At 42.9% G+C, this 64,986-nt stretch overlaps 6 protein-coding genes across 6 annotated transcripts in view; all 6 read left to right on the plus strand.

Moving 5' to 3' along the window:
* trpc3 (transient receptor potential cation channel, subfamily C, member 3) overlaps positions 1–7,683 on the plus strand; it is a 50,862-nt gene extending 43,179 nt beyond the window's left edge. Inside the window, exons 9-13 of the mRNA XM_063189217.1 lie at positions 1,671–1,866; positions 3,656–3,865; positions 6,219–6,302; positions 6,429–6,504; positions 7,336–7,683. Coding sequence (XP_063045287.1) covers positions 1,671–1,866; positions 3,656–3,865; positions 6,219–6,302; positions 6,429–6,504; positions 7,336–7,478 — 709 coding nt within the window. The 3' untranslated portion in view covers positions 7,479–7,683. The remainder of the gene's footprint in view (positions 1–1,670; positions 1,867–3,655; positions 3,866–6,218; positions 6,303–6,428; positions 6,505–7,335) is intronic.
* A 5,540-nt stretch (positions 7,684–13,223) lies between these two features.
* LOC134439310 (glutathione S-transferase P-like) lies at positions 13,224–17,647 on the plus strand. The gene is made up of 7 exons (XM_063189216.1): positions 13,224–13,298; positions 13,579–13,611; positions 13,920–14,026; positions 15,596–15,683; positions 15,774–15,877; positions 15,991–16,092; positions 17,367–17,647. Coding segments are annotated over exons 1-7 (624 nt in total). The 5' UTR covers positions 13,224–13,297; the 3' UTR covers positions 17,556–17,647.
* A 927-nt stretch (positions 17,648–18,574) lies between these two features.
* On the plus strand, positions 18,575–23,134 carry LOC134438503 (glutathione S-transferase P-like). The gene is made up of 7 exons (XM_063188078.1): positions 18,575–18,678; positions 19,379–19,414; positions 20,277–20,386; positions 21,241–21,328; positions 21,795–21,898; positions 22,509–22,610; positions 22,711–23,134. Coding segments are annotated over exons 1-7 (630 nt in total). The 5' UTR covers positions 18,575–18,677; the 3' UTR covers positions 22,900–23,134.
* Positions 23,135–27,481: 4,347 nt separating this feature from the next.
* Positions 27,482–32,257, plus strand: LOC134439334 (uncharacterized). The gene is made up of 11 exons (XM_063189242.1): positions 27,482–27,642; positions 27,962–28,024; positions 28,165–28,186; positions 28,307–28,371; positions 28,530–28,697; positions 28,979–29,107; positions 29,354–29,389; positions 29,481–29,548; positions 31,487–31,578; positions 31,790–31,836; positions 32,030–32,257. The coding sequence occupies exons 1-11, from the start codon at positions 27,586–27,588 to the stop codon at positions 32,255–32,257; spliced, it is 975 nt and encodes a 324-aa protein (XP_063045312.1). The 5' UTR covers positions 27,482–27,585.
* A 2,219-nt stretch (positions 32,258–34,476) lies between these two features.
* Positions 34,477–45,672, plus strand: fnta (farnesyltransferase, CAAX box, alpha). The gene is made up of 9 exons (XM_063188880.1): positions 34,477–34,706; positions 35,135–35,220; positions 36,638–36,752; positions 36,851–36,955; positions 37,192–37,318; positions 37,666–37,814; positions 39,311–39,373; positions 40,324–40,501; positions 44,692–45,672. The coding sequence occupies exons 1-9, from the start codon at positions 34,582–34,584 to the stop codon at positions 44,812–44,814; spliced, it is 1,071 nt and encodes a 356-aa protein (XP_063044950.1). The 5' UTR covers positions 34,477–34,581; the 3' UTR covers positions 44,815–45,672.
* A 13,387-nt stretch (positions 45,673–59,059) lies between these two features.
* On the plus strand, positions 59,060–60,275 carry LOC134438457 (transmembrane protein 271-like). Its single transcript, XM_063188033.1, is given in 2 exon segments — positions 59,060–59,282; positions 59,285–60,275. Coding segments are annotated over 2 exon segments (783 nt in total). The 3' UTR covers positions 59,845–60,275.
* Positions 60,276–64,986: the final 4,711 nt, after the last annotated feature.

Consider the following 64,986-nt stretch of genomic DNA (forward strand, 5'->3'; position numbering starts at 1 on the left):
TGGCCTCACCTCAACATTAAAAGTCTCCAGGAGCTCCTAACTACTGTGTCCTTCCACTTACTTCTTTTCACATACTTACTGAACTTAAGTGCTGTTCATAAAACTAAGAGGCTGGTGGGGCTGAATTACTCATCATGAATTCTTAACACATAAAGTGTTGGCAAGGTAGCTTTCTAAAATTGCTTAGACATACTTGACAAATGACTATACGATGAGAAAGCTTGTATTATATAAGCAATCATACCACATTTGGTACACGTACAAACATGAAAAATGTAACATGAAATGGCTTTGGAAAAATGAAATATACACAGCTCAGCTCGCGGTCTTCCGAATATTTTGAATGTGAATCTGTGAAGCGTGCTTCTAAAGCTGATTTTACAGTAGTCTAAAAGTTTCACAGAGAAAGTTGTGTTTATTTTAAAAAGCCTTAAGTCAAGGAAGTGAGAATACGCTGGCTTACCTCATAGCCTACTCACTGAAGAGGAACCAAGAGGAGCGTGTTGGATGAGGGAATCCTGAGCAAACTAAGTAATTTCACAGTGGACCAGGCTCCCCATATGTTAGCCATACAGCTGCTCAAGCTCTCCCAGAAGTCAGCCAGTAGAACAGAATGTGCTGCAACAGTCTGTGGTCAGGGCCATCATCAGCGTTCCCAGGAGGGGGCTTCTTCAGTAAAGCTGTAGCATTTCCTACACTGACAAGAAGGGGATAGAGTAGTGTTTCTCAACAGGGGTGTTACAGGCCCCCAGGGGGTGTTAGGGAGTCCTATAGGCGTTGAGAAAGATACAGATGAGAGGGGGTGCCATTGGGGTGCATTAGTCTAATTTACTATTTAATCCTAAGGGGGGCATTGGCAGGCATATGATGAGGTCAAGGGGCCGTTTGCTCAAAAAAGGTTGAAAACCACCGGGATAGAGAGAGACTATGACAATAGTCTAGCAGTGACATAGCAGCAATGAAGATTATTTAGGATGCCATGCATTGCCATAACTGTCTCTTCAGATGACTATTTTGCAGTGTAGTGTCTTGGATTGAGCACCATTATACTTCCAACTAAGTGATCCATATGCCTAGGTGGCTTCACACCACATCTTACAAACGTGTTACATTGGCTGCATGCTACTTTATATCCAGAGCTTGCAAGAATTTCCATATCAACACACAGATAGTAAACAGCACTATCGTGCTACATGTTTGGAACTATTTATCTTCAATATACAGTACTACACTGTCCCACAACGGCTGATTGTTTACATCAAATAAGATCACCTGATAGGCTGTGTGGGAGGCAGAGGAAGAGAGAAGGCCTGAGAGAGACAGGGATGAGAGAAATAGGAAAGGAAGTAAAGGGAAGGTTGCACAGAGCCTTCACACTTCACGTCAGCCATTGCTACTTCTAAGACGTAGGGCTTAACCTGCTGTGTGTATATCTACCAACTGCTGTCTGATTAACTGTCACACATGGCCACAGTTTAAGGGTGATGCGGCCCCTTTAACACTGCGAGGCACCTCTGCTAGCTGCTCATTCATCACAATCCCCCCTACCTACTTTTTTTTCTGTTTTTGTCTCACAGTGACTCTCTCTCCGTCCCTGCCTGCCTCCCTTCCTCTCTCTCTCTCCCTCCCTCCCTCCCTCTCTCTCTCTCTCTCCTTTCTCCTGCCCGTAGGGTGGAGGAGAGCTTTAAGACTCTGTTCTGGTCTATTTTCGGCCTGTCAGAGGTGTCCTCTGTGGTGCTGAAATATGACCACAAGTTTATAGAGAACATCGGCTACGTGCTGTACGGGATTTACAACGTCACCATGGTGGTGGTGCTGCTCAACATGCTGATCGCCATGATCAACAGCTCCTACCAGGAGATAGAGGTCAGAACTACGACTCCACATACCCATGTATTATATTATATTATATTATATTATATTATATTATATTATATTATATTATATTATATTATATTATATTATATTATATTATATTATGCCTATATTATATTATATTATATTGCACTGTATTACACATATCACAGTATGTCACTCACGCCCATCAGATTACCATAGAGGTCAGAACCCTGACTCCACATACCTATGTACCTGTATTATATTGTTATATTGCATTGTATTGCACATATTATAACATATAACGTTGGCAGTTCCATCACACTACCAGGAGAGGTCAGAACTATGACTCCACATTCCAGAACAGTGACTCCACATCCCTATATAGAGCTCGAAAGTGACGTCACTTCCCCCGATTTCATGGGACCTCAACTGCGTTTTTAACGGAAAATTGTAGCATGTAATCCAATGGCGGTATTAAAATGATATTTCGATCCCCTTCGAGTTGTGCCACGAGCTCCACATATGTTGTTTTCTGATATTTTTGTTTGAATTTTTCTTACGAACCCCAAAACGCCAAAAGAAGGGTGTGTTACTTCACATTTTTCACGCAGACGGCCTCAGGACAAAATATTAATACTTCTGCATGAATAATCTATATCTAGCCTCTTAAACAGCATATTTGTAGCCCAGCGCATATAATGGCTGAAATCGGCAGATATTTACTTGCTACCATGTTTTTAGATGGTCAGCTTTGGTCCCGTGAAATGCGGAACTAAGGGCCGGGACTTTCAAGCTCTATATAGCATAATTACATTGCAGGATATTACACATATCATATTATATCATTCATGCCCATCACACTACAAGGAGATACGTACTGTAAAGGTCAGAACCCTGACTCCACATTCCTATGTAGTATATTTTTATCACATCACATTGTATTGCACATATCATCAACATTTTAGCGTTCCCAGTTCCATCACACTACCAAGAGAGGGAGTTCAGAACGATGACTTCACATTCCTATGTTTGTTTATTTTTTTAACGTTGTCTTGTATTACACATATGATATTATATCAGTCACTCCCTTCACACTACCACTCTACCGACTTGCAATCGGGATGTTGGACGTGAGAAAGGCCCCAAAAAGTGTCTCTGCGCTGATTGGGTGGGGGGTGGGGGACAAGTAATGAATGAGTTGTTGATCATATTTAACAAACTATCAATAGGACAATCTAGGCACCTACATAAGCTATATTCATATGTTCCCCACTGAGTTCCATAAGGAGTAATATCAATAGGCCAACCACTGACAATTTCTTTTACAGTGAGTGACACGTATTTTTTATTTACAGTAGATGATTTTTCTTATTTCTGGTACTGTTAGATGCACATACAATTCAATTAATCACATTTTGCATTTACAGACAGAAAAGGGGAGCATTTACATGCTGTAATTTCACAGATAATTGTTCTCTGAATTTATCATGTGTCTGTTACCTCAATCTACCTCATCAAAGGTTAATGAGACATGGCAAATGGAGGTCTTTGGAAATGAGACATTTGCAGTAGATTATTCTCACAGTGGATGAATGCCCAAACAATGAAAACACAGCTAGGGAAGTGGGTGTCAGTGCCAATGGATATTGCAACAATAACACAACATGTCAAAAAGGCCTGGCAGGATGCCAACTGATTCAGTGAGGCATGGCTTATTGTACTGTCATTGTGGCATGCTTTGTTCAAAGTGCCTGTTCAAAGTTACCTGTGCGCCCTCCTCCTATATCTTTACTAATTTCTGATGATTTTCCAACAGGATGATGCGGATGTGGAGTGGAAGTTTGCGCGGTCCAAGCTTTGGCTGTCCTACTTTGACAACGGCAAGACACTGCCGCCCCCGTTCAGCATCGTGCCCAGCCCCAAGTCCTTCTTCCAGTGTATACGCCGCCTCGTTGGCTGCCTCCGCTGTCGCAGGAGGAACCTGAAGAAGGATGTCGAGCTGGGCATGGACAGCTCCAAGTCCAGGGTACCTATCAATGCTAGATAGCTTGGTTATGTACTCTCTCTTGGGTGCTGGTTACACGTGTGCAAATGCAGAATTTTTTTTTTTCGTTTAGATATAAACATGGTATATGGATAGAAAGAACACCATTGTGACAGGTGCACTTTAGCCTCCTAAAAGGGATATTTTTAAAATCGTATTTTTAAAAGGAGTTGTCTAAAACTTTGTTTATGGATAAACGTTTTCAGAAATATCCATATACTGTACGTGTAAACAGCTCCTTAGTCTTACTCTCTCCTACACCCTCTTTCTTCTAGGGCTGTAACAAGGGCTCCACTCACGATTCTGTTCGTGTAATGATTTTTGACCTACAGTTCGATACATCCCACGATTTTTGAAATGTATCTTTTTGATTATCATCTACAGGTACAATAGGTTACAAGAAACTACTAATGATTTTAATGAAACTACTAATGATCAATAATGAAACTACTAATGATCAATAATGAAATTGATTTGAAGCTTGCAAGCACCATCATATCCCATCATGGGGTTGTTTTCTGGACTGAAGGGTAAAAGAACTTTGAAAGGGCATATCACGATACTGCCTTCTTGCATCATGATACAGTATTGTGACTCTGTGTATCCCGATATCTCCATGCAATACAATATCGTTACAGCCCTACTTTCTTACTCTTCATCTTTCTCTAATTCTTTTGCTCCCTCTTTGTGAGTGCATGGCTGGACTGCTCCAATCCTGTGGTATCAACACCAAACACATACTGAAGCTTGTTTACCGACTTTCTCTCTCTCTCTCTCTCTCTCTCTCTCTCTCTCTCTCTCTCTCTCTCTCTCTCTCTCTCTCTCTCTCTCTCTCTCTGCTCTTTCTGCCGCTCTGTCTATCCCTCCATCTATGTGTACACGGTTGTGTGTTGTGTGTTTAGCGTTAGCTTTAGGTCAGAGGTATCATTATATACCCTATTATGGTGTGTGTGTGTGTGTGTGTGTGTGTGTGTGTGTGTGTGTGTGTGTGTGTGTGTGTGTGTGTGTGTGTGTGTGTGTGTGTGTGTGTGTGTGTGTGTGTGTGTGTGTGTGTGTGTGTCTGTGTGTGTGTGCACACGTGTTCCTGTTGGTGTAGCTGTCACTCCAGGTCAGGAGACCTCTTTTCAATTGCTGGTGCTTTCCATGCCTTTGTCTGCTTGTTTATTTTTGTTTGGGTGTATTTCCTCTATCTGTACCATCTCCATGATATGTGTTTTCTAGTCCTGGGGGAATGTATCATTTCATTGGCTTCATCTGTTAATGTATCTTCAATTATCCTTTAGCTGCCAATCCCATCACTCTCTCTCTCTCTCCCTCTCTCTCTCTCTCTCTCTCTCTCTCTCTCTCTCTCTCTCTCTCTCTCTCTCTCTCTCTCTCTCTCTCTTTCTCTCGCTCTCTCTCGCTCTCCCTCCCTTAAGGCCGTGGTGCACTCAGAGCCGACATGTGGCCCTGCATGATAATCTATTGCCACAATAAATGACACAGGTTGTATCCCCTTTGTTAGAAACTCATTGGGGTTCTTACCCCGAGGCTGGAAATGCAATTGATTTTAAACGCTGCATCAGAAAAAAAATGACCAAGAAAAGAAAAGAAAATCCACAACAGCAGCAACCAGGAAAAAAAAGACAAACACTGAAAAATAGAAAGACGAAGCAGCTGCTGCCTTTGTGCCTGAGGAGAAAGTCAATACCGTTGATGTGCAAGAGGTGAATGGCAAAGCCTTTGTAATGTCAGATGAATTCAGCTCAGCTCCGCTCCGCCGTGGTGTGTGGCGCTGATTCCATAAGGAGGGGATGAGTCATCTTTCTTTAAGGAAGTTCATTCAAACGTCCTTAAACATGTAGCATAACAGCATTACGGTGATTCATGTCATTCTAGGGCCATGTCTAGGGCCCTTCCATTAGCACACGTGCACCTCTAATCACCTTGTTCCAGCCGGCTAATTGAATAGCAGAAGGGGAAAGGTAAATGGGATGGGATGGCCTCATAGACACATAGCCTACCGTGAGCTGGAAATATGCAGCCATTTTTCCTCTGACTCATTGAATTTTCATGACACGGGGGAGGCTGGTATCTTTTCAGAGCCTCTCAGTGTCAGACACAGGGCAGCGATGTGTGTGTGTGTGTGTGTGTGTGTGTGTGTGTGTGTGTGTGTGTGTGTGTGTGTGTGTGTGTGTGTGTCTGTCTGTCTGTTTCTCTCTCTCTCTCTCTCTCGTGTGTGTGCGTTGCAGGCGTTACTATCAACTATCAACCATGTATCTTGCTAATCCTTTTAAATAGCATGCGTGTAATCTCTGTGTATATAATTGCACTGTTTTTATTGGTGTGTTTGCAGTTAAACCTCTTCACTCAAGCCAACATTCGCATTACTGAGTCCCAGAGTTTCAACAGCATCCTCAACCAGCCAACACGCTATCAGGTAGCACATCTGCAACACCCCTATGGAGTAGATAGATATGCTATTCGATGCTATTCTAGTTGGTTGTCATTCTCTTCATTCCTTTCATTCCTGTCGTTCGTTAACTTGCCCTGCTTCTTCTCTCAGCAAATCATGAAACGGCTCATTAAGCGCTACGTTCTGAAAGCACAAGTTGATAAGGAGAACGATGAGGTCAACGAAGGTGAGCACCATTGGCTAAATCTGGTTTTGGAGTTGCTCCATATTCACATACCATTTCAGTAGCATAAGGGCTTCTGCACACCGGCTCCGACAAAGTGCTGAGCACTGCTCCGCAAAAGTTAGATTCCATTGTTGTCAATAGAACCCTGCACACTGGCGCCAATGTCCGCGGACATTCACGGATGTCGGATAGCGATTAGAGACAAGTTCTATTTTGTCGGCACCGCCCATTGACTATCAATGCTATGTTCGTGTGAAATTGGGTTTGGGGGTCGGAACTGTGTTGGAAGCGAAAGTGCTCTGCTGTGCTGTCGGAGCTGGTGTGCGGAAGCCCTAATAGTAGTATACTATTTTGTACATTATTTTCTCTTTTTTTGGACTGATGTAGAAGCTATAGCTGCACCTTTTAAATTGCATGTTTTGTTATGTATCTGTGGCTCTTGTGATTTTTAGATAAAGACTTCAGGCAGAACAGTTTTGCTCGTCAATTAAAATCAGGTATCTGATTGTGTGGTGTATAACAAAAAAAAATGGCAAATGATACAGTAAGCTATTCACCATTTTAATCAATCTGACCAAAGGATGATTGTGCTGTGCAGTGTTTGTTTAACAGCCATGAATGACATATACAGTATGTAGCCTTTGGAATATACTGTAAGACAAGTGAAAGTGAATGGCATATGAATGGAATATACAGTAAGCAATAAGGCATTTGAGTGTTCCCCTCATACAATTGAATCACTCCCTGGAGCAGCCTAGTTTCATGCAGCGTTCAAGTGTCGTGAGTAAAGGTGATTTCCTCTTCCTCCTCTCCTCGATCCTCAATCTCCAGGTGAGCTGAAGGAGATCAAGCAGGACATTTCCAGCCTGCGCTACGAGCTGCTGGAGGACAAGTCTCAGGCCACCGAGGAGCTGTCCCTGCTCATCCAGAAGCTCAGCGACAAGCTCAACCTGGGCCCCATACGCTGCGAGTAGCAGAGGGGCAGACAGGGGGCGCTCTCCCAGGTCTAGCAGGTCAATGTTGGGCAGTGGCGATCCCAGAGACGGAGACGCTCTATTGGGAACTAAGAACATCTTTGCCGATCCTACATGGATTAGTGCTCCGGGCAAGACTCCCTCCCGAATAACATCCCCCTGTTCTACTGTCCTACACATACTCGTACACGCACGCATACGGACACACGCACACACACACACGCACACACACACACACACACACACACACACACACACACACACACACACACACACACACACACACACACACAGTCAACAACCCTGCGCCCCCTTGCCCCCACCTCCACAGAAACATACAAAATAACTTTGCTAAAATAACTGCTACAATTGCTAATTTGACTGCTAATTTGGCCAGACGGTCTGCTCCCTGGACTGGCCCTAACGTCGTGGACCACAGTGGAGCTCATCTGATGTTTGGATATGAAAGCAGTGGACAATTTGACTTAACAGACTCAAGGCAACACCTACTGTAGGAGGCAAAAGACTGCCTTCAGACTCTTTGTGGAATTCTTATCAAAGGGAAATCACATTTTTAATAACATGTTCTGTCCAACCTTGTCATGTTTGTTGTGTCATATTTATGCTATTTATCCTTTTGTATTTATTTTAGTTGTTTCTCATTCCCACAATCAACTGTTTTGTCTACGTGGAAGTCAATGTAACTACCCAGTATGCGAATTCACAATTACAAATATAAATAGGAAGTATATTTATGATATTGCTGACAATATTTCTGTATACAATGTTCTCTTAGGGACACACTTTCGTTCTGTCATAGTTGAGGGTATTTTAGCTTTTATATATAAAAAAATGTCCAGGTGAAATCATAAGCTATGGCAATAACAATCACTTTGTGAATCATCCTTCATCATGTTATGTTTTGTGTATTGCACCAAACCAAGATGAGTATTTTAAGAGAATGTGTTCAGAATTAAGTGTAAGACTTTGCTTAAAAAACTCAAGGTGTCAATGTAAAGTTGTACAGTTCCAATAATATATGCATTGATCTGGAAAGGGCACTTTGAGTTTTCTGTCACAAAACTTGATTGCCTGTTTTTCCCCCTGATATTTTGAAGTTAAGAGCTGAGTAAACAGAATGTATGTCACCTGAGCACAAGAGGACTGCATGAATGTATGAGTTCTCTATATAGCATTGTATATATAGTCTATGACCACCTGTATGTTCTTCTGTTAGAATGATTGTTTACATGTGCCCATTGTTTATTACAGTTTTTTGCTTTATACTTCACTGAGCAATGTTTGAAGGTCCAATGTGTAACTTAGTCTCATCCCGTCAACTCTTCATAACACATCTCAAAATATAGCCTGATAAACCAGACTAAATGTGAGATTGGATGTTTAATTTAGTCTGGCCCCGATGAATGATACATCAGAAGATTGTTGATGAGAGCAACCCGCCCCGGCCAACGCTCTGACCAATCAGTGTCATCTTTCTTGTTGTTGTGCTTTCCCAGCACCGCGGGCTTCGTCGCCACTTCCTCTTTCAAAACACATCAAAACACATCTCTGCACTGTGATTGGTTTGCCAGATTAAGGGCATTTTGACAGTTCACGGCTATGGATCAAGGCTGGACTAGTCGCAGGTAAAAAAAAATAAAAATTGACCGCCAGCGGGTGGCGCTAGTTTACTAGGCTACTCAAAATACACATTTCATGATCTATGGTTGGTTTAATCTCTAGAAGTAGCCTAGACATCCACGACTCAAGTCATGACAAAATTTGACAGGTGAAGCTTTATCCTCTGTTTCCTTAACCTGCTATTACAGTAATATGGCTCATGAATATGGAGTGACAACCCGAGTTCATGTATATGTAAGAGACCAATTTCAATACTTCAAGTTGATGGTGTTTGATAAATATTCATGAAGAGGGCATTTCTTTACTCATATATTGATAATGAACAAGTTCATGAGTTACATACTGGACCTTTAAAGGTAGTTCATGTTTTTTTCTGTCCAATTAGGAAGATGGAACCTGGGGAAACTACTATACTGTGAGATTATAATAACATAACTGGGCGTAATTATATATCACTATATACTGTATGACTGAAAACAAATCATGTGAGTTCAATTATTTTTCTTGCTGTTCACTTCACTGAAAACCTGTTCGGAAGAGCATAGAGCAAGAACTAAAATCTAAAATAGCATTGTGTCTTTGAATGTTACTTTATTTTATGTTGCAATGACATTTTGAATCATTTTATTGTATTTGGCCAAACTAGTCAGGAAGTACATTTTCTTTTTTATGCACATAATGCCAAAAACTATATTTTATTAGAATAAATACAGATGTTAATTATGTTTGCGCCTGCAGATGATCTGTGTAGTGTATGCTTATGGATAAACTGTTCAGAGTCAGGAAAAGCAAATGTTGTCTTAACGATATAATCTACAGACTCAACCCCAACACACACACGCACACACACACACACACACACACACACACACACACACACACACACACACACACACACACACACACACACACACACACACACACACACACACACACACACACACACACGATGCATAAGCACTGGTTTATAATTTACAAATGGATTACAAATAAAATGGTCGATGTAATCACAAGATTATACAATACAAATGACCTGTAGTTGGTGGTGCATCTAAATGAGTTGATTAATATTCTGATCAGTTTATATATAAAGATTTTTTGTGAAATTGCTTGTCTTGAGTATGATCTTAGTGACTTTTAATTTTCGGAAGTGGATTTGCGTAATCTAGATTTGGATTAACCGTGAGGCCATTTTGATATTAAAAAAAAGAAAATCTAGCATGCTTCTGCACTCATATAGAGAAACATTTTCCCATTTACTTGAGTGCTGCCCTTCCATTCCACTGTTCTTGTAAATGCACACACTCAGACAAATAGTGAAACAGTGAGGATACCCTCGCCACCAATGCTCTGTTGGTGCTGCCAGCGTTTTCACAGCTGTCAAACAGTGCCCCCATGAGGTCCCTAGAGGTAACACGACTCCGCCTCAGAATGGCATGCTCTCCTGGTTCATTCATTTTTTTTTTTTTTACACAACACAAGCACTTTTCATTTTGATGGTACAGTAGGCGGCGCCGCCGCGCCAAATTACTGTAAAATCTTTTAATTGCATGCAATGATTGAGTTCACACCATGGATGGAGTCTTTGGATGTTTAATAATGGATTCGTGAGTGAGGTTGCTATGGCACGAGTGGTTCTCAAACTGTGGGCCGTGGCCGCACTGGTGGGCCTTGAAAGTATTCCTATCGGGCCTTGAAATTGCTTTCTATAAAATCAACATAATATTGGTGTGTGTGCTGCTGTTGACTTTTTGTTTGAGTTGTATTGTTTATTGGGTCAGAGGTGGGCCCTGAACATTTGAGAACATTTCAAGTGGGCCCAAAGCTGGAATAGATTGAGAACCCCTGCATTATACCTGTGCAGTTGCTAATATGTTAGAGGATAATTGAATTCACAACATGCAAATTATCTCAGTATAATACTGTAAGGCAAAAAAAAACCAGGACCCACGTATTGTGCAGCTGTTTGTGCTATATTATGTGAGGCTGTCATGCAAAACACTTTAGAACAGACGTTTTGAATGTTTAATAAGGAACTTAAGTGTGTAGTTGGCTGTATTCATTACACAAAACAACAGGTGTTTCATTGCCCCCTTTGTGATTGGTGATATGTGAGATCAGTGTAAATTGCGGGCCACTGAATGGTGTCACCCTAGCCCTGGGCTATACTAACAACAAGCATGACTCTGCAAAAATATGGGGCAGAGAAGAGGAAGGCATGTCAGCAAAACAGGTTGAACCCAAACAACCCATATCTGCTTTGTTTCAGCCTTGTTATTTGAGATTATCCCATAAAAGACATGAAATCATTTCAGACGTTTCATGGGAAATTCAGGTGTGGTTGGCCCTATGCATTGCACACAAAAGGCTACCAGGTGTTTTATTGCTCCCGTTTGTGCTTGCGGCAGGTCAACCTAGACCTGAGCTGGCGACCATGACAACCATGTAAAGTATACTGTGCAGGCCAAGAGCAAGGTGTTTCTGCAAACGGCTCAGTCAAGTTGACTCTAAATATCCTGCATTTTCATTTCTGTCACGTTCCTTTGAGTAATTCTGTTCTATTAGGCCTATATTGCGTGAGACTAAAGATCTTAAAATACTGTGCATGCCAAAGGAGAGCAAGCTGTGTTTAAAAACAGCCCAGGTATGTTGAACCTACTGTATGCATCCCTTTGCTTATATCGGTTTGATTTTAGCTGTTCACTGAGTAATTATGTGAAATTTGTACATGCGACCATCATGTAAAGGATGTTTGAACAAGTTTTATGTTTTAAGGACGAATTCTGGGGTATCTGGCTCTATGCATTACACATATTACATACAGTATGTATGCCTCTAGGTGGTGCAGTATGCAGTGCACGCCAATACAAACCACAGCCAACACAAGATGTGTCACTCTATGTGTAAGATGTGGAAAAGACGTAGCCTCTAACTGCAGATGGGGTTGCCGGCGGGCCTATTCACTACTAGCTGAAAATACTCAACTACATCATAACAACATTGCTATGACAGTGCTGAGAGCCTTAAGTAACAGATTAAGACATTGACATTACAATTTTGGTGACAGTAAGGTTATAACATAGGTGCTGCGCTAAGGGGTTAAGATCAGAATTTGGTTTAATGATTAATTGTGTAATTGCCTGTATTATTCCCTGTGTGGTTTCAACCTGGGCCTAGTCTACCCCGAGCATGACTCAATACACACAAGACACAATATGCAGGTCAGAGGAGTGCAAGTTGTGGCTGCAGACATGACGTAACATTACGATAGCATTATATTGCACTTGGGTGATGTTTTTTTCCAAAGTGACTGACAGTTGTTTAGATACAGGGTATTGGAAAGTCCCGGAGCAATACAGGTGGCAAATGGTTAGCCTTGGTTAGCAAATAGTGAGGTGCCATGCTGAGGGGCACTTCAGCCATAGCTGGAGGTGTAGGGAGATGTAAGGGTGGGATTCGAACCAGCAACCCTGTAATCATAAGACTGCCTCTCTAACCATTAGGCCATGGCTGTCCAACTGCTGCAAACAGACAGGATGACTCTGCACATTCTGTGTCTGTTTCATTGTAGCTCTGCTCAAGTCTTAATCTGTTACTTAAGGCTGTCTGTAATGTCATTGCTTTGTTGTTATGATGTAGTTCAGTGTTCTCAGCAAAGAGTGAACTGGCCCAAGAGCACAAATAGGCGCCAGCAGGCCCACAAATAGGCTACTCACTGATGAATTCAATTGAGATGCATTGCACATAATATCAAATGTTTTATCTCTGGTTGTGGTTGCTGCAGGTGTCTGCTTTGACTGGCCTGACCGGTCCATCATGACTTTACAGAATATACAGGCAAGGCGTGTCTACAAACAGCACAGGCAGGTTGACTTTACATATGTCAGCACTCACACACACACACATGCACGCATGCATACACACACACACACGCACACGCACACACACACACACACACACACACACACACACACACACACACACACACACACACACACACACACACATGCCTTAGACAATGGCAAATGCGATGGCAAATGATTAAGGATCAGAGTAAAAAAAATGTTTTCACAAGGTTGGGCGTATATAAGACACGTACATACTCGCCTGGCAAATATTCCACCCTTCATTCACTGACTGAACACCTTTGCTGCACTGTAGTGAGACAAAAACTCGAAAGTAAGTGATCGCTTAAGACGGTTTTATCTTATTGACCTATTTCATGTGTGTCGTTGGGAAAAGATAGCTGAGCCTTCTGTAATACACCTGAAGTTTGATATGCAAAGGCTATTTAATAATAGCCTACTTAAAACCAATACAAACGCATACTTCATTGGGCTGGTTGTATTTGTGCTATGTTTCGTGTTTATTGAGGTCTATCATGCTGTATGATTCATTATAATTTTTTTATCGATGGAGCAATGTGTTTGCTGACTGCATTTTTAAATCTGCGTTGCAGTGGCTTTTGTGCTGACATATTTCCCTGTAAGAGGTGAGCATCACATGTGTTTGTTGTGTTTGTTGTGTTTGTTGTGTGCTGCGCTGTGCTGCGCTTAGCTGTGCTCTCTTCCCTGTGCAAGTATGGTCAGGTCTGTATGGTCAGGTTGTTCTAGACTCCACAGTATGTCATAAACCAAAACTGTCAAAAGAGGAGAGAAAAATACATGCATGTCTAATGGTAAATATTGTGGAAAAAAGATATACATTTATACATGAGGGTGAAATTGCAAGCACTGATACTTTCACTTACAGAAAGTAAAGGACATTGTACATCACAACCTATCTGTTTCTTTTTCACAGGTCGTGCTGAGTCCATCCGGCTGATGTTGAAAGACCAGGGGAAGGAATTCAAAGAGGTTCCAGTCACCTTCGACATGTGGATGGAAGGCACTGTGAAAAATAGCTGTGTGAGTTACTTGAAGATCAAGAGGAAACTCCAACATACATGTCACATGTCACATACAGCTTTATTAGTTAACGCCTTCATGCAGAGCCCCTTATCTGTAATAACCTTATTGGCACCAAAATTGTAATGACCAAATCTTGATCTGCTACAGAAGACATTAGGTGATGTCATATCACTGATTGTATGATGCATTAGAGTGCTACCACATATTTAAGCATACGTCAATGCATCAATGGCTACAGGCTACTTTACAGTCTCTTTAATCGCCCAAGTTGCACAGCACCATAAGGATTTGTAATACAAACAGGCCAGGAGTCACTAATGCCTCTTTTCCACTGCCGGTTTTCTGGCATGCCTACACAGTAAATTTTACAGTGTTAAAATAACACTTAAAGAGTTAAAATCAACACTGTTCTAGTGTCTATTTGGTCCTGCTCCAGATCAGTGTTAAACACTGGTGTTAGATTTATAGTGTTAAGCTAACACTATAAAGAGTAAAGCAGTTTCGGGGAGCATACAATGGCGCAGACAAACTCCATCACCTCGAGGAGGCGGGGGCTCTCTGGAGTACTTCTAACTCCAGACAATTTAACAACTTCATTTGTCACTGACACTGGAGAGCATCTCACTCCATTTGGTGTTGGATTTACTCCAATAGTGTTAATAAGCCTTAACACTGCAAAATTAACACTGGCAAATTTACTGTGTACAGCTCGATACAGCGCGACTCGGCCGCCACTTATTGCTCTGCGATTGAGCTGTATCATGCCCAATCGAAAAGCAAAAAGCGCAGACCGAGTCGCGCTGTGTCGAGCTGTCTGCCTACCAGAAAACCGGCAGTGGAAAAGAGGCATAAATGATTGGTCTCTCTTTGCGGTGAGAGCAAACAGGTTTTGGTTGTCAGAGAAACTAAAATCCCAGGCTACTGAATATCAGGAGCCCGAGAGACACAGCTCAGCACATAGTACATCTTAATGACATCCTTTGGGAGATCAAGGAGAGAAGCGTCAGCAGTAAATCAGATCAACAACATCCTTTTGTCTGATTGCAATATCCATAAAGAAACACAGTCTGACTTGAGTCACATAACCAAAGAAGTAAAGAACTTCATCTTTTTCTTAAATGTCATTGTATTCATATCATTGTATGTATGTCATTTAATGGGTTGAGGCACAGCTACATGCTGGATATGTTTCAGCTGTACTCACCAACTAGGCATCTAAGATCTATAAAGCAAAACTTGCTGCTTTTACCTAATGTCAAAACAAAGTGTGGTGAGGCTGCCTTTAGCTACTATGTTTCAAAGCTCTGGAGTCAATGCCCCTACTATTCAGGCAAAGCTTTTCTCTGCCGCCTTCTTTTAGATATCCAAAGGTATTTTTATCTCTCATTTTTTTTTCTTGTTTCTTGCTTTTATCTTTGCCTCTTTTTATTCTGTTTGTTTTTACCTGCCATGCCTTGTGCTTTTATTGTTTTTATGCTTTTGTTTTTTGCTTTGTTTCATGTTGTTTTGTTTTGCATTGCCTTGCCTATTTATTTATCCCTTCTTTCATTCTGTTATTCATTTTAGCTGTTCGGCCAGTTGCCAAAATTTGAAGATGGCGACCTGACATTGTATCAGTCAAATGCCATTCGACGACATGTTGCAAAAAAGCTGGGTAGGTAAAAAAAATCTATTTTGAGTGTTTGAAAACTATTTGTCAAAATAATCTATTTGACTTACAATTAAGATACTCTGTTTACTGTAGGACTTTGTGGCAAAAATGAAAAGGAGGCCGCCCTCATTGACATGATGGATGAGGCAGTGTCAGACCTTCTGACTAAATACGTCAAACTAATCTATCAAGAATATGTAAGTGGTAACATTAATGACAATAGCATTATTAAAAGTCTAAATACAAAATGCATACAGTCCACAAGTACGAATGTGAATGTGTGTGTGTGTGTGTGTGTGTGTGTCTGCAGGATGCAAAGAAGGCTGACTATATCAAACAGTTGCCATGTGACCTGGAACGCTTTGAGAAGATCATCGCCGGTAACAAGGGAGGCTTCCTCGTTGGGAGTCAGGTAATTACCATATCTTACTGAGCATCACCTAAAGATAACATGACTGGTTCCATCTGCAACACACACACACACACTCAGCTTACTGTAGTCATTCGCAAGATAAACCTGCTCAACATACACTTGTGCAAAGTGTCAAAGACGTCCAAAAAGGAATTGTCATTCAGTGTAACGGATACCTTCTTCTGACTGTAACGGTAAAAAAAACATGATTTTAAAATTGTTTCAAGTGAATGAATGACAGCCGAGACTTTCATGAATTCACTGGGGAAAAAAAATAAAATAAAAAGAGTCATGTTTTTTACAGTTACAGTCAGCAGAAGGTAGCCTATCCGTTACACTGAATGACAATTTCATTTTGCACGTCTTTGACCCAGCCACACCGCAGGGTTGCCGCTTGAAACCTTGACCCATTGATGCCTAAGCACCTGCAAAAAACACCTCCTGAATGCCTAAGCCCTTGCTGGAAAAGTTGCCCTGAGCCTATAAAAACCTAAATATCTTAGCCTCTGATGCACATAAAAACATGACATAATTTAAACCCTTAGACCCTCATCTTGCATTAGAATGTGTTCATTTAGCTGTAACACACCCACATTTTTATTAAAAAAGCGAAAATCTCATGAGTCTGAATGCAGCGTATAGGCCTATGTGTCTCCAGGCACCAAAGGTCTGTATTATGGTCTAGTGCAGTGTTTCTCAACTGGTGGGTCGTGACTCAAAAGTGAGTCGCGGAGGGGTCATGGGTGGCTCGCGGGGCCTTGGTGTAAAAAAAAATGAAATTCTAAAAAAAAAAATCCAACTTTTCCTGCAACAATTTACAACTTTTATTTTGATAGGCTAGTGAACTCCATGTCATCTGTCGTCATAGATACAATCTGAATGTTTATGCGAGATAGATAGCGTGCAACCAGTCATTCGAGTCTTGGTTACATTTTGAAAATTGCATTGAATTGACTTGAACGCTAAAAAAATTGGGTTGCGACCGAATGAGAGTGGAAAATGGTGGGTCCCAAAACTGTTCCAGTTGAGAACCACTGGTCTAGTGACCTCGACTTGCCCTTACCAAAGCTGATATTTTGGGATACTGAAAGTTTTATTATTGTCATTTGGTTTTAAATGCATCGGTAAAAGTTTAAATGCAACCATAGACATTCTAGTTAACCATCACTGGTAGGCCATAACGACCGTGTCCTGTGGAAAACTACAAGCTACCATCAGAGTATGCCATCTGGTATGACTGCCCTCTTACCAGTATTGTGTATCGTTGTTTTTAGATCTCTATTGCAGATTATGGTCTACTGCTCCAGCTGCTCAACCACGAGGTGCTCTGCCCAAGTGCCCTGGACAAGTTCCCCTCTCTCCAGGCCTACAAAGATCGCCTGAGCGCTAGGCCCAATATTAAAGCCTACTTCCAGAGTGACGAATTCAAAAACAGACCCATCAATGGCAATGGAAAACAATAAGACCATGAGATGTAGCAGTAACATTGTCATACACTGTATTAAGTTATCATTTTTATTAAACTGCAATAAACCACATTTTCTGAATGCTTGAATAGACTTGGATTCCTTAATTGAGTATTGGTTTTGATTGGTATTGGTGGCTGGTTATGTCAATCTGACAGAGTGCGTAAAAAGGCAAAATGACACAGGAGAAACAACATTTTGTTAACAAATATATGACACTATATGCGACATGTTGCTGTGAAATTTTGGGGTGGATGGCAGGATGAACCGCTTGTCTTGAAGAAGCTACTGAATGATTCAGTTTCTTACAGGACGGAATATTCTGCTTTCTACATTAGGTGCACTGTGTAAGATTGTGGCCGGAGTGGGTATTGCAACGTTGCTGCTCATCGAAAATGTACGGCCTACTGCCAAATTTGAACTTTTCATGAATATTGACTAACTAATATAAATCAGTAGTTATTAGTATGCCCAAACAACAATAAGTTTTGCAGCTAAAAATCACAAGTTATGGAAATTCAAAATGGTGAACAAGGAGAAGATCCCCCTTTTCATGTATGAAAAGTGCAATTTTCCCAGTCATAATGAATACTTATAATGTGATGGTAAGTATTAATGAAAAAGGTAGCCTATTGTGAATGGGCAGCATGGATTCTAGAAATAAACAAATCAAAATATTACACGGTGCACCTTTAAAGAGTTAATGCGTTTAAAAGGCACAGCTTCTTCAGATGTTGCCAGATTGCCATGTTCATTGTAAACTAAAGCTTAATCTCAGAGCACTCTCAGAAATCTATGATTAACTCAAATGTCCTTGGGTCTGCTTGTGGCCTGTTTTCATGTGACTAGTAGTAGTCACAAATGATAAAATATCACCCCAAGCCTATAAATGCATGTGACTACAACAATGAAAAGTAAAGACAGTGAATATTTTCGTTATCAGAAAACTACATCTGCATGAACTACATGGTTAAACTCCACCTCAGGATGACTCATCAGAAACAGACGGCCGCGTATAAAATCGCGTCCTGGCGCCGCCCCTCGCCACTCACTGACAGCTGAACAGCCAGCGTCTTTGTCCCACTTGGAAAAGCCGATCAAGTCCGTCCAACACTCAACAGTAAGTGCAATATGTAGCATGACCTGGATGCATGAGTCTTCACAGGCATAGTATTATATAGGCTACATGTGCGCGCTAGTGCGCCTGGTAATGCTAAACTGTGACTGCAGGTAACTTCGTCTTATGGTCGACTAGTGGTAGACGGAATAAATCAACCTGATTTGACCCCTGACGTTGCCAAAGTTGGCTTGCATGAACTGACACAATATCGCTCCACTATCACTTGTCAACGTCAAAAATAAGGAATGGCTTTCAATTGCACTGTTGGCTTGTGATAATATTCGATTGTGGACATGCAATCCAAACAGCTGCAAGATTGCACCTTTCATTTTGGAACTTCGACCATGGCGTTTCCATATCCATGCGATATAGTGTGCATGCTCGACATAAGTTTGCGAAATGAATGACAAAGTAGCTTACAAATCAAGCCGATCCCAATACGTTTTGTGCGCCATTGTAATATTGCTCTGCACCGCGAGAGAATTTGGCTTTTGGCCAGATGCCAAATTGCATAAGTCTTTGTGCAGGAAATCGTTCCTCATACGCCCAAAACCGCTATCTTCGTCTATATCGCAAGTGGGTTACAGGGCAACACTGTTGTAGGAAGTGGAACCAAGTTGGTGATTGATGGCTAGACGGCGGTGTTTACATGCGCACTGTTTGTATTAAAGGTAACATGTGTTCATTCTCTCTTTTTCAGTGGCTCCATACACCATCACTTATTTTGCTGTGCGAGGTAGGCTTGCTGAATCCCCAAGGCATCCAGTCATATGACTAAGGGGTCTGGTCTGCTGCGCTCCCTTCCCTTTGGGTGGAATTACAATAGCGTCTTTATTATTTATGGACAATATGGAGTGCAAAGCAGGTTTACACTATACCATTGAAGGGCGTTTTGGGTGGTAAACGGCTCCACCGTCTTTGTTAAACTTTATAGAACATACAATATGCATCAAAGTAACACATTTGACCTATTTTTTTCATGGTCATTTGGCAAGAACAAAGCCTGTTGCATCAATGGCATGTGACCTACTTACAGCTGAAGTAGTTTGGCTGATTTTTAATGTTCTGACAGTGTTTGGACTATTGGTGTGATGTGTCACTTAATTTCTTTACTTCAGTTTACCTCAGTAAAGTGGCCTATTTGGCATAAAATCACCTGCCATGTATCCATGGCAAACGTTATGCATTTCAAGCTACTAGAAACTATTGGGAGTTCAAACATCTCCAGTGAAGTGCCTTAAATGCTTTCCCCTACACTACTCAGCAATAGTTGAGGGGCCTGTCGGGTTTGGGACTGTTTTGCACTTAAGCAAAAGTGGTTCTACCACAGGATGGATCACTGACCAGCTCTTTTTGCATATCACATCTAGCAAACTGCAGGCACTTAATGGTTAACCTGGCACTCTAGCCAAGTTTGCACAGTAGTGTTGTGGGAGCATAACTATTGGTTACATAATGCTGCCGGAATTTGATCTCTATGGGAATCCTGCTGGGATGATTTACTTTCCAGACTGTGTCGAGCACACTAAGTCTGTGTGTCTGTGTGTCTGTGTGTCTGTGTGTCTGTGTGTCTGTGTGTCTGTGTGTCTGACTTGCAGGGCGATGCGGTGCCATGAGGATCATGCTGGCTGATCAGGGTCAGGAGTGGAAGGAGGTGGTTATCAACTATGAGAATGACTGGATGAAGGGAGACCTCAAGGCCACCTGTGTGAGTTTGGACATTTGTTTATTTGAAGGATCATGCACAACCATTAATAAGCTCAATACTAGATCAGAAATGTATTGTCAGTGCTGAGAATAAGAGAACACATTGAAGTTTGCAGACTCAAGGAAGTACCATAATAATACCATGCCAAAGTACTTTCAGAACACATTTTAACAGTCTCTGACTAGGTGATACTAATTCATTAATGACCGATGGTGATCAATATCCATCCAAGCTCAAGTCATCCCCTTGTGTCACTTACTATATTTTCCCCAAGTCATTCAAGCTGATCTGGGACCTGTAGAGGAAGGGTAAAGCAATGATTTTGGCTTTTACTGTAGATAAGTTTCATTCACACATTTCATCTTATTTCATTAATATTACCACCATTGTTTTCTAAGTGTAATTGTGCCTTGGGAATATACACTTTTCATATATGAATAGATGCATCATCTCCATTTTAATCCCCAATGTTAATTCAGACATCATTGGCTGCAAAACCATGCCAGATTAATAATCATGGAAAAGATCACATTTGTGACAGGGCCACATTACGTTTGGAAATAAACTAAACTATGGTACTGTTAAAACTACCCACTGCACCTTTAAGGCATTTCTTGGTGAAGAAGGAAATGGGGGATCCTGATCCTGTCTTGACTGTTCCGCTTATTTGAATGCAGCTGTTCTCTCCATTAGGATTTATGGACTTGTGAATTACATAACGCGTCAATGCTGTTGCATTCCATCATCTGACCTTAAGTGTCCAAAAACATTTGGCTTCTTCTCTCTTGTTGATACTGGTGTTCTAGTGGCTTCACTCATTTTACATCAGTTGTCTGTTGACCTTCATCTCACAGGTGTTTGGGCAGCTCCCCAAGCTCCAAGATGGAGACCTGGAGCTCTTCCAGTCCAACGCCATATTGCGGCACCTGGGCCGTACCCACGGTAAGGCAGCACCCAGTCAGGCAATCATTGACAAACAACACTTTGGACCGAACATAAATTTAAAAAAATTGCGCTGACTGTGCAATGTTAAATGGAAGTATTCCGTTGCATCAGCTGTACCATTGAGCCATTTATGTTTTGCGTATCTACACTACATCTCCGTCACATATTGCACGTCTGCAAGTACAACAAAAGCTACCATGACTACTTCCTATTGCCATTGCCTTTAGCAGTCATGTCCATTTGTTTTTTCAATTTCATTTTGATTGACAAGTATTTCAGTCAGCTGAAATGATTTGGCATCATGTCATGAATGAATTTCAATCACTGTTCTGTAATGCAGCAGAGTTTTAAAAAGGCAAAGTGTGTACCTTAAATTAAAAGTCCGAACTTTTGCCTGCTATTGTGTCTGTGTTGTCCCAAAAGCATGGTAACCAATTTATATTTTTCATGTTTTTTCCCCCAGGTGCATATGGCAGCAACAACAAAGAGGCATCCCTGATTGACATGATGAATGACGGTGTGGAAGACCTCCGCCTTAAATACGGCAAGCTGATCTATCAGGAATATGTAAGTGGTGTTAATGCTGACCTTTTGAGACTATGATTCTGAAATAGGGATTACATCTCTCCTGCTCTGCTAACATGAGACAAAAAAAAAACTTGCACCGTTCTCTGGACTCTACAGGTGTTAATGAAGGTCTGTGGAGTGGAATAATGGTAGTGTGGCTATTTTGAGTGACCACACCGTATTGTTAGTTTATTATTTCTAGACCATCTTTGGTAGTTGTCCATTTGCCATTTATGGTTAGGTGAAGGATAAACTATTACTGCAACTGCTAAATGTTTTCAGGTGACATACTTATCAGAGATTGTTATATAAACTGTGTTTCTTTCTGTAGATAATGAACACTTCATTGCCAGAGACATTCAACAGTTGTGTTATCAGTTATCGTGTTGTAAAGTTGTCGTGGATAAACAATGCACAGAGAGACTTTGATACCATTAGAGTACTAGAATTACTAAGCTTACCTTGGTCACAAACCAACTGATACTCTTTGGCCACCCTGTGTAGGACATGAAAATTGCTACAATTTTTCCACTGTTTTGTCAATATGGATTTGTTTTATGTAAAGAGAAGATTTGTTATCTGTCTTATAAATGCCATTTTTGCGCCCCAGGACACCGGAAAGGACCAGTACCTCAAGGATCTCCCTGACCATCTGTCCAAATTCGACGCGTACCTAGCCAAAAACAAGGCTGGTTTCTTGGTCGGAGACAAGGTACGATGCATCATCATGCACTTGCATAGTATATGAATAAAATGGTAGGCCCACAATCAAACCCCTTTGGTAATCCTTTGTGTTTGTGGTTCTGTTACAGGTGTCATTTGCCGACTACAGTCTGCTTGAGGTGATGTTGAACCACCAGGTGTTGTGTGCCACCTGTCTGGACAGCTTCCCGGCCCTGAAGGCCTTTGTGGCCAAGATGTCCGCCCGTCCCAAACTCAAGGCTTTCCTTGACTCCGATGACTGGAAGAAAACGCCCATTAACGGCAATGGGAAACAGTAGTAACATACTGACTTTTGGGCTCCTGTAGTCAAACGTATACCCTTTAACATTGGCACTTAAAAAGATGAAGACGGCCTGCCTCTTTAATAACTTGTTTGTGTATTTAACGACTTGTGTTTTTGTAGACATTGCTAACCATCGTTTCATACGTTTTTTACACTTGCAATATTCTGTTCTGACTAATGTGACTAAACAAATCATGAAATTGAAAGAAAGAAATATAGTTGCATCATTATTTTGTCATTGTCAGTTTATTGAGGTATGGCACAGAACACAATACATACCACTAATCATTATGCAACAGTAGCGCGTGTGTGTGTGCGTGTGCGTGTGTGTGTGTGTGCTCCCATAAAGTAGTGGTAAAGCAATAAAATGACCAGCAATTCACCAGGCATATTAATGAAGGTGATTTCATATCGATTTCCACTGACACAGCAGCTGTATGAAAATGAGATGAATTCGCAGCACATACCAGAAAGAAAAGGCCACCCATGTGATCAGTCATTTGACTGGTCTTGGTGACCCCATCACCCTGTCTCACAGCATGTAGAGCGAGGCATTGGGCATTTACAATCAATTCAGCTCTACAAAGGTGTCTGGGAAGCTCTGGAAAATCTCAGTTTCAAGAGTGACTTGAATGTCCAGAATGCTGTGTGCAAAAACCTCTAAATCAACCACCAGTTAACACCAGATAACAAAATGTTGATCATCCCGGTCTAACAAGTAAACACTAGGTTACCTCTGGGGAGGTTGAACCCATTTGTAGTACAGACCCCAGATTGATGGAAATGGTTGATTTGATTCATTATTGTCCAGTATGGAAACTTGTCTTCAGTTTCACCATTGTAAAAGACTTACAGTTACACATGATACATTTAAAGACATTACACATTTAAGACGGCCACGCAAGAACAATCTGGAATACCACTCCAGTAAATGGATAAATAAATAGGTGAGCTCTAACTAACAATGTAAGAAAATAAAATAAGATATTACACGGAATAGCAAGTAAATAAATAGATAGCTACATACCACTCCAATAAATAGATGCTTACATTGAATAGCCTACTAGTCATAATGACTCATCTAAGATATAAATCCCTCTTGTTTATTATGTTAACTGCATTTTGGGACAAATTATTTCTTGTATAAGTTTCTAGTGGCATTAGGTACTCTAAAGCGTCTCCCAGAGGGTAAGGGCTCAAATTCGCAGTGCAGGGGGTGGGAAGGGTTACTAATGATCCCCAGTACTTTTCATCTCATATTCTCTTTGTACATGTGTATTCTCTTTGTGTATTCCAATATGCAACCTTGTGTCCTCCACTTGTGCTTGTGGCCTCACGTTCTGCTGTTGCCCCACCTCCGTGGAGAAAAAAAAAAAGTTTCCCCACTGTCAGCCTAGCCACTACTATTTTTGGGGGACTATTCTTCATTCACCATCCAGTTTGCAAATGAGAAAATGACATTAGCATTGTGCTTGTGCAAGATATTGAAATATAATGCTGTTGTCAGTGATGTCATCACAACGTGTTACTTCCTGGTACGAGGCCACAAGCACAAGTGGAGGATGCAAGGTCACATATTGGCACCCATAGAGTCCATGCTCCTCTGTGGTTTCCCTATGTTTTTTGTGGCCATTTTTGTGTTTAGTTTAGTCCTCCCCCGAATGTTTAGATTGCCATACCACATAATCATATTGAAAGACAAAACACTCTCCACTAAACTTTTGTATGCCATTTCAAGTATCGCACTGTTTACCCCAAAGTTGTTTAGCTTACGCAGTAGGTACAGACGTTGGGAGCACTTTTTGTAAATAAAATCGCAATTTACCTTAAAATTGAGTGCACTGTCAATGTATGTACCCAGATACTTTAAATCATTGACTATTTCGTCCTCCTACCCTTTAATGAGCAGGTGTTGTGCCACGTCTCTGTCCATTTGAAAAGTTAACTCCTTGGTCTTACATTTATTTGTAAGTGACTAGATTGGCACCACTCTTGAAGTCTTGACACATGATTAAAATTGGCTTGCTCTCTCTCCAAGTCCCCTTTTAGAAGAAGACCGGCTAGGGCCATGTCATCCGCATACTTAAATAATCTAAAATAATCTTGATGTATTATGAACTCATTCGTGTAAATAGAGAAGAGCAGTGGTGACAAAATGGTGCCTTGTGGTGATCCTGTTTTCAGTACAATTTCCTCTGTATTGCTTCCCCAGATTACTCTCTGAGGCAGGTCAGAGAGGAAGTCTCTGACGCAGTGTATGATACCTCGGTTAACCTTAAGATCCAACAGTCTCTGCAGCAGGATATGTATTTGCATAGTGTTGAATGCAGATGTGAAGTCTATAAATAAAATCCTGGCATAATGTGTTGGAGTTTGCAGATGTTTAGCAATACTATTAAACAAGGTGACACTTGCATCATTTGTCCCTCTCAAACTGTAGGTTATCCAAGGAGCTGCACACTGAGGATGTATGTTATGTGTTTACTGATAACTCTTTCCATACACTTACATAATATGGATGTTGGGCAATCGGTCTAAAATCATTTAATTCTTTTGCTCCTGTTTTTTTAGAGATAGGAACTATATTTGATAACTTCCATGACTTAGGGACTGTGGTTGTCTGAATAATTATTTGAAATAAGGCAGTTAAAACATTTTTCAATTGATATGCACATGCTTAAGCACTTTCCTCCCCAAGTCCATCGGGGCCTGCTGCTTTGTTGGGTTTGATGCGGCCAGACTTGAAGCAATCTCATGTTCTGTGAGACTGATGGGCCTAAACATGAACTCAACACAGCCATTATACTCGCAATACATTTTTGATCAATAATAATAAAAAAAAAACAGGTCAAGACGACCTCAATAGAGATCTGATATCGCAAATGACTACTGCAGAACTCCTCAAGCAGTATGACTGTGGAAGGACGGCACTGAAAGTGGAAGAGATTTGTCATTGTGATCACATGGCAAACAGAGGATGGCAGCCGGGTAAGGAGCAATGTATGGACAGTACCATGCTCGGGGAACCTCAGGGCACAAGTTTGGATAAGGGTGCTCATTATTCTGCTGATCCTTTCTCTGACGATGCCACAAAGACGTTCAATGGTATTTAGGTCTGAAGAAATGCTTGGCCAGTCCTATCTGCTTTACACTCAGCTTCTGTAGCAAGGCAATGGCCATGTTGACTGTGTGCTTGGGGGACATGATTGTTTTGGAAAACTATGCGGCCCCGTTTCTGGAGGGAGCGGTGTAGGCTATGTCACAGTACATGTCGGCATTCTTCATTTGAGCTTTAGCTCTCCAATGCCTCTAGCACCCATGCAGCCCCAAAAATGACATTCCCACTACCATGCTTGACTATCTGCAAAACCATCTGAACCAAATATGTTTATTTTTGTCACGCCAGATCAAAGGTTCCAGTATTTCATAACAGTAGTCTGCTTGTCTTCAGCAAACTATTTGTGGGCTTTCTTGTGCATGATCCTTAGATGAGGCCTCCTTGGGATGATAGCCATGCAGACCAATTTCATGCAGTGTGTGGCATGTGGTCTGAGCACTGACAGGCTGTCTCCTCATCACTTCAACCTCTGCATCAATGCTGGAAGCCAACCTCAGGGGATGCAACATCTTTGGCAACCAATGGGAGGCCTGTTCTGAGAGGCACCTGTCCCCCTAAACCACTGGAAGGACATGGGCAGTAGGCAGAGGCAACAAATTGCCACTACAGCACTGTACTTTAAAGTCTTTCTTTGCTGTTATTCACCATTTATAGGCTTGGGGCCCCAAGCGGCTGCCTGCCTTGCCTGGTAAAAAGATGCACCTCTGGCAGTAGGTCAGTTTCAGTGTTGCAATCTTATAAACTAGGGCCTAGTAGGCCATCGTAGTGTAGAGCTTCCGAGAGTTCAACGAGGTCCCATGTCAACATGTTTACCACAGTGTCCCATGGAATGATATAAGGCAAACATGTGACGGTTGTACCCACTTTTGTGAGATAGGGCCTACTGTATGGGGAGAGCAAATTTCCATATTTCAGGCCATCAAGGCATTTGAATATGAAACAGTAGGGTTATAGAGTAGGCTAGCCTTATGAGGATTCTTAATATGACTATCCTCATTCAAATTTTAGGCTATATCTGTCATATTTAATGCATTCATGACCGGGCTGCTGCCTTTGTCTTGTCATTATTAACAAAGATAGGTAGCCTACCCATAGCCAACATATGAATTAATGGTAGGCCTATAGCCCAGCATAGAAAATCAAAGTATTATTATTATTGGTATTATTATTATTATTATTATTATTATTATTATTATTATTATTATTATTATTATTATTATTATTATGCTTCGTTTCATGCATTTCTTTCATGCGTCATGAATAGGCCTGAACGTCACCGCATCAGGTTATTTAAAAATAAACCAAAAAAAGCCTGATAGGGAAACATCATTATGACACAACTCGGACCGTCTCCCGACGTTCTAGTTTAAGCCCCGAAGTTCTAGTTCAGACTTTAACGTTCTATGTGGCATTTTGCATTCATTTCGAAACTTGACACACACGAGACGAGCGCATTGTTGATACCTCCGTTGAAAATATTACTTTCTGCAGTGACTTTTGGTTCATCTGGTGAAGCTTTTGCGACACCTATTGTTCTACATTGAGAACTGCATTCATCCGGCGATGGAATTCATAGAAAACGTCCTGTCGTTTTCTTATTTCATGGACTTCTCTTACGGCGTAAGTCAGTTTTTTGTGCTCATAATTTGAATTTGTCGGAATTTAGACGTTTTTTTTCTGTGCTAACCCTGATACATAGATTTTTGACAATAAAGTAGGCCTATGCCTAAACTTGACTTGACTTGACTTGACTTGAGCTTGAGGTCTAGGCCTGTTTCTGTTTTCTATGAGGTCACGTTATGATCATGTTTTATTTTATTTATTTTTCCGTTCCAAACAGCTTAGTTTGCTTTTTTTTCCACAAGAGATATTTTTCTGTTTTGAGATTTTGGATTAATGTAAAGGGGGGTCTGACTAACGTAGGGTGTGTTTCTTGTAGTCCTTACAGCTGTTCTTTTCTGTGGTGATACCGCTGGTGTTTCTGTGGAAAGGATCATTTCATGTGAGTTGCTTTTGTGATAATGCTGTGTTTTAGTGCTACACCTGCTAAATTGAATTGTGCTAACATTGCTTCATTTAATTATTTCGTAGGCTATAGGAGGATTATGTAAGTTTGTGTACTCACCTTGCAATGTTTTACAGGGCCTTCAGGAGAAGTGGCATGGTAAGCTGCTATTACAGCAATTAGGCCTACTTTTAAGTGTATTTATTTAGGCCATATTGATTGATTGATTGATTGATTGATTGATTGATTGATTGATTGATTGCTCTGTTTTATCTTCAGGCTTCAATATGGACGATACTGAATGTCAGGGCCAGGAGGCCATGATTACCGAGTTCAATTTGCAGGTAGCTTTTCCAAAACTTTGACAAATGAATGAGTGAAAAATGAAAATCACTTAAAATACTCAAAAACATTTAACTACGGCGACAGTTATAAAGCCTAGTAATAGACACATTCTGTCAAAACTTTTCCATACCATTACCACTCTTTTTCTTAAATACAGAACAAGAAACTGCAGGATGAGCTCCAGGCTTCCAGGTGTTCCCAGCTTGCCACGGAACAAGAAAACCTCATTCTGAGGTCCACCATTTCAACACTGCAAAGGCAAAACACCCACAAGGAGGAGAGAATCAAACTTCTCACCAAGAAATTGGCACAACAGACCGACATGGTTAGTGTTCCACAATGCATGGGCACGCACTGTATGGGCCTACTAAGTATTATCCTCTTTGGTTGTACTGTATTTTTCTTCTAACTCAAATTAAGTTATACTCACTTGCTCAAGTCATACAGGATCATATGAGATGAAGTATGAATGACATGGTTAGCTATATGGTGCTTGGAAATGCTGTATTATCTTGTACAGTATTTTTTGTTGTATTTATGCTATTCTTCTTCTAACACAATTTATTCATTCAATCGTATAAAATGATTTATTGCTTATGTCATTAGGTGATCATCCAGATTGAAACGGAGAGCCACCCTCTTGAGCCCAGAGATGGAATTGCACAGGACAGACTCACAGTTCTTCAGCACAAGGTCACTGAGCTGGAAAACAAGGAAATGTCCTACAAGACCAGGGTAAGTCCACCCAGCAGTTATAGGGTTGATTTACAGTAACACACAGGTCACATCCGTTCGGAAAAGCACTGACTGTGTGTGTGTGTGTGTGTGTGTGTGTGTGTGTGTGTGTGTGTGTGTGTGTGTGTGTGTGTCCAGGTGTACATCTGTGTATGTGAGGTTGTCCCGTTTTTGCTCATTTCTGCTTTCTATCTTAATCGTCATGTTTTAACACATAAATACAACTGTTTGTTTTTGTGTTTACAGATTGCCTCACTGGAAACGGCCACCCATAAGAGACTTGTAAGTATATTTTATTCCATTACACCATTATGTTAATGTTTGAAATCCATTTTCATTCCAGTATTAACATGTCTTCTTTTGTTTGAAACAGATGAAGTCATCAGCCTTACACAGACAGCTTGTGCACAAAAGTGATGAGGTCTTTTTCCTCCATCATAGGTACGGCATATGTTTCTGTTCTCATTGCCATTTCAATTTGACTATTAGCCAGACACTTTTCTCAACTGAAAGGTTTTTGCATTTGATGTTTCAATTTCAGTTGCATGCAGTATACATGGTAGTCACATCTACACTGGACTGGACGATGCTATAATTTATCACTTGTAGTTTTCAACCTATTAAGACACAGCGTTATCAATTTGCTGTTACCAATGACCTAGTCGTAGTGCATTACTACAGGCCCTGTGTTATGTCATAGTATAGTCCTATGGTACTTAACTTTTCAGTGACTATTACAGCGTGCCTCTAGAGGTATGGCATGCATTAAGGGAATACATCAAAGATTATACATATAAGATTTTCACACTGTGCACTAACATATCCCTAATCCTAATATTTACTCTAACCAAATGTACAAACCCCAACTCCATAGAAGTTGGGACACAAGGTAAATTGTGAATAATAACAAAATACTGCCATTTTCAAAACGTCTGATTCTTACATTAGATGGAGAATGGCACAAAGAAAACATCAGCCATCAAAGCTGACTAAAATTATTGTTTTGGGGGATATTCATGAATATGTAACAACACGTCTCAAAAGAGTTGGGACGGGGATAATAAAAGGCTGCAAATGCCAAGGAAGACTAAAAACAAAACAAAATACAACACTTAAAAGTTAAATACATTAACCGATGGGATGACTTTATATATAAAAAAAACTGTGTTAATTCCTATCTTGGACATGATTTCACCAGCTTAAATGGAGGGTGTATTCCTTGTCATATTTTGCAATGTTTTCCTTTCTGTAGTGCTTACAGCTAGACAGGTCTTGACCAAAAGCCTGCCATTTTATCACCAGCTGGTCCTTATGATGGAGTTAAACTATTAAAACATAGTAGAGAATGCAATTTGTCCTTACTATGTGGCAGTAATTGAAGATATCCCTTCAAATACAATGTATGAGTGGCTTTTCATGCTGTTTAAAACCCTTTTATATCATTCAGCACTGTATTTAACTCTACAGATGAGTGAGAACAGCTTAACCAATGCACTACTGCACCCCTATGCCATCATGGAGGCTGACTTTTGAAGTTAGCACTAACACAAGTTGGATGGTCCATTTTCACTGTAGCACAGGATGTGCAAGAAAAAAAAAAAGAATTGACTTCTGCAACTTCTGCTGACTTCAAAGGACAGTTTCCCATGTCTTCTGGGTCTATTTCAAGTGAGCTCCGGTGCATAGGAGAATGTTAAACCCCTCTTTCATTTGCACATATTAATCATTCTTAATATTGTCAATTTTCAATAGCTGTAATTCTTGGAGTGCTATAGTGAGACTCCAAGGGATATATATTTCATGATGTCATAAACCTATACAATGATTTTAATGACAAAAATATGTCTTATATACACTCAATCATGGTAAATCAAAGGGAATTCAAAAATGTATGTAATAACTATGGTAATTATTCCCTCTGCATCTTTAATTCTGAGTGACTCAGCCTCTCTGTGATGGTCTTATACCTGAACACTCATATTGTCCCTCAGTGCAATTCATTTTGAAATGTTCTTCTTTGTTGTTTTATCTTATTTGGATGTTTATTACATCTCAGTGATCCCCGTCCCAACTTATTTGAGAAGTGTTGCAGCTATGAAATTAGAAATGAGTGCACATGTCCCCCAAAACAATATTTTTTTCTCGGTTTTAACACTCAATATGTTGTCTTTTCACTATTCTCCATCTAATGAATGGTTTGAATGTTTTGAAAATGATAGCATTTTGATTTTATTCACAGTTTACCAAACTTCCCAACTTCACCGGAGTTGGGGTTTGTATATTGTTACATATTTGTCACAGACTTTGCTGTATTGATAATGTAAGCATTACTCAAACATGATGTACTTGACTTGACCATTGAACTTTCTCCACACACAGGCTTATGGAGAGCATGAAGAGGGTAGCTGTGATGAGGGGAACCCGTTTGGTGCCTCTTCACCCCCTTAACCAGAAGTCCAAATATGGAAGAGGTCAGTTGCCCTTTCCTGCACCCAGTCTGAACTTACTTTTTATTTTATGTTACATAGAGCAAGAAAGGTCAGCAAGTTTATACCTTTGAACAAACGATGACATCCCTGCCTTACAGTGTTATGCTCTTGATCACTCGATGCTCATTTGCAGAATGTTATTGCACTAATTATTCTACTGCAAGCTTACTCACACTTTGTTTCTCATCCCTAGTGAGAGACAGCTGGAACAAGATCCTGACCAGGACTCGGCTTCATGTGGTAAGTCAAGCTGAGGTTTGCGGTCTTTAGCTGAGAGTATTGGTATGAGGTTGTGTAGCAATTATTAATGTATTTTCTACTTTAATATGTAAATGTATATCTATATCTTTTCATAAAGTCTGTAGCTTGTGTCAATCAACCCAGGACTTTTTCAGTGCCCAAAGTTCTAATTGCATGCTTTTACCATCCACAGATTCCTGAGGAGAGAGGGGATGTTGCACCCAGGATGAACCTCAGAATGGCTGCACCTCACCGGGCCACCATATTGGCTGCACCTCTCTGGGCCAACAGAATGGCTGCACCTCACCGGGCCACCATATTGGCTGCACCTCTCTGGGCCAACAGAATGGCTGTACCTCACCGCCGGCCCACCAGAATGGCTGCACCTAACTGGGCGCCTACAGTGGCTGCACCTCACTGAGCCAACACAATGGCTGCCCCTCACTCGGCCACCTTCCACCTGTAGGCCTACTGATGCCAGCAGCTCCCTTCACCTCCCCCATCTCCTCCACTGTTGCCCCGGATCATCACTGTTGACTCCAGACTGCCCCGGCATCGATTTGCCATATGTCTCCTCCAAGACATATATTTTAAATTATTTTTGTTTTCTTTAATATTGTTATTATTGTTATTATTATTTTTTATTATTATTGCTATTATTTTTATTATTATTATTATTGCTATTATTATTATTATTATTACTATTATTATTATTATTAATAAATTACATTATTCATTCCAAATGTACTGATGTGTCATTTTTCTGCCTATTACCTATCCTACTATATTCGATAGAGTTAGTGGGTGGGTTGCTTTGCTGAATAACTCATGACTGTATCGTTGTGAAAATTATCCATTATGTGGGTATTCACCATTGCTCAAACTATTTGCTTTTTGGTGATGATCTGAGCCCAACCTTCTTACTACCTTTGACTCCTTACTGCGCTGAGTATTGCCTAACAACAGAACAGTAAATCAAAAGTGACTTTACCCACTATTCCCTAACTCCTCATACCCATGGGATAGCCACTCTGTAATACCTTGGACTTTTTACTGCACTGAGACTCTTAACATAGGACAATAACCCAGGACAATCACTTTTACTACACTGTGTGTGTGTGTGTGTGTGTGTGTGTCTGTGTGTGAACTGATGAAAGGGTAACTGCTGTACTAAATATATGTTTACTGTGCAGTGTGGTATAATGTGTTTAGGTCTGTGTGTGTGTGTGTGTGTGTGTGTGTGTGTGTGTGTGTGTGTGTGTGTGTGTGTGTGTGTGTGTGTGTGTGTGTGTGTGTGTGTGTGTGAGCAAGAGAGAGAGAGCGTGGGCATGTGTTTGATTACTGATGTAAGACTATTTGCTATACTCAGATTTTGCTATATGTTTACTTCAATGTGCAATAATGTGTATCAGGTATTTCTTTATGTCTTGTATCCTCGGGATTAGAATAAAAGTACTCTACTCTATTGAACTTCACCAATTCACATTTTCCTCCATGAACGAAATAAATGTGAGAGTGTGCACTGCCTTGAGCTTCGTTTTAGTGTAATACCATATCCTAATACGTAGGCCTCGTGCTTCACAGCATAAACTGTCCCTACACACAGTAGAGGCCAGATGATTTAGGGCAGGGGTGTCAAACTCAAATTGACTGAGGGCCAAAATCAAAATCTGGAGCGAATTCGCGGGCCAAACTCCTTTTTTAAATAAAAAATGGACTAAAATTGTGCATGCATGCATTTCATACTCATAGTTAAATTTCACATACACTCTTTTCCATCATATTTGTTAGTTCAAATGTGTCTACACATCCTGTGACACAGCAAATTTCATGTTGAAGTCATATTACGCTATACATTGATGGTGTATGTGGGACAATTGTAATAGACATTTGAAATGATCTCGCGGGCCGAATAAAATGGCTCCGCGGGCCAAATTTGACCCCCGGGCCTGAGTTTGACATCCCTGATTTAGGGTCATGAAACTGCAATTAACTTCTTTCATTCACAATGCACCCAGTACATCTGCATCCACGTGGTAGGCCTGTTTGATGTCACTACCAGTAGAAAATTATGGTTTGTTATTGTAGCCTAGGTATAGTCAACATAAACACCAAATATAAAATGCTTTACAGTAAACATAAAAATAAAACTACAATAAAATTGATAATGGACTAATAGAAAAATACTAAATGATTAAACATGTAACTAAACTAAATAATAGGCTGTTATTTTTAAACGACAAAGGCTCGAGAATAACTATCTCAATGAGTAAAGAACACAAAATAAAAAGATTAGCTGAAGGAAAATGTTTTTTTTTTTTTAGGCCTACTAGAAGTTGCAAAAGATCATCATCATCATCATTATTAGTAGTAGTATTAGTATTAGTATTAGTATTACTTATTATTATTATTATTATTATTATTATTATGATTATTATTATTATTATTATTATTGGTAGCAGTCTTCCAATGTCCTTTTTGCAGACAATTTAGTGTGATGGAAGATGAGAGAAGCTTGAAACAATCACAAAGACAAGCTGTTCTGTAATGAAGTCACCGACAGGAGGCACTAGAGAGAGCCGAGAAACATGACCGGAACTTACGTCATGCGTTACACTGTAATGATTCCCTCTGACAACACGAGCTGGTTATTCGGGTGTCTGTGCTTGAGCAGTCTCAGCTGGCTGAGTCTTGAGTAGCTCCTGTCATCTCATTTATTCAAAGAATAAACGGATAACTTTCAGAATGTCAGGTCTGGAGGAAATCTCACCTCCTGCTATGGACACCCAAGAAGATGGGTTAAACGCAGGGAGTATGGACGCAGGGTCAGATTCAGAATATGGTGATCCCATGGGATATGTGTTTTACAGGTAAATGTGCTAATGCTAGCTTTGTGGTAAACCCAACCTGCTCAATTTACGCTAGTTTATCTTGTGTGGGCAATCAGCTTGAGTAGCGTATTAGTGTAGGAAGGTTCCAGATAAGAGGTAATCCAATGAACAACGCTTTAGTTTTTGCGAGGTAATGGTGTTAGTTTGGCAGATGAAACGTGTGTCGGTCTTGCTAGTTTGTTGTGGGAATAAAGGTTAGCGTTACATGTTCTGAAATCAATGTAGGCTACTCGGAGATCTCTGAGACAGATGATTCCATCTTCGAAAAAACCTTGTGGAACGGATGCTGTGTATTCAGCTAGAATTCTACTAGACTGCCGTGAATCAAGCTATTCGCCGCGATCACTACCAGATCTTATGTCTGTAAGTTACATTATGCTGACGTTTATGTTTTGACTGTTCTGCAGGGATCGGAAGGAATGGGCGGACATACAGCCAGTTCCCCAAGATGATGGACCCAATCCTGTTGTCAAAATCGCTTATTCCGACAGATGTAAGTGATTCCTATGTAGGCATTCTGTAGCCCTGCACTAACGTAAACTATAGGCCAAAGGACTTCTATATCATTGTGTAGGCCTAATGTTGTTTACTCACGCTGAATTTCAATCAAGATCAAGAGCTTTTATTGTCATTGACAAATAAATTTGACAACGAAATTGCGTTTTAGAATACACTGTACATGTACCCCAGGGCCGCTGCTCATACGGGCGCTGCCACTAACACACCTCCACCACCTAGGCTCAAGTTTAATACACATTGGGAAAGGATGAGGGTAAAAAAATTGTCCATGTCTTCATATTATAGAGTTAACATCAAGGCATAGATGAAAAAAACCTCATATTTTAGCAAAAAAAGCAGTAGAGACAAACATTCGTATGAACCGGGGGGTGGGGGTGGGGGGGGGTTGGAGATGGGGAAGGGAGAGAGGTTGCAGATAAGACAGAGGACGCGTTGAAGTTGAGGGAGGGGGGGGGGGTGGCACTGGGTAGTCCTATCCCCACTGTGCACCAGATCTTATCCGCCTGAGAGACGGCCTTGGCCTGGCCCACAGCAAGTCCAAAACAAACACCAGGTGTCCATTGTGATGGGTAGGGAGGCAGAGTCTCCTGACACTGCTTGTCCTCCAGGGAGAGATAGATGAGTCCTGACCTAGGTCAGGTCGCTGATTTGCTGGGGCGCCAAAGACAGATTAGATTCATGTTTGGGTTATTGCAGGCATTCCTTTTTACTGCTCTGCAGGGATACGCATGTGACTGGCCACACGTCTCAAATACAGATGAATTTCCAACAATTTTGCCTCCAGCCCGATCGATTCAATTTGGCGGTTGTGTGCGACAAGTCCATCAATGCGGCGATCCATAGCTTCGAGGTGGCGTTGTACGGCCACAAGCCCTTCCAACAGTCTGTCCATCGTACGGTGACCAGCCACAGAACTCTCCAAAACGCGATTCACAACCACATTCTGTGCTCGAACTTCACTGCCCACCTTATCAATCAAGCCGCGCAGCTTGGGGCCCATAATAGCTGCTGCGATCCTCGTACAGTTGCGGTAGATCAGGCCCAAGAGTAATCCAATTCCCAACAAGCCTGTCACCAGAAAGCCAAAGATGTATAAATCTTCAATGTCCTCCACGTCCATCGGAGCAAGACACATGATGCGCCACTTCCCCCACGGGTCCATCACGTAGCCAGCTGCCGATGTCCCGTCTGGACAGTTGGGCTCCCCCGAACCCACTTTGATCTTCGAAAAGATGGTGTCAATTGCGTTGATAGACCAGTTGACCAAATCCATTGTTAATTTCAAATTCAGGAGAAAAAGACAGCGGGAGNCTCAGTGCAAAAGCTCTCTGGAGGGCATCTAACCCATACCTGGAGGGCATCTAACCCATACCTGTTTGTTTTACCTGCAGTCACAGATGTCTACGACTATTTTCGTGCCCTCCTTAAAAATAATGAAAAGAGCGAAAGGGCTTTTGCACTGACATCCGATGCCATTGATCTCAATGCTGCCAACTACACAGTATGGTAAGTGAGGCTGCTAGATTGTGCCCATGGTCTGCCTTGAAAGCCACAGGCTTTAATATTACATGTGTAGTGTCCTTAATATGTGTTAATGTTTGTAGGCACTACCGGAGAGTTTTAATAGATGCTCTGAAGAAGGACCTTCGAGAGGAGATGAACTATATCACTAATATTATTGAGGACCAACCTAAGAACTATCAAGTATGGTGAGTGTATCCTGTCAATGTGTCTTCACTACCATTGATGCTATTACTTTATCCACATTAAAATCACAGGCCACTCACAAAAGTAATCGATGCAGGAATAGAGATGATTGTTTCATATCAGTTTCACTGTGTAGAAATAATAATCCTTCTCAGGACAATGAAGACTAGACTGTGTAATCCGTTTGAATTTACTCATAACAATGTTATTACCATGTCTTGGGCCTTGTTACCTCCAGGCATCACCGACGCATGATCGTGGAGTGGCTTAAAGACCCCTCGGAGGAGCTGGACTTCATAGCGGAGATCCTGAGCCAAGACAACAAGAACTACCACGCCTGGCAGCACAGGCAATGGGTCATCCAGGTACAGGGCACTGTCAACATACCTGCTCCTCCTCCACCATTTAGCTCTACAGCATATGAAGTCACATGTGTACAGTGTATTTGGTGTGTGTGTGTGTGTGTGTGTGTGTGTGTGTGTGTGTGTGTGTGTGTGTGTGTGTGTGTGTGTGTGTGTGTGTGTGTGTGTGTGTGTGTGTGTGTGTGTGTGTGTGCGCGTGTGGCAGTAGTATGTGTGACACCTTGAGTATAGAATTTCGGTGAATTGCACTGACATGTATACACAGAGACACATCGAAGAACTGACTGTTAAGTGTGTACGCACATGTGTTTCTGATATGTACTGTGTGTGTGTGCATGTTGTGTCTCCAGGAGTATAAGTTGTGGGATGGGGAGCTGGAGTATGTGGATCAGCTGTTGGAGGAGGATGTGAGGAACAACTCAGCCTGGAACCAGCGGCACTTTGTCATCTCCCGCACTACAGGCTATACAGAGCCGGCAGTCCTCGACAGAGAAGTACAGTGAGTGTCACTCAATTCAATTCGATCTTTTTTGTTGTTGGCAATGGCATACCTCTTTTCATAAGTTTTGCCAGAGCTTAGGCAATGACAAAAGTATTAAGGAAGTTAAGAGCATTATCAATCACTCTTCGCTGCAGGATTCACCATCCTTAGCTGCTCAAGTTGGAACTTTCATCACGTAAACACACAGCAACACTGGAGAAATGAAGGCCGGATGGGGGCCTTAACCTGTTTTTTAAACACTTCTGACCTTTCATTTCTTCTCAACCGCTAATCTGTATTTTTTTTTTTAAATGTATTGCATGTGAGGAAAAAAGTGCAGTACTTCATATGTGGGTATGAACATGCAGCTAATCATGGCTTGGTTTCTATGAGATTTTAAAACAGCAGCTGTGAATCAGAAGCACATCATAGTGGTTTATGCAAATACTGTATTTTATACTGTATTTTATTATAAAGTACTACTAGCTCCTTTATAGGTAGGATGTCGGGGATGTTACCTGTGTTTGTGTCAACTTGATTCGTTTCCACTTAGCTGTATTTGCTAAACTATCCGAGTTCACATGTGCTTGTCAGGAGCAAACACAGGAGTGTTACAATAAGAAAAAAATGAAAGCGTGCTAAAGTATCTACAGTAGATACATACATGTGGCCACAAACGGCATCAACCACTGATTGCGCAAAGAATGGCAGGTTTCAGCACCGGGCAGAGCTGGCCAAACTACAGGTGACACACACCAAGTCTCCTGGGACTTCCAAGAGTTTCTTTGATAGCGATTCCATACTGCCTGCCATTTGGATAGAGCTTTCCGAAATTAAGACCAAGTTGAGTAAGAGCGTGCATGCGAGATGCTACTGGCATGGCATTGTTCATTTAGCATCGCATCGCAGCACTGTGCCTTAAGCTTGATGGGACACCATGGTCATTATGCAGAGTAGGAGCGCTCCAAAATGTGGAAAAATAAATCCCCTCCTCCCAATTCACTTCTGAAACATATTTGTGTCTCATGATTAGCCTATTAGCATTTACAACAGGGGTTTCATGTAGGTATGGATGAAAAAGGTCTGTCTGTCTGTCTGTCTGTCTGTCTGTCTGTCTGTCTGTCTGTCTGTCTGTCTGTCCCAAATATTAGAGTAGAGCTGATCAGACGCTATTGTAGCTCTCACCAATGTCATATGAGTAGTCTAATTGTAGAGAATTATAGGTTACATGTAGAATGATACTGTACATGATAGTTACTTTGATTTCTTTAAGAGAGCACATTATGATGACTAGGCACAGGGAAGTCACCAAAATATATTATATAGCATCCCAGTTCTCTGTCTATTTATCTTTTTTTGTAGTACAGTACAAAACACAACACGGGCAAATAGATCCTACAGGCTCTGCAGTAGTCTTTTAAAATGTTTATAATGTTGCCTTTCCCGTAATCCTATGTACCGGTAATCAGTTTTCCTTGCTTAACGTCTGTTTTTTGCCCTTGTGTTTTTTCCAGGTACACACTCATACAGATTAAGAAAGCTCCCCATAATGAAAGTGCTTGGAACTATCTTAAAGGGTATGTGTGATTATGCCCATTGTGGCTGAAGAGACTGTCTGTTCACCGTATTCATTCATGTGGAAGGGTAATTGTAATGCTTAGATGTGGCCAACAGGGGGTAGCATCTATCCTTGCACACCAGTGACTTTCAAAGAACTGCTCTTGACACATAGAAAAATGTTCACCGCTTCTAACAGAATTCTAACAGTATCACTGCTGACAAATTTGATTAGTCATCAAGGCGTACACATTTATCCTTCTTATTCTCTCTCATATAATGTAAATGACCCTGCTGGAATAGATCTCAGCTGTCTGTCTATGGTAACTAACGATCTGTCTTATCTGGGGCTGTGACTGTAAATGACATTAGCCATCAATGTCGGTTGTCTTTCCATCATACCCAACAGTCTCTCTCCTGTTGTTTTGTGGCAAGGGAGCATTCTCCGTGATCAATGAATCAATCAAAATGTATTTATATAGCACAATATCACAACCATACATTTGACTCAAAGTGCTTTCAAATACACATACACATTCCCACATGGGTTTCTGAGCTCCTACCATGGCTCACTGTTCATTTTGATTCGTTTTTGAGGCTTTACACCATTACCCTGCTCATTCATATGTAACGTAAATGGTAATATTGGTATCAATATAAACTGTCTGTCAGTCGTAACATGTAACATAACATAATCGTAACAGGGCAGCCATGGCTCAGTGTTTACAGCGCTGGCCTTTAGATCAGAAGGTTGCCGGTTCAAATCCCACCTTTACCCCACCCTAATCCCACCTTCTTCCATGGCTGAAGTGTCCTTGAGCAAGGCACCTAACCCCACTTGCTTCAGGGACTGTAACCAATACCCTGTACCTAAAATATCTGTAAGTCGCTTTAGATACAAAAGCGTCAGTTAAGTGTAATGTAATGTAATGTAACATGCTCTCTCTGTCTTGCCTGTGTGGCTATGCAGCATCCTACAGGACCGGGGCCTGGGCTCGTACCCGGGGCTGCTGGATCAGGTGCAGGGCCTGAAGGAGACCCACTGCTCCCCGCACCTCATCGGCTTCCTGGTGGACATGTACGAGGACATCCTGGAGAACGCCAACACCGAGGAGGGGCAGGAGCAAACCCTGGCCAAGGCCTTAGAGGTGCGGGGTGTAAAACACACACACACACACACACACACACACACACACACACACACACACACACACACACACACACACACACACACACACACACACACACACACACACACACACACACACACACACACACACTTGATTTCTTTTATTTGGATCCAAGAGACAAACAAGGAGCACAAGATCCAAACATTGTGGAATAGGTGAAATGAAAGGTTAAAAACTACAGACTTACACCAATACCTGTATTATTGTAGCATTAAGCCTTTAAGGATGAACAACACATCTCTGTCTCCATATGTGCAAATTAACAATAACAGCTGAAACTGAACAGAACTAAGCCAAATTCTTTGCACCCCGTTGCACACACACACACACACGCACACACATGCACGCACGCGGCCTTAGAGGTGAGACATACGCACACATGCACGCACGCGGCCTTAAGGTCAGATTAGACTTCTGCAACTGCGCTCGTCAAAACTCGCGTGGGAGTGGCCACGAACCAACATTGTATTCATGCATCTGCGAGTTCTGCGAGGTCCGAGGTATCGTCGCGAGCCACATTTGAAATTGCGCGATTAGACTACTTTCACATTGTAAGCACTGCGGTCATTATTAAGCAATGTTGCTTTCTATCCCGGTTAGCTAGGTATTTTCACACAAATTGCAAAGGCAATGCACTGGTATCATTATTTGACATACCCAGTCTGTTTTCACGAACAGAAAATGCAAGCATGTAAAGACAGTTGATTCTGCCCATGTGTGTTTACATTCGGTGGAGGAACGGTAGTAAAACCGCAGGCATTGTGCCACGAGTGTTCAACTGATGCATTGTTTGTCACTTAGCTTGTAGCTTCGTGTATTGACGCACATTTACACACAAGGCATTAATAAAGTTTTTAACAGAATACAGCTCTGCTCTCGCAAACTACTGGCATTGCGCTGCCACAAGAACAGAACAAGGAAGTAGCGAGACGACCAATCATAGCGCCGTTTTGTCTGCGTACTCCGCGTCCGTCCGACGGATAGTTAGAATTTTTTCGAGGCGCTCGACGACGAGCGCAGAGCCTCTGAGAGGGGGGCGTGGACTCGCATAGACAGAAAACGGACGGACGCAGATTCTATGCGTCCTAAGCATAAATCTAGCTTTAGAGGAAAGGGGTGTAACACACACACACACACACACACACACACACACACACACACACACACACACACACACACACACACACACAAACATATCCTCACTCAGGCCTTAGAGGTGAGAGTAAAAGTCCATATCACACAGAGACACATACATGATAGAGCAGTGGTTCTCAACTTTGAACAAACGCCCCCTTGGCCTCATCATAAGCCTCCAAACGCCCCCTTGGCCTCATCATAAGCCTGACATCATAAGACTAATGCCCCCCAATGGCAACTAAGCACCGCCCCCTCTCAGCTGTATACTTCTCAACGCCCCACTAGAGCTCCCCATCGCTTCCTGGGGGGGGCTGTACCGCCCCCGTTGAGAAACACTATGATAGACCCTGGCTAAGGCCTTAGAGGTGAAAAACACACACACACACACACACACGCACACACACACACACACGGGAGACCCTGCCCACACACACACACACGTCAGACCCTGCCATGGCCTTAGAGGTGAGGGTACAACTCTCTCTCTGTTTCACACATACACTCTCAATCAAGTACAACACCAAAACAACAAGAATACATGGCAATGGAAGGTTTAATGTCCACAGTGAGTTTTTGCGTGTGGTGGAGAGGTTAGCAAACCCACGGCAGGAGCTACAGTGAAATGACATGGCAATAAAGCCTACTGCATCACAGCATCTGTCAACAGATCTTTTTCGGTTGTTGTTATGGTTGTTTTTTCCCCTTTCATCAAATAGCATTTGACCTCCATTCCAGTGTGACAGCTTTAGAAATCAATGCACAGTGCCTCTAATTACATAATTGTCAGGGAGGGATGTCAGTCACTTTAAAGTATTTTGTGAATGGTAATGGTAGAGTAATTGAACCAAATTAAAACGAATTGCTGGTTAATATGAGAAAGTTAGAAATAGTTATCTTTTTTGTAAACTGTGTTCACTGTGTAATATTTTTAGTAGTTTATTTCCAGAATTCATGCTTCTCATTCAGAAATGTTACCTTTTCCACTAATACTTACCATCACCATCAAATTCTATGTATTCATTATGACTGAAAAAACTGCACTTTCATACATGAAAGTGGGGATGTTCTCCATGTTGCACAATTAAAGTAATACTGGGTAGTTTTCCAGAAATAGACATGTTTTAGCTGTAAAATTTACTATACTTTGGTCATACTAGTAAATATTAGTTTATTATTTTGTAAATATTAATGAAAAGATTACAATTGGCAAAAGGCAACACAGTTTCAATGAGCAGCATAGTTGCAAGCTGTATATAGAAAGTAGTTGTTCTCAGGATTGTAGCAAGCATACAATATTCATGTAGAAGACTACCACTTGCTAGTTACCTCCAGGTCTAATGATCTGATCAGTTGCTCAGTCACAAAGCAAGTACGTTTTGCAAAAACAACTGTGTTGCAGTCAAATCTCCGGAGCAATTTAGCTAGAATAAAACATGAATGAAACAGTAGACAGCAGCGAAGCAGGCATTCAGGATTCAGGAAGGAAGCCGTCAAAGATGGATGGCTGGATCAGGGGAATCAGGCCAGGATTAGGATCTCTCTCTCTCTCTCTCTCTCTCTCTCTCTCTCTCTCTCTCTCTCTCTCTCTCTCTCTCTCTCTCTCTCTCTCTCTCTCTCTCTCTCTTCTTCCTCCTCCTCCAGTCAACCCCCTCTCTCCATCTTCTATTCTCCTTCTGCTTTCTGTGTTTTTACTTTCGTTCTCTCTTGTTCCCACCAGCTGCTGTTTTCCACCAATTGCAGTGCGTCTGACATCTTGAGTGGCAGCGTGTGTGTGTGTCTGTCTGTCTGTCTGTCTGTCTGTCTGTCTGTCTGTCTGTCTGTCTGTCTGTCTGCGTTGGCTCCATGTGTGGGCATGACGCCTGCTTGAAGGAAGGGAAGGGAAGAGAAGGGGAGGCACGGTGCGGCATGGCAGTGCAGTGCAGTGCTGTGTGCGGCCTGTGTGAGTTAATGAGGTTCCTAGGGAGCAGCTTTGTCTTCCTGAGTGCGTCTGCGTAGCGCTCAGCTCTGCTCTGCCTTGTCTGGGTGTCTGATCTCGGGGCTCTGAGATGGCGTGGGCAGGAAAACAGGAAACAGACACTCTTCCTCTCTCTGATTCGCATGTGATCCTGCCGGTAGATTTGCAGAAACACGGTTGGTGTGTGCGTGTGTCTCTGTGTCTCTGTGTGTGTGTGTGCGTGTGTGCGTGTGTGTGAGTGTGTGTGTGTGTGTGTGTAGCAGTGAGCTGTCGGTCAAGTCCGGGTGGTGTTACCCAGCTCATTTACTTTGAATGGGATTGTCTTGTCTGCGAGCCGGCATTTTCATAGAGATTCTGCCGTAGCGAACAAGCAGGAGAGACAGGATAAGGAGGCCTTATGAAGAGAGCGCAAGGCTGTCTTTTTACTTTCACACCTTGTTAATAGAGTCTGCCAACTCACGGGATGGGTGATTGGTAGCCATTCATTTTTGCGTCTGGAATTGGCCACCATTCAACAAGCCATACAGTACATTTCTATAAGCTACATGCTGATGTTTAAATTATTCATCAACCACCATGCCAACTCAGCCAAATAAGTTTTATTGTAAGCTGCATGACAATAGTGCGTGTGCGTGTGTGTACATTAAAAAGTTTGTAAATTGTGGAAGTTAGAGACTAGACCTTCTTTGCCTAGATTTCCTGTACCGTTCTCTCTTTGTTGTTATCACATTGTCAGGGTTAAAAATAAAAAATCAGTGCAATGCAATTTTTAGGAACATTATCAAATTGTCAATGTTTGCAAAGGTGCATGTCTAAAATGTCTTCCTCCCCTCTACTTCTTTCTCTCTCTTCCTCCCATTTACTGTACTTCTTTCTCTCTCTCTCTCTGTGTCTCTCTCTCTGTGTGTCTCGCTGTCTGTGTGTCTCTCTCTCTGTGTGTCTCGCTGTCTGTGTGTCTGTCTGTCTGTCTCTCTCCTCTCTCTCTCTCTCTCTCTCTCTCTCTCTCTCTCTCTCTCTCTCTCTCTCTCTCTCTCTCTCTCTCTTTCCCCTCCCCCAGCTGTGTGATCTGCTGGCCCAGGAGATAGACACCATCAGGAAGGAGTACTGGAGATACGTGTCCCGCTCGCTCCAGGTCAAGTACGGCTCTGGAGAGGCCGAGACGACCCCCAACGATGCCTGACGACTCCGCCCAGCAGCGCTCCAGCACTCCACTGAGGAACGGAGCGATCTGATTGGACAGGACAAGACCAAAAACAAACGAAATAGTAAGACGAGAAGTCCCTGGAAGAGAGAACCACATACGACGCAAAGAAGAGACACTGAACGAGGGGACAAAACAACCTGACCAAGCACAGCTCATGCTCCGCTGAAGGGACAAGTCGAAAACCTTGTTTAAACTCCTTAACCGTGGTATAGAAGAAGATAAAATAACACAAATGAGTTGTGAGAGGTCTAGTTTGCCTTTATTTTAGATGTGAATTGCAGTAGAGAGAATAAAGTGAAGAGAGTTTACTGTACTGACAGTATGAAAGATGGGCCTTTGATAGAACACATCCACTTCTATTCTCTGTGAGTTTGGTTCTCTGTCAGCTACTGTACTGTTTAGTGTTGCGCTTCAGCAAACCGGACTGAACTTCTGTCTACTACATTTAACAGCACCGAGAGGCTTTTCTTTTGCCAAAACACTGCACTCCACTGTATTAATCAAGTCATGATTGTGCTTCATGATTACAATCCTTTTTGTATGCTTAGAGAATTAATAATAATGATCATCTTTATTTAAAACAAATGTCTTCTGACGTCTTTTTGTATGAACGTGTCCCGCTCTCTCCAGTGGGGGGTTGTGGGTTTTGCCGTCAGAATGACATCGACTATATTGATTAAGGTGGACAGAAATGGGTGTTTGTCTGTTGCAGAATTGTCTTGTTACCTAGTTACCGTTTGAAGAAGACTTTCCTTGTCTGCGTGTGCAGATGCAGTACCTGCGTTGAGTGTGGGCGGTATACCTTTAGTGCGCCTTCGAATATGCCCTCATTGGCCTGAATATTAAAAACAATTTATGTAGCCAGGCTAAGGAACAGCTTTTAAATCATCTGCCCTTCTCGCGAGGCTTTCTACGTGATTAATTCTCTACTTGTTTGATGTAGCTTTGTAAGCCACGCATGCACTTACCCCAGAGGGCAGCCCAGCCCCAAGGCTGAAGTGGGTGGGTGGGTGTGTGTGTGTGTGTGTGTGTGTGTGTGTGTGTGTGTGTGTGTGTGTGTGTGTGTGTGTGTGTGTGTGTGTGTGTGTGTGTGTGTGTGTGTGTGTGTGTGTGTGTGTGTGTGTGTGTGTGTGTGTGTGTGTGTGTGTGTGTGTGTGTGTGAGCCCCACTGATGGCAATTCTGATGGTGTCAGCCTTTATTTCCTCGGAGGCAAAGCAGCAGGCACCTTGAATGGCGACGCACTTGTGTCAGCACAGACAGGTGATCATGTAATGTATTATTTCGAAGTAAATTGCTTTTATGGAATGAGCGATTGGGAGCGAGAGCGTGTGTGTGTGCGCGTCCGTGTCTGTGTGCGTTCCTGTCTGCATGTGTAGTCATGAGAGACAGGAAGGACTAGCTAGTATGGATGTGTGCACATTTCCCCGTTTTCCCTCTTTTGTCCTCTTCCTTCTTCCCCTTCAGCGGCAGCCAACCCAAGGTGTCGCATCTAATCAGTGGCTGGCAACGGGCCTTAAGTGGATATTATTTGGGAAATGGCTAATAGGAGAAATTGGTAGAGGGAGATTGGAAGTGTGAGAGGCGGTCGGCACACGCTAAACCCCTGCGGAATTGAGTTTGTCACCCCACTACTAAAGCCAACGATCAATGGCGCCGTGAAGCAGCGTCGTCCCGGGGTCCATGCCAGTTTTTATCCCCTGAGTTTATTGTTACATACACACACACACACACTCATTCCCTGCCTGCTTTATAGTGTAGACTCAAATATACCCCCTTTACATTCAGCCATTAGCTTTTTTACGAGCCGTATTACATCTAGAACTTTCCCGTGCTTATCTGATTTATGCCCTCTAATGGGGACACTGTAAATTGTTTCCGTATCCAGCCTCCAGCCTTCAGACGCGTGCCTGCGTCCAGTCCAGTCGTGCGCTTGTGCAGAATAATACGATGCCGTCATTAGCAGCATTACGGACCAAATGAAGTCTCTGGATGAATGGACCTGCCCCTGCCAAGCTGTTACTACTGACATGTGTGAGTACATTGAAAGAGAAGGGGGGCAGGGGGGGGGGGGGGGGGGGGGGGGGAGGGGGGGGGGGGGGGGGGGCGGGGGGGGGGGTTAGTAGAAATCAATCAAGGATGTGTGTGAAGGCCCTACTGTGTCTCTAACGGTAGGGCACTGGGCTGCAACGCCGGCGACCCGGATTCGATTCCGGCCTGGGTCCTATGTCGATCCTTCCCCACATCTCTCTCTCCCCATTCGTTTCCTGTCACTCCTTCACTGTCCCGTCATAAAATGTCACAAGTCATAAAATACAAAATATATATATATATATATATTTATATAAAAAGGGTGTGTGTGAAGGGAAGCTTACAGACAAAGCAAAGCAGCTGGACCTATTTGCTTCTTATCAGTTAATTCTCCCTGGAAAACCAGCCACAGGCCTTTTCTGTCTTAGTCTCATGATCGTTAACAAATGAAGGCAATGTTCATCCAGTCAGTATGTAACAGGAGCTCATCTAATCAGGAACCCCGCCACTGTAATGGCAACTCATCAGCAATAGAGAGTGAAAGGCAATTTCTGTTTGTCATTGTGATCGCACATTACCACAGCAGTCGGTGCAGCCAAACAAAATTTGGTCCCTGCATTTATAACTCGTCACACCAGGGAGAGTGGGCTTAGCGAGAGTGGGCTTAGCTCAATAGACACAGAGATGCAGTTCGTTTCAATGCAAACTTGCTTTTCCCCCCCTTCAGATGTGCAGCCCTTGGGTACATTGATGTTCCATCTGTGAAGATGTAAGCAATAGATTTCCCTTACTCGAGTGAAGGAATTAAAAGGGAAATGGGGGATACATGGGAGATCAAGGATATAGAAGTAGGTTAGTGAATGTGAGAAAGAAATAGCTTGCAGTTTGTTTTTTTCGCTAACAAGCGCTTACCCATACTTTTTCTAAACTTAACACAGACTGACATCTCCAAAACACCATCGGCCAAATGGTTCATGTTCTTCTCAAAAACAAATAGGCCCACTGTTTAAAAAAAAAAAAAACACAAGTATTCATTTCAACATGAATTGTCTTTTTCTGTACACACTTGACTGTACCAAAGTGTGCTTTTGTGCACTTTTTACCAATAACTTTATTTCAAAAATGTGTCACCATAACTGAATATCTTACATTTGAGTTTATTATTATAGTCAATAATCTGTTCCCTGTACTCCTGCTAATGTCATGCAAAGACATTTTTACTGCAATAAGGTTTTGGATGTTGTATTTCCATTTTTGGCACACTGTGTGTGTAAGCATTTGAAAATAAGCCATAAAATACATACTTTTGACACTGGCAACAGATTACCAACTGACTCTCTCATCACTTAATTATACAGGGATTTTCTGACAGAAAGATTTCCCTTTTCAGAGAGTTAGTCTGGTACTATAACTGATCATCAAAAATATGTCTCATCCATCAACATCTTGTCAGAATCTTCAACAAAAAGTAATTAACAGCCAATCAGAAATCTGCTACAGTAGTGGTAACTCATTTATAATACAATGTGAAAGTGGTTTACATTCGTCATTGAGAGTACACATTATTACAGCACTAAGTGCATGTGGACAAACTACAGTCCTTACATTTAACCCATTACACAAGAAAGCATGGGGGTAGCCCGGCAGACACCCCAGGCAGCAGCATGTGTGCGTTGGAACACTGCCATGTAAATGTTGTGACATTCGTAACTGAACCAATTCTTTGGAATGGCTACGAAACGTGAACAATAGGGACATAGAAGCAGCCTTGAATCCACTTTCTTTCTTTCTTGCTTTCTTTCTTTCTTTTGTTTTGAGCATGTGACCTTGAGTGCTCCAATTAATAAAAACATGAATAATTGCCCCTGCCTCAGAGAGTGGCATGTATCTTCTGTAGAAGCAGGATAGTCGTAGTCATTTGGACAAAACAAGCTAAAGGTGACTTTTTAAAATATGAATATAACACTGAATGGTGTGAAAGTATTTAAAAATAGTGAAATAAAATGAGCCAGTGTTTTTGAACTGCTCTTTGACGCGATCTGGATCTAGTGCCTTGTTCCTTTCAGGAGCCATAAATCCCATCTCTGCTCCCACGCCTCAGTATTACCAAGGATGGAACAGAGTGCTGGCCATTCACTCCCTCACCCTTGTCATACTTGTCATTGTGAGGAATCAAACTTTTGACCTTTTGGGTGCAAGGTTTAATACCTAGAATGACTACTAGCCAGGACAGGAATTCGGTGACAGTGACTTCTTCACAGGCCATCATCATCTGTCTCTGTGTGTGTGTTCTGTCATAGTGGTGACTGCTGTGTGTGTGTATGTACGGAACAGGCTGCACAACTCCCTTCATCAGCAGAGTGCAATCAGATGTCAGGAACGCGTTGTAGCGGCATGACACACACACACACACACACACACACACACACACACACACACACACACACACACACACACACACACACACACACACACACACACACACACACACACTCACACACACTCTCACACACTCATCACTTGAGGGTTTCACACCAGCCAGCTCCTCATCTGCCAGAAATGGTTCAGATGCTCCCAGCTGGGATCTAAAGTGTGATGGCAGGGCGTGTAGCCGTGCAACGCTAGTCTTTTTATTTTTATTTCAACGCCTCCCTATTTATAGTTTCCAGATCTCACAGGCATTCATGCACGTGTGTGTGCTCATGCAAGCACGCACACACGCAAGCACGCACACACGCATGCACACACGCACACACACACACACACAGCCTCACCATAATATCTTTGCGGGGCCCTCTCATTGACTTCTATTCATATTAAGCCTAATATAGGCTACAGAATGCTAAACTGTGCCCACACCAAAACAATCCCTAACCTTAACCTGTCAGTGGGGAAATGTTTTGACACTTTTACTTTTTACCAGTAGCAACAAAACTCCACCAGCAAAAGGGGTCAAAACACGCAGGTTCCTGGATATGGGCCCCAAATGGACCGAGGGCCCCACCTTGTTTGTTTGTTCCAATAGCAGTGGCCTCACCAAGGTAGATTGGTGTAGTACACACACACACACACACACACACACACACACACACACACCACACACCACACACCACACACCACACACCACACACCACACACCACACACACACACACACACACACATACAACAGCAGCCGCATCTTGTGCTTTGTGTCAAAAAGCCTTCTTCACATCAACAGTATGATTCATCACAGCGTGTGCCTGCGATCACAAAAATGAGCCCATTTAATCAGAGCACGGGCCGCATGCCACTGTCAAACGCGCCGCTGTAGTATTTACATCACTGCAGGTGGTAGGTTAGCCCTCGTGATGGATGGCAGGCCCTGACAGCACGTGGCTCGCTACTCTCCATTGCACTTCTGGTTTTACGGCACTTTTTACTGGGGTCGGAGGTCAGTGTGCTAACTTCCGAAGTCATTAAATTATGCCGTGAAGTGTCACCTTGCTGTGCAAGGCTTTCGGTTGGTTGGCTTTGGTTGTGGTTTGTCGAACCTTTTTGTTTATTGGGGGCACGAGGGTAAATCAGGGGGGAATTCTACCATCAGCATTGTAGTGGATGCTTGGATACTACTGCCCATGTAGAATGCACATTTTAACAGATGGCAGTTATTCATTTTACTTAGGCTATTTATTTAACCCTTGTTTAACCAGTAATAGTCTCTTCTTAAAAGTAACAGAGGACAAAACTAACATGATACTAGAGACAAAATCAAACTACAAATCACATAAAATGTCATAATATCATTGCTTGGCTAAATAAAAAGTCGCATCTCAGGGGGATACAGGGCTGGACTGGGAATCTGGCATACAGGGCATTTTCCCAGTGGGAAGGTAGTTATCAGGGGCCAATGCTTATGGTTTTTTTTGGTGTTTGTTTGTTTCAATGTGTCCCTAACCCAGCCCACAATTTAGATGGGGCGGCCCATCTCTGAATCCTTCATATACAGTGGACTGGGCCCATCATAATTGTAGTATGGGGGTTGGCGGTAAGGGGCTGGTGTATGCCAAAAAAGTCTTCGGCTTGACTGCTTAAGATGATTTTAGTGTTCCCATCCACCCACTTGGGAGTGAAGTTAGGGTTTGTGTGGTGTGTGAGTGGACTGTGTGTCAACAAAGCAAATAAAACCCTGGCCTAAGTACATGTGTGCGTCAACACTACCTCTGGGAATATGCTACTACTGACTAATTTAGCAGGTTTTAGTTCACTTGATGGTTTGTCTTCTATCCATCCTGTTGGCTTTAAGAAGTCTTAGGGTCAAGCCTGGGTCAGCATGTCCTTGGGTGACACACATTTTTAAGCAGAGCTGATGACCAGACACGGCTGCTGATGACAACACATTGAGTAGGAGTGGCACATTGCCAGGCGATTGGTGGTCATTTGCCAACAAGTTGACCAGTGACGCACGAGCAACACAATGCATCCCAGCATCCGCAGAGCGAGGAGGGAGGGCCAAGAGCAGAGGCAGCTCAAGGCTCTGAGAGAGGAATGGGGCCTTGGTCCGGCGGAGAGAAATGCAATTCTCTACTTAACAAACTAGCCACAGTCCCATCAATCCACTTCATTCACTTTTCTCATTTTGCTCTCTTCCTCTCTCTCACTCACTCGATTATTCTCCTTTCTTTCTCTCTCTCTCTCGCTCTCTCTCTCTCTCTCTCTCTCTCTCTCTCTCTCTCTCTCTCTCTCTCTCTCTCTCTCTCTCTCTCTCTCTCTCTCTCTCTCTCTCTCTCTCTCTCTCTCTCTCTCTCCTTGAGTCAACCCTCCTCACACCACGTCCACACCACTTATCCTTCTTCCAGCTAACAACTGGGGGTATTGACCAAAAAGCTGCTTGGTCATTTCCATTCATTCTCCGTCTGTGCCTAACAAGCTGTCTGGCCAGGCAGTCGGACATGCTACATTATTGTCCTTCCAAAGCCTGTTCTTCTGGGGATGGTGGAAACTTGGACATCAGCCGTTTTCTGACATCTCCATTTACTGTCCAAGCCGCCGCTGCATACAAATGCACTCGCACGCTGTAAGTTGGATTGGACGCTGCCCAGATGTAGAGGACATTGGTGCTTGTTTAGACCTTCAGAGGCATTTCATTTTAATAAGCGGCAATATTTTCACACTGAATAAACTGTAATATTAAACTTATATGAAGGTGTGCTTCAATGATCACTTCCAATGTATTTACAGAGGTTTCCACAGGGAGAGTAGTGGGGAACAAGCAGAAGTCAGCATGGCCTCTAGTGCTGTATGGTCCTCCAACTGTGTGGGCGTGTGGGCACTAGTTCACTAGTTCACGAGTTTGATGGATAATGAAATCACTCACAGTAGCCCAGTGGTTCCCAAACTGGGTGCCGGGACCCCTAGGGGGGCCTCGGAGGTACTGAAGGGGGGTCGCGGACAAAAGGGACATTGCATAAAAACGGGAAATCCACAGGTTGATAGCTAACTGCAAAATGATGTACTGTAGGCTATTTGCTGTCTAGCAATATGGCCTAGGCAATTTTTTTGTCCATTAATATTGCTAGATTTTCCATTAATAGTTTGTCCACTAGTGTTGCATTTCTAGGCTAAGACTATGGTGGGTGGGTTGTTGCAAAAATATTCTTAAGTCCAAAAGGGTGTCCCCACTGAAAAAGTTTGGGACCAAGAATGGAAGCTCATCATACCAATTAACCAGGTAGCCTGTTGATTAGTCTACATTGAGAATATAAACGCACATGTTTTTTTCCTCCCTGGTCATAAAATAATTTCACAGGATTGTCTATACAGAAAAGACAAACTCCTCTTGGCATGACTTAAAAGGGTGAAGTGACTTTTTGCATCAAGATGTATTAACTTGGCCTTCTGTAATTTAATGAGTCTGTGCTCATTATGCCGGCCCTATAAATCACAGTAAAGGGGGGAGAGATAAAGAGAGTGCAGGGGCTCTCCCTGACTGGGCCCAGGCCTGGCTCCCAAATGCCAAGTCCATCAAAGCAAATCGTGTAGAAACTCACCGGAGGTGGTAGGCCTTGCAGAAATGTACTTCTCGAGTGCCTAAACGACGTCCATGCAATATTAATCACTGCCTTTTTTTTGGTGACATGACCATAAAATGTCAGTAAGGTCATAGCCACATGCCACGGTAAGGTTACCCAAGAAACTGTCACCTGATTCTGCCTACCAAGCATGAGAAGCGGCTTGTGCATACGCATGTTTGAATAACGCCTTCTCTTTTTCCAGTGTAACCTTTGTTGTGCTTGTTATTTTTATTTCTAGAACGTGGGCAAATGTCATCTCCCATAGCTCGTTTTCACCACCACGAGCTATCTGAGTTCACTCGTGGAACCAAAGGTAGCGCTATCTATTTGACTTCAGCACACGAATTTGGGGGGAACGTCAGGGACCAGCTGTTGCTAAGCGACACCGAGGTAAAGCGTGGTTCAACAGGCTCTCATTAGTGGTGTGTGTGTGTGTGTGTGTGTGTGTGTGTGTGTGTGTGTGTGTGTGTGTGTGTCTGTCTGTCTGTCTGTCTGTCTGTCTGTCTGTCTGTCTTGGAAACCGCCGTTCGTTCTCTCTACTCAAGTGACAGATGCAACTCAGCCTTTCACCCTGCTGTCGAGCAGGTAAACCTTTATCAGGTCTACGTTTCTGACTGTGCATACTGATGTGAGCAAGAGAGTAGAGAGGGTGTGTACAGTCTTATTAAATTTCCTCCTTGTTTATTGTGAGAGAAAACTTAATACCAGGGCCAGATTAATGTTCGTGCTAGATATGGCTGCGTCCTAGGGGCCCCCACCAGCCTAGGGTTCCCCTGATTGGTGACAGTGGGGAAAACAATTTAGCTGAATTGCAGATGCAGTAATGAAAAATCATCTCTTGCTAATAACTCTTCTCTATAGGTGGCAGACTTTATTAATACATTTTTATCATTTTGTTTTAAATGCAGGGGCCTATCACAATCTGTAGCCTAGGGGCACCGAACCATCTTAATCTGGCCCTGCTTAGTACTGTACATTGAAATGGCTGCATTTTTAGTATTTTTGCTGTTGGTTTGGTCTGCATTGTAAGTAGCCAACTTCTTCCTGCCAACTAAGACTGCTTAGTGCTTGAGCGAACAGGAACAGGGGGACATTAGCTCAAGTCAATGAACTCTAAAGACTAAAAGTTTCCTTTCTTTGTTTTTTAAACTCGTTCATTAAACATACTGGATGGCTCTGCAAATTGTTCTGACCAACCATGTGTGTTTTTGAAAGTTTTGTACAGTGTAGGTTGGCTTTCTCTGTTTTGTTTCTGTTGGCAATGTGAAAAAAAGCTTGGCTCTCTCTCCTGTTTGAGTTTTCAACCCTGTTTCAGAACTTTCCTAAATCCATTTGATCTTTTTTTTTAATGACTTGCACACACAGAAATGCACAGCCACACTCATTCTGGAGTTCTTCTCAGAAGGCATCTCTATTATGCTGGAAAAATGAAACTCAATAACACAGTCTATGTGTACTGTCTGGTATTTTTAATGTACCGGCTATATGTCATCCTTGGGCATACAGACTCCATCCATGGTGATGAAAAGTTGTTAACTCAATTTGGCATTTATAAATGATCCTGTCAATAAAGTAAGATTAAAAGTGCCAGGCACACTCCACCACCAGCAGCGCACCGTCTGACGTTGGGGATGCTCACTTTGAGAGCAAACAAGCCGATCTGGCATTTGCTGCAGTGCCGCAGTTAATTACAGTGATTACTTGCCCGCTTGGAGATAATTCATGGTTTCATTGGCTGGGATTATTGCTTTGTGATCATATTGGAAGACACTGGAAGTCTTGTCTGGAAAAACAATAGTGAGGCTGTCAAAATAATGCAGTCGCGTTGGAAACGCTGGTTGACCAGGGTGACACTGCATTGATATATTGGTCAAATCTGTCCATCAACAGATTTAAAGCAACAGAGCTGGATATACTGCTCCTGCCTTTCCATAGAGCACAGGGCTGGACTGGCCATCTGGCATAGCGGGCATTTCTCGGTGGCCCCACACCCTCGTGGGCTCCTATTGTTATAATATATATATATGAAATTAGGGGCCCACGAGGGTGCAGGGCCCACCGGTGAGTCAGTTCTGCGCCTCTAATTATGAGGGGCCCCTTTAAGCCAAAAGTGCCCTATTTCTCCCCCATTACAGCCCTGATAGAGAATGACTAGTTACCCATTGGTTCTGTGGAAAAAAAAAAAACCCAATATGATATAGACCACTAATTTCACCCACCCGCCTCCCCCCTATATAAGTAAATAAAATTCTCTGTGAAATAAGTTTTGGTTGGTTGTTTTGGTATGACACCAAGCTATTTACTGTATGTACCAGAGTGTAGTTGTGTGACATTTGTTTCTGTATCTCATTAATTTTGTTTAAAGTAGCCTGCCTTATACTGAAGGCTGTGACATGACAATGGCCTGCTCAATTACAGAAGTACAGCAACTGTTCAATATCACATTGGATATGTTATTACGAACAGAGGCGCATCTTGTCACCAGGCTAGGCAGGCAGCCGCTTGGGGCCCCCAAGCCTCCACATGGTGAATAACAGCTCAAAGTTAAACTATAATAGTGGCAATTTGGGTTGAATGTTAATTTCTTTGGTTTTTTCCTTGGTGCCCCCACTAACAGTAGAATCGCCTCTGATTAGGAACATAGTGAAAGCCAACAGCCGGGTGCTAAGACAACTTCACACTACACAAAGCAAAGAAAGATGAGGAAACCAGGCCTGTTAAACATGTTTGTTACCACCACTGCAAAAATATAAGTGTCACTAATAGGCTACTGTGCTTTGTATGCCAATATTTCCTTGAAAAATACCATTTCAAAAGGTGGTTAAAACTGCTATAATGACCACTGTCACCACAACAAAAGTCATGTGGTTATTGAAACTTTTATAATGAGGTGATTTGGTTGGCTGGGTGCAATTATAGCACATCATTTGACCCTAAAAGCGCCCCATCAAAATGTCTGTGAATTGCATGTAGTTTGATGTAACAAGAGAGAAGAGACAAAAGAGACGTGCTTTGATTTGACTGCTGAGTGAACACCTCTGGCGTCACACTCGGCGCGCTCGCTAGAATATGATGGTGTCTCGTTACGCATGCGGAACACGTCTCCTTAAAAAAAAGACTCCATAGAAGATTAATCATTTGCACATCAATACACACCACTGTGGCAGCATTTGTGCACTCTAACGGGCTCCCTGTGGCGGTTTGTTAGAGAGGGGCGTATGGCACATGTGACAGTGTCAATGACATTTCCGTTTTGTGAAGTTCGTCTGGACTCCTACTGACACGAGGTCAATCAATAGCCCGGATGTCTTCCCAAAAGCCCGCTGGAAAACTGGCAGAACTGGATGTTAGTTGCAAAAAGAGAAATCGAAGCTGAGAAAATGTCAAATTCCCTTACGCACTTGAATTGTATCCTGCAACGTTTCCCTAGCACTTCAATTTGAACTTGAAGACGTGAATTCAAGAGGGAAAATGTTGGATGCCAGCAGTATGTGTGTGTGTGTGTGTGTGTGTGTGTGTGTGTGTGTGTGTGTGTGTGTGTGTGTGTGTGTGTGTGTGTGTGTGTGTGTGTGTGTGTGTGTGTGTGTGTGTGTGTGTGTGTGCAGGGGCGGAGTGGCCCACCTTTTCCCACCGGGAGAATTTTTCCCTTGGCGGCCCTCTTTAAAAAAAAAAAACCCAAAAAAACTAAGCGAACAACATGGTTTCCTAACCAAAAAGACAAAAGCCACGAAATCTGCAGTCGTACTACATGTGAACATTAGTGTTGTCAAAATATCAACCTGAATTGGAGAATTTATGAAATGCACAGCCAGTGGTGTAGTCTATGTAAAACGCAGGTATACGCACCCATTTCAAAAATTCAGGGATTACAGTATACCCACTTAAAATTGATTGATCCATTATTTACAATAGCACAAATATATACAGTACACATCAAAAAATGCTCAAATATACAGTATACCCACTTCAAAAAGTAGACTACACCACTGGAGCCATCCTCACAGTCCAAAGCATTCATAGGCCTACTAGGTTAGGCTACATCACGCAACTGTTCCATGCAAATGTGCACTCCACTGTCATTTTGACAGTTTGAAATTGAAATATCATTTAAGGAAGACAGGATGAGCATGGGCACAAAGTTTTGAGTGTGGGGATTTTTAGAAGAGTAGGCTTACAAAATATAGTATAGTAGCCTATAGCTTACAAAAAGTCTGTCATTGTGCAATAAACCCACCATGCAGCAAATAAGCCAAACCTAGCTACTTCAAAGCACAACCATAAGTCAACAAAATGTATAACCAAACGGTGTAGGCCTACCTTAAAACGCTGTCTTCGTCGCAGCAAATGTCTTTGTTTCTTGCAATCACTCTACTTTAATCCACAGCTTAGCCTACACACCCAGCACTGGTCACATCAGAATCTTGTGTGGTAATTATTTTGTTCCATTTCTTCAGACATAGGCTACATCCTAAATGTCCCACATATAAATATATGTATGATAATAATATTATTTCGACTATAAGGAGATATACTGGTAGTTCTAACAAATCAAAACAAAACCCATTGCTTCTGTTAGGTGCAGTTCTCTTCCTTACCACTTGGTGGAGTCTGTTCGTAACCCAATTCAATAACCAGAGAGCAAGTGAATCTGGACTGGAAAGACTGTAAACTGTAACAGTCGTGTGGAAATCGGAAAATAAATCATAATTTATTAATATTTCCATCCTTTGGTAACCAATCTACATATCACAGGTTATTTAAATACTGAAAACGAAACTGTGTTACTAAGATCTTGTAAACTTCCGCGATCTACGGTGTATGAAAATTATCAGTAGAGAAGGGGTGTGGCCAATTTACTGTTTGACACCGTCAGTGAGGTATTGCCGTCTGGTATACGGTATAAATACTGGCTAGTCAGCTGGGTTGAAATACAGAGAAGTGAAAATTGGGAAGTCAGTGCACATATACACAAACTTGAAACTTCAGGGCCAGTTAAAAACTCAGTGAGGCTGCGATATTGCATTTCACGGCCGCGGCCCACCGGGACAAGTCCCCGATCTCCCGACGGCCACTCCGCGCCTGTGTGTGTGTGTGTGTGTGTGTGTGTGTGTGCGCGCGTGTGTGCGTATGTGTGTGAGAGTGTGCGCGAGCGTGCGTGCGGGTGTGTGTGTTTTTCAAACACGAGCAATGCTGTGAGCACGGACAGTCCGCCTGGTGACAGTCATCATCGCAACATCACGTTCTTGCATGAGTACCCGACCCTCGTGTTCCAGATTTCAGCACCATGGACAGTGATCTGTCTGCCGTACACAACAGGGATCCCACACGGGATCTACTCTCATGCAGTCATTTGAGAGATGATGTACAGTAGATACACTTTATTGATCCCCAGGGGGAGATTAAGGAAATTATATATTAACAATATGCAAACATACGCATCTAATATAATTATATGTATGCAATTATATCCACATGTATCCATGTAAGGCTCCATTTTGTTCCGCTGTGCACTCTAGTCTTGCAACAAAATAAGGATTAGGCTTTCATAACTTGAGTGCTTCAAAACAGGATACGTTGAAAATGACACCTCAACAAACCTGCAGCGTCGGCAGGTCTGCTTTAAAGAGGGGGGGAAAGTTGGCGAAGCATCATGTGTTTCGGTCAAGTAAGACGCACGGCACCTTGCAGTACGCACGCACAACTTGCTCTGCGCTCACGGAGGCACTCCTGTGCCGCATGGTGAGCAGCTGTATGATCTCGGCATCTGCGACTGAGCGAGACTGTCTCACACACTATTTCTGTTTTATAGCATATATTGGCTACGAAGAGCGTCTAGAGATGCGTTTTATGAAATGACGGTGTGGATGGGGGGCGAGGGTCATGAGGGTAATCACTTCCTTTGAGTTGGATTTAGGGGCTTCTTACCGCAGAAGGAGCGCGCTCTGCCTATCAATAATTAATCCATTTCTGAAGCAACGGGGAAGGGGGGGAGAGGACGCAGCAGCTCCGGAGATCCTCGTTTTGAAGAGCAATCATCGGCAAATCATGTCACAATCTGACAGGACTTCGAGAGGAGCTGCCGAGGAGGACAAAGGAGGATGAAGGAGGGCGAAGGAACGGGAGAGGTAGAGGAGGAATATAATGAAGTTGAGTGGGAAAGGACTGTGCACCATCGTATCCGGCTGCCTGCTCTTCGTCTGTGCCATAAGCGCCGTTGTCGTCGGTTTCAAATGCATCGCTCTGGGCTCCAAAGTCAGAGCGCATTTCCACCTTGGAACCGCGGCCGGTGCTTTCTACTCGGGAATACTAGTGGGACTTGGGCAAGTGATCCTAGGGTTGGCACTGGTCTGCTGCAAGGGGAAGCCCGGAATTTCTTTCTCGTGGGGATTCTGGTGTTCTTGCTGGGAGTTCTCACCGCCTTCTCCGGCGCTGTGCTGGACGGCGACGCGGTCTCGCTGGTGGAGCGGAAATACTCCCACTACTGCCTCGACTTGGTGGATATAAACCCCTTCTGCGAGCAGCTCAAGACTTATCAGAGGGGACTTGTGGTGTCCACCATCCTGAACACATTGGAATGTATTCTGGGGCTTATGAACTTAGTGATCATTAAGCGGTACAAGGCGGCACAGTTTTACAGAAGGAGGCACTCGCAGCGACAAGGAACAGGGCCATTCATTTTCAGCGAGGAGCGAGACTTTTCAGCTGCGGAATTTCAACCGGTGTCTTACATTAACCTGGGGGTATTTCACGTCTTTGACGAGGCTGGAGTTGAGGTACACTGTGGGGGCCATCCGTCCATCGAGCTACCGGGCTACTCGCCCACGGATCCGGATCTCAACCATTCTTACCCTTTCTCGTACCCTCTCCCGAACGAGTTGCCCCCTGCGTACGAGGACATTTTCCCTGGAGAAGCAAGTAACAAGTAGCAACTGTTTTAACGGCTTAGAAAAGTTAAAACATGGGCTCTAAATTCTGCAGTGACAATCAGTGTTCCCCCTTGAACGTCAGATGTAGTTGGGTTCAAACTGGGACAAACATGAAGAGTGTTATTGTTAATTCACTACCAGTGCAGAACTCTGTTCATGGTTTTATTTATTTGGGTAAGTCCGTTACCAAATGCAATGCTGCCAACGAACTACCTGGCTGAGATAAATGAAAATAGGGATGATAACATAAAGAAAATTACAAATGAGCTACAGCGTAAGATTCTAAAAGAATTTTAAAATATATGCGACGCAATTGTTATTTTCAATCCAATTGTATGATCATCTTATGCCCATGTCCTTCATTGATGTCATTTTATTGTTTTCCTCCACATTGCCTACGTTCTGCATATAGTATGAATAAAGATATTTACTCTCATCTGACGCATAGTTAATTTGGAAATAGCGAATTGTTAAAATCTGTTTTCACCCGTGAACGAATAGCATGCAACTCATCCTAAAAAAACAGCGCAAATGCTGTAGCATTTCTAAAGGACACATATAATTAGATGCCGATGCCTGTCTAATCGAGGCAAGAAGGTATAGGCCTTTCACAACACACAGTCAACTTCGGCACTGTGTAATGCTGGCGTTGTCCTTTTTCCTGTTTCTGACGAAACGATCCACAGTTGATAGGAACCTTGCGTCATCCTAAGGGGAACAACAACACGCAGGCATCTGTTTTATGTATTAGCTTCCGAATCTGTTCTGCTGGGGTTCACGGAGGCTTGTTTTTGCGTGTGTTTTTGAGCTGGGTGGAAGATCAGTGGGTCATTTTGCTGAGTGCTATCTGAGTAATGCCTGTGATGGAGTGTGTGAGTATTTGCATTTGGGCAGGTTCAGCATGCAGTGTGGGCTTTCATTCATTATAAGCTGCTGTTTGGCACCTGGCCACCACCCATCTTTACAGAAATCAATGCCAGGTCTATTTCATCACCATGTAGCCAGCGGATCCTCCAGCATCCACCTGTGACAACCAGGCTGCCATATGAGAATGGTGAGGTAGTGTGCGCTCTACAAGCAGAGAGAGAGAGAGATAGAGAGAGAGAGAACAGAGGGAAAAATCAGAACAAGGGAAAGAAAACAGAGAGCACAACACGTACTGTGCTGCTCTACACTGAGTGGCGTGTCGTGTGTATGAGGCTGTTGGTTATAATTGCAACCTCAGGCCCATCATGCTGCTCCTGGCTAAGATCAGGTTCTGATGTTGGAGTCTAATATGGAAATGACACTCAAGCAGACTCACGCCTCATGGCATTCAGACTTATAACAAGGGATTTGCACAACAACTCCTGCCAGCCAAATAGAGCATTTCCATCTCTCTTAGACCCCTCTTGCTTTGTCTTTTTCTCTCTCTTTCTATCTATCTCAGTTTTTTAGTGTGTGTGTGTGTGTGTGTGTGTGTGTGTGTGTGTGTGTGTGTGTGTGTGTGTGTGTGTGTGTGTGTGTGTGTGTGTGTGTGTGTGTGTGCATGCTAGCGTGCGTGTGTGTGTGCATGTGCGTGTGCGTGTGTGTGAGAGAGAGAGAGTTAGTGAGTGAGTGATTGTGAATGTGAGAGAAAGCATGCTTGCGTGTGTGTGTGTGTGTGTGTGTGTGTGTGTGTGTGTGTGTGTGTGTGTGTGTGTGTGTGTGTGTGTGTGTGTGTGTGTGTGTGTGTGTGTGTGTGTGTGTGTGTGTGTGAGAGAGAGAGAGAGCATTGTAGTTGCATTGCTGTGCTTCACCTGTACACTTCCACATCCACATTTCTGCTTCTTCATGTTATTATCATCCCTCTCTCCTCAGAAGATGCGTCACCACCTGGCCAGCAGCTGTGTGTGTGTGTGTGTGTGTGTGTGTGTGTGTGTGTGTGTGTGTGTGTGTGTGTGTGTGTGTGTGTGTGTGTGTGTGTGCGTGCGTGCGTGCGTGCGTGTGTGTACTGTAGCTCGTCCTCTTATTAATTGTCTGTGATTGATTAGTGACTTGATGTTGTTGCGCTGCAGGAGCGCTGCAGGCTTCATGGCCTTGATCTTGCCCCCCCCCCTCTTTTTTTTCCTCTCTCTCTCTCTCTCTCTCTCTCTCTCTCTCTCTCTCTCTCTCTCTCTCTCTCTCTCTCCACGCTGTAAAACTTTGGCAGTCTCCTCTCTCACTCACTCCCTCATTTCCGCTTTTTCCAGCCAGGCAGCCAGGGAGGGAGCTTTTTAATTCATCCCAGCCATACAGTAGTATCTGCTGCTATTGTGCGGGTCACAGGGCCATCAGCAGCGCAATATGCTCCGCCACCCACCAGCCTGATGGTGCTGATGCTGCAGGGCCCCTTGGCCACCGATAGACGATAAACCAGTGAAATATATGAATGGTGGCCTGCAACAGATGGAGCAGATCATGGAGAGCTACTACTAGTGATGCGCCCAGGGAGCTGACAAGGGGGGACAAAGGGGTCAGTTGTCCCAGGCCCAGGGATATGTGGTTCCCATGATTGGGTCCTCATTACATTGAATGTATTGGGTGAGGGGCCCTTTCAGTGAACTCTGTCCTGGACCCAGCCAAACCTGTCAGTGGCCCTGGATGTGGCAGATTCTCGCCCCCTTTGCTAAAGCGCTCGCAAAGCACCCGGCCCCACCACCACATGCTTCATTTTATGATAATATCATCATTGATTCATTAAGTTAATGGAGCCAAATAAAACATGCCATGTATTTTGTCTCTACTCTCATCCGCAAATCCTTTCTTTTTTCTCTCTTTTAATGGTGTCTCATATTTAATTGAGAAGGCAGAGAAGATTTCTTGCCTGATTGCATTTTCTCAGAGTAGAATGTGCCGTGATTTTATTATTATTACTGTGGCTTGTTAATGCAGTGCATTGTCATGAAGACACCCGTTATTGCAATAGGATTATAATGCTGTTGTGTGCCTATAGTTGCAGTAGCGCATTGAGATGCCCAGGGGGTGTTTTATATGGTTACACTAACATCTGTGGTCGTGTACATACAAATGTCATATAAGAGGACTGTGTAACTGAGATGTTCCTCTGTTCATCAGCATTTTGTGGGAGGGCAGCAATTAAAACAGAGTTCCACAGATTGAGCGTATAGCAAGTCTTAACATTTAAAAAAAAATATATATATATTTTTTTTTAATGGGCTTTTTGTGCCTTTATTGATGATAGGAAAGTGGAGATTGACAGGAAATCAGTGGGACAGAGAGATGGGGGCAGAATTGGGCCATGACCCAGGCCGGACTCGAACCTGGGTCCCCATGGGCATGCAAGCCCAAGTGGGGGGCTTAGTGCGCTGCGCCACAGTGCCCCCCTCAAGTCTTAACATTTGATGAGAAATTGTGTGTTATTGCAAGTACTGCTGCTTTTGAAGAAGGGTCAGATATTGCTTGAATTCACAGAAAAAAAGAGGATTGTTTTCAAACCGCAGCCTCATAATTGCATCATCATCTTTTGGCCTCGGGGCGATTTGCATTTTTCAGCAACAAAAACTGCCGACTTTTAAACTCTTTTGCCGGCACGGGTGAAATATGACCCTGGGTGCGAAGCTTGCGTTTAAGATTCTGCTGATTTGGTGTAAGAGAGAGACGCTGAAGAGAAGAGGAGAGGAGCTCTTGGCTTACACATTGCAGGATGACTTAGGCAGGAGTGTCATGGCACAAACTCTGGCATTAAGGGAAGGGAGGGGAATGGAGGAGGGAGAGGGATGGCTACTCAGCTCCCTGAGTATTTAAATCAGTGCAGACAGGGATGGATGAGGGTCTGAAGATATGGCGGTCCAGGCGAGGGCACCTGGTGTCTGAGCTCTGACAGGCCACGCTTCCTCTCCTCTCCTCTCCTCTCCTCTCCACTCCACTTCTCTCCTCTCCTCTCCTCTCCTCTCCTCTCCACTCCTCTCCTCCCCTCTCCTCTCCTCCCCTCTCCTCTCCTTTCCTGTCCTCTGACAGGCCACGCTTCCTCTCCTCTCCTCTGCACATCTCTCTTGTCCTCTCCTCTCCTCTGCACTCCTCTCCTGTCCTCTTCTCCCCTCTCCTCTCCTCTTCACTCCACTCCACTCCACTCCTCTCCTCCCCTCTCCACTCCTCTCCTCCCCTTTACTCTCCTCTCCTCTCCTCTCCTCTGACAGGCCACGCTTCCACTCCTCTCCTCTCCTCTGCACTCCTCTCCTCTCCTCTCCATCTCTCCTCTCCTGTCCTGTCCTCTCCTCTCCTCTGCACTCCTCTCCTGTCCTCTCCTCTGCGCTCCTCTCCTCTCCTCTCCTCTCCTCTGCGCTCCTCTCCTCTCCTCTCCTCTCCTCTGCACTCCTCTCCTGTCCTCTCCTCTCCTCTGCACTCCTCTCCTCTGCACTCCTCTCCTCTGCACTCCTGTCCTCTCCTCTCCTGTCCTCTCTTCACCTCTGCACTCCTCTCCTGTCCTCTCCTCTCCTCTCCTCTGCACTCCTCTCCTTTCCTCTCCTCTCCTCTCTTGTCCTCTCCTCTTCTCTCCTCTCCTTTTGGGCCGCTGTCCAAGGTCCTGACACGGTGAGTGTGGTTACTTCACTCAGTGGTGTGACGGACTGAGGGCAGTGCACTGGCCTGGGCTGCACTCCCTTATCATTACATTCTGCTGAGAGGTGAAGGGAGAAAGAAAGAAAGAAAGAAAGAAAGAAAGAAAGAAAGAAAGAAAGAAAGAAAGAAAGAAAGAAAGAAAGAAAGAAAGAAAGACAGACAGACAGACAGACAGACAGACAGACAGACAGACAGACAGACAGACAGACAGACAGACAGACAGACATATAGAGCATGGGCAGTGGCCCGGACTTGGACTCCCTTATCATTACTTTCTGCAGAGAGGTGAAGAGAGAGGGAAAGAAAGAAAGAAAGAAAGAAAGAAAGAAAGAAAGAAAGAAAGAAAGAAATGTACAAAAAGAAGCATGACAAAAATAATCTGCAATCCAATCCATTTCCAAGCATCTCCTGCTGAGATTTGTGTTTTCTTTCCTCCTTATTTCATGCTGATCTCTGTAATGCGACACCTTTATTAGTAGTCATTAAGTTGTCATGGCACCTGGAAGAGTGGGAGTTTTGTGATGAAGTTAAAAGTGAAGGGCTTAATTCCGAACATCAATTTGA

This window comes from Engraulis encrasicolus, chromosome 22 (genome assembly GCF_034702125.1).
Source record: "Engraulis encrasicolus isolate BLACKSEA-1 chromosome 22, IST_EnEncr_1.0, whole genome shotgun sequence".
Classification (NCBI taxonomy): Eukaryota; Metazoa; Chordata; class Actinopteri; order Clupeiformes; family Engraulidae; genus Engraulis; species Engraulis encrasicolus.

Bases quoted from the DNA above. Each gene is read 5' to 3' on its own strand.
- LOC134439310 (XM_063189216.1), top strand. The intron at 13,612-13,919 runs GTGAGCATCACA...TCTTTTTCACAG, and splicing joins GACATATTTCCCTGTAAGAG to GTCGTGCTGAGTCCATCCGG. The intron at 16,093-17,366 runs GTAATTACCATA...CGTTGTTTTTAG, and splicing joins GCTTCCTCGTTGGGAGTCAG to ATCTCTATTGCAGATTATGG.
- LOC134438503 (XM_063188078.1), top strand. The intron at 21,329-21,794 runs GTAAGGCAGCAC...TTTTTCCCCCAG, and splicing joins GCACCTGGGCCGTACCCACG to GTGCATATGGCAGCAACAAC. The intron at 22,611-22,710 runs GTACGATGCATC...GTTCTGTTACAG, and splicing joins GTTTCTTGGTCGGAGACAAG to GTGTCATTTGCCGACTACAG.
- LOC134439334 (XM_063189242.1), top strand. From the start codon at position 27,586: ATGGAATTCATAGAAAACGTCCTGTCGTTTTCTTATTTCATGGACTTC. The intron at 28,698-28,978 runs GTTAGTGTTCCA...TTATGTCATTAG, and splicing joins TGGCACAACAGACCGACATG to GTGATCATCCAGATTGAAAC. The intron at 29,390-29,480 runs GTAAGTATATTT...TGTTTGAAACAG, and splicing joins CGGCCACCCATAAGAGACTT to ATGAAGTCATCAGCCTTACA.
- fnta (XM_063188880.1), top strand. From the start codon at position 34,582: ATGTCAGGTCTGGAGGAAATCTCACCTCCTGCTATGGACACCCAAGAA. The intron at 37,319-37,665 runs GTACAGGGCACT...TTGTGTCTCCAG, and splicing joins ACAGGCAATGGGTCATCCAG to GAGTATAAGTTGTGGGATGG. The intron at 37,815-39,310 runs GTGAGTGTCACT...TGTTTTTTCCAG, and splicing joins GTCCTCGACAGAGAAGTACA to GTACACACTCATACAGATTA.